Source organism: Theobroma cacao, chromosome 3 (assembly GCF_053813885.1).
Source record: "Theobroma cacao isolate CCN51 chromosome 3, ASM5381388v1, whole genome shotgun sequence".
In the NCBI taxonomy this organism is placed as follows: Eukaryota; Viridiplantae; Streptophyta; class Magnoliopsida; order Malvales; family Malvaceae; genus Theobroma; species Theobroma cacao.
Window position 1 is genome coordinate 33672772 of NC_142641.1, and position 68097 is coordinate 33740868.

A 68097-nucleotide genomic window follows, 5' to 3' on the forward strand; every position below is an offset into this window, starting at 1 on the left:
CCAATTTGAAAATTGATCTTACTTTTGCCATTTTTGTGGTTAGCAAGCATGGCAGAAAGCACAAGTGCAACTTTGGTAGTTTGTTTTTTTCTTTTGGGTTTATGGGAAGGGGGACGATTATGTCTTCTTCAATCTTCTCTGCTTCCCCTGTAGTAATTGACAAGTACAACCATGAATCAAACTCAAATTACGGTGAAAAATTGTTGATCTCATTGCTAGTATGAACATAAACAAAACTTGGAAAAGTCTATAGTTCAGCCACACAAAGCTTTGTGGGTTCCCACTGTCAAGGATACCCAGTTACCTTTAGCCCTCAAACAGCGCTTCATAGAAACCAAAAAGCTTTACTTTGCTCAACTCCCCATGAAACTATTTTTTTGGCTTTTGATAGAGGTTAAACGTTTGAAGACTAATAAAAGAAAAAAAAAAAAGGGGAAAGAAGAAGAAATAATGTAAAGACATTATTATAGTACATGAAATGAAGGATCAAAAAAGCAACTCCACAAGCCGACACCGAACAAGGCCACCTTCATCCCACCATCTACATCACTCTCCTACATGTTTTATTTTTCTTGTCTAGATATCAGCCCCGTTTCTCACACTGCCCCAGAGTCTCTCTCTCTCTCTCTCTCTCTCTCTCTCTCTCCATCTCTCTCAAGTTGCAACAAACTTTCTCTGACTGAGTTCCATTGTTATCTTCCTCTAGCTTTTGTTTCTCTTACACACACTCCCCCATACCCTTTGTTCTTCAATCATGGCTGCTCTAGTGCTTGCAGTGCTCATTCTGGCCATGACTGGCCGCTCAAGTAAGCTCTTGAGATAACATTTTTCTCTGCTATGTTTTTTTTTTAACCGTTCAACTAAAGCTGCAAAAGACATTTGGATTTCTGTTTGTAGATGTTAATATCCTTTTCTTCTTCTCTTTTTGGCTTCTATGTGATGTCTACCTAACATTCCTTTTTTTCTCCCTAAGAGAGAGAATTCATCTACTCCATGCTGGGTGCATCTTATCCACCATTTTTTTCCCTTTTTGTTGGTCTAGAGAGAGTTGCACCCTTTTGTCTTATGTTACTGTTTTCTAACTCTTTCTTCCATTTTCTTCTTTAAGCTACTGAACCTTTAATGCAAGTTATAACTGGTTCTAAATAACTTGATTTAGTTTTCATACCTTTTCCTGGTTATTTCCATGTTTTCCTAACAACACACTTGCTTTCTAGCTTGAGATTTCACTATTTTGCTCATTAAGCAAACATAACACCTTTTGTTAGTTATTCTCATCTCACTCCCACCTTAACAAAATCTCATTGTGCTTCCCCTCCCTAGAGAGGCCTTTTTCCCCTTAAATCTGTATTAAAGTTTCCCTTTCTCTGGAAAAAAATGACTCTATTTGATTTTATTTTTTGGGAAAGTGAATTAAATTTTCTTCTGGGGATTTGGACAGGTGCCACATGGTGTGTTTGCAAGGATAATGTGGGTGATGCATCCTTGCAAAAGACTTTGGACTACGCTTGTGGAGCTGGGGCTGACTGTAACGCTATCCATTCGAACGGGCCTTGTTTCAACCCTAACAGTGTTAAGGCTCATTGCAATTATGCTGTCAACAGCTATTTCCAAAAAAAGGGCCAAGCTCAAGGCTCATGTGATTTTGCTGGCACTGCCACTGTCACTGCATCTGACCCTAGTAAATTCCCTGTCCATCCATCTGTAATTTCTACACTTACATTTACCAGGGCAGTTAAAAAAAGAAAAGACAAAAAAAAGGGCCAAAAACTAAAAACTTACTTTTTATTTTGGTGATTCACAGGCTCTACTGGCTGTGCTTACCCATCTAGTGTCAGGTATGCTGTAAGCTTCTGATTGGTTCTTCCTTTTTTTATCTTTTATCTATTATTAGCTTCATTTGAAATTTGGTAACGGAAAACTGGAAAAAGTTTTTTATGTGTACCTCCTCTTTCTCCATCACAAACGGTTGGACCCATCCCATTACTGTGTGATAAGAAGGGAAGGAGTCAGGAGTCGGCATAATAATTTCCTGTGTTATTTAATGTGGTCTACACTATCAGCTCACAACCTGTAAATGGGGCTCCTCTAGTTGTTAGGACTATTAATAGGGCATTCGGCACCGTCTGCCAAAAGTAAGTCTGAATCTTATAATTGAACTTTTAAGGTCACCAAAATGTCCATTTAGTGTTTTGAGCAAAACGAAACTAAAATGCTTCATTTAGTTATAAAGATTAGGATTTAGAATGTGGCCCCAGGACTACACAGAATGGGGTATTGCTATTTGATCCCACGCTCACAAATGTTGCCAATGTTGTTGGGCTCTCTGACACTCTAGCAATTCTTATAAAAATGAACGTTGGCTATGTATTTTTGAAAAAATTGTTTCCAAATTTGAATTTTATGACAAGTTGATAGTGATTGTTATACTCAGATGTCGAAGTATTTCTATTAGTTTTGAAGCAAATTTAGCTACGGTGGGATAGTTGGACCATGTACCATGAAATATTTTCTTGGTCCACATGCAGGTATACTTGGTCTAAAGTTTTATCAAAGGTGGACCACATAGTTAAGTTTAAAATAAGTTTTGAACAGAAAAAAAAGGATAAATATAATAGCAATAACAATCTTAAAGATCAGATTGCTTTATGTTATGCTATCTTACTGAGATTACTGTTTTAAGTGCCTTTGTTTTGCACTTCCATATTCCTCTTGGGTGCAATGGGCATCTTGCTTTCCATTATTGGAGAGGAGCCAAGAAAAGGTTAGCTTTTTTTCTGAAAGAAATTCAAGTCCACATCAACTGTTTTCATCGAGATGCCTTTACCCCCCCAGAATAAATTTTTATTCCAATACGAAGTCTGCTTTTTCCATTCACCTCTGATCTTGTTCTAAATGAGCTCCTTTCACCATTTTGACTGCTATTGTAACTTCATGCCGATGTTGCCATATCTAATCGGTAAAGCTATAGGTTTGTGCTGTAGCATTGTAGCTTTTCACTTTCATAAAAGATCTTGCAATTATTGGGATCAAGTGCACCCTTTTACTAAAGGTCAAGTTTGATCAGGAGTGTACAGTGTAAAGGGTTCTCATCATAGTCCCTTGTAGCTATGGTCGTATTTACTTTTATGCCCTATAGTGATTAAGGATACACATCTTTTATAGTAGTCTCATCACAAGCCTTGCCTTGTGCATTGCTGTTGCTATAGTTTTATTATGTGTGTCTTTGTTAGTAAATATGGGAAGATGCTGCCTTTTATGGCCATGTCCAAGTCAAAAAAATGTGACCACAAATAATGAGTAAAGATAAAAAAAAATAATGAGTAAAGAATAATACTGGGGTAGCAGTTTTTGCAACAAAAAACAAAAAGTGTTACTGGCAATGTCATGGTGGGGCAATCTCTTTTGGGTCTTTTTTTGATTCTTGGAGCCACCCCTATACCTTGAGATGGACAAACGTTTTCTTTGAGATTAGAGCCCCAACTTTTTGAAATTTGAGATGAGATGCCTCGAAGCTTGTGCACGTGTTGTCCTACCTTGCAACATCATTTTATGGGAGCACCCTTCTGCTGTTACTGTTTTACTTCTGTTTTTCCTACCTTGTTCTTTTCTTTTCAACCCCACCTCTTGCCCTTTCATTATGGTTTTAAACACTAAAAACATCCCTAAATTTAAGAACGAAGAATTCCATCCTTATGGGCCTCACTTGGGCTTGATTTTGGTATATGCCGTGTCTTCCCTACTTTGGAAAAGATCCTAGGGTTTGTTATTGGTTACACTATAGGATCACAGCTGTCCCTACTATTAACTTCACATGTTCCTGTATAAAAACTTAAATCAATGGAGTGGATCTTAAAGCTGTAGTGGTAAAGATTTTATAAATGGTCATAGTAGAACCAAGAAACTTTTGTGCTGTTATTTTGTTCTTTGGTAGGCGTCTTTTTAACTTCTACTAGGATTGCAAGGAAAAGGAATTTTTTTTTTCCTTCCCAGAATTTTCACATATAGTAAACAACTCTCATTCATGGCCTGCCAAGTGGGATATTATAATACACGTTTAGGAACTTGGGTTTGAATTCAGACTATGAAGTAAGTCAAGATACCTGAGTTAATAGCCTGAATGCAATGATTCAAATGCCAAAGGATAACAATTAGCCTTTACTATTTTAGTGTATATTCAATTTGCTTTACATTTCAAAAGTTTTTGACCTTTTGAGTTTGGCTCAGTGGCTGGCTTAGTATCTTCATAAGTATATATGGAAGTAACACAGTGCTTGCATTCAAACCTAGGCTCCAATACGTTTAGGATATTCCTATAATTTTTCCCCCATAGTCAGCTAAGAAGTAAATCATTAAACCCTTTAATGACTTCATTAAGCCTCTTTTTGTGCCCTGCTTTATTTGCTGAGGTTACGAATACATTTTGTGCTAAGAAATGTCCTGTTTCACTAGATCCAAGATGTTAGCAATTATCTCTGCAAAGTTCAAACCAACTCGACTATGCCTAGTTACGTGTACTTTTGTATGAAATATGTCCTCTACGCTATTGTGCTATGCATTGTTATTTGATTTGTTGCTTTTGGAAAATACTTGGTAACTCTTTTTTTATTTTCTTTACTTGGATCAGTGCCGCAAGCAGCACAACACCAACCACTCCCGTCACAACAACTACTCCATCAACCACCACACCCTCAACCATGAACCCAAGCACTAACACCCCCACAAGCACAACACCATACGGTACGACAACACCTACTGGAGTGTTAGGCGGAGTTGGCACAGGCTTAGGCCCTTCCGGAGCTGGGATCAACACAGACTACAGTGATTGAGGATATCGGCTCCAAGGCTTGTCTTTCTTCACAACCCTCTTGTTTTCAGGCTTGATGCTATTGTTGGGTTGAAAAAAAAAAACAGCAAGTGGATTGTGGTGGTAGTGGGGTAAGGGTGGTCAGTGGTTATGCTGGATTTCAATGTGCATAAGTCGGTACCCATGTGATTCTGCTGTTGTTTATCTAAGGACATGTTGGCTAAGTTTTTTGTTACTTTCTTCTTCTTCTTCTTCCCCTCCTTACATGAGCATGGAGATGGGCTTTTCTTTATTCCTTTTAAAGCATGGTTTTGTGGTGACGGATGTAGTGTTATCTACCTTTTTCACGTTTTTATGTACATCTAGATCTAGAATTCAGTGAATTATTATTTTGAAGAGAATATGGCACCACAACATCATCCTCATTGGTAGCACTTGAGAACCTGGTTTATCTTTTAAAATTCCTTGGATTTGTCCTTCTGTTCTTTGCTCATATCTGCTTCGGTGTCATCTTGTTTGTCTTCTTTCTCAAATCTCAATGTTGGGGAACTGCTGAAACTCGCCTGTCATTTTTATGACATGGGAAGCTTGAATTTAGACCAAGTTGTCGCAACCACCATGTCATCGATAAGGTTAATTCTGCCATTACCACTGCAAATCATTGCATGATTAATGACATAAACGAGATGTAAATTGGCATTAAGTTGGAATTATTCTTAAAATTCCAAGAATTATCATACAAAAAAAAGTACCATTATTGGAGCCTGGTACAGGGTGTAGGTCTGTTTAGCATGTGAGTATGTCCGTTCTTTTGTCTTATCAACTTTTCTAGATAAGAATTAAATCATTTTGCTTAGGCTTTACATCTCTAAATATCACTCCATTATTATTCTTTCCTAATCTTCTTCCAATCAAAACTTGTTTGGATTTTTGTTTGTAAGTCTTCAAAATCACAGAATGAGATCACGCTGGGAATAGTTTTCGCAAATAAAAATGGAAATTGTAAGGCATGTGCACGTTGAGTCTAGTGGGAAGGAACACTACTATTCTCTTTGAATTCATTGATATCCAACTTATACATAATATAAATGCTCTGCAAATTAAATAAATGAATGGGTCATGTAATATAATAAGATTGGCTCTGTCAATGTGTTTGATTTAGGCGTAAGTCAAGTGAGAATATGCCTTGGAAGTGTGGATTCCATTGGCCCTGGGTCATAGCCATGACAATACCATGACTGAGGCTATTAATATTCACACCAAACCCCACCAGCTCTTGAAGATTTTTGTTCAGGATTTGGAACATCAATGAATGCCCACATCACATGCTACACATTTTTTTAAGTACTCTTTAGTTCATAAGGTCATATTTATTTTATGTATAATTTTCTTTCGATTTAATGCTCTTTTTGGCAGTCTTAAATATGTAATCTTAATCGTTTGTTGTGTTTTTGTGCTGCACCTTGTAACAGTAAGCCAATATCTTGAAAAAACAAACCATATGGTTTTTGGTCATGCACAATTCCCATCTAGGCATGCATTTTGATTTCAGTAAAAAGGAAAGGAATATGCCATTGCTCCATTAAAACATCTTTACTATTTCAACCGCCGGATTACGTCGGGATCAGTTGCTCCTAATTCAATTGATTATTTGGATTTCAACCCCTTCTTTTAATACCTGAATCCTGCAACAAATGATGATTTTTGAGAACCCTGCAATTCATATTAACGACTTCAATTTATCAAGAGTTTTCACGTTTTCATTACTTTTTTACTTGATTTCAAATAAAAATAGAAAATAATAGACATAATATTTTAAAAAATTCATGAATTATTAAAAAAATAAATATTTATTCTTTTATTCTGTTTAATTAGATCTCTATACTTTTATTTTGAGTCAATAGACTTTTATGATTAAAGGTTCAAAACACTGCTTGTCATTTTTACACTTGTATTGTATTAGGTCAAAGGGTAAAATTGTTTTTAACAAAGTAATAAAGTTAAAGAGTAAAAATATTTTTAATAATATTACAGAGTGTAATGTAATGTGATTACATTAGTTTTGAACTGTAATAACATTACATCCCTTGATTATAATGTAATTACATTGTAATCTTATATTGCAATGGTTTGTTGCAAAACAAACACTACAATATAATTTAATTGAACGCATTGTAGGAAATATGCTCTCACTTCTCTTATACCAAACGTTACTATAATGTTAACATGAAATGTGAAGAAGTCATGTGACCATGCCATCATTAACTATGTCACATTAGCAACATGTGACGAAATATGACAATTTGATTAATTACAGTTTGTCAATCTTAATAACAAGGGTTTAAGATTCAGGGTTTATGTCTATTTTATTTAAAATAAAAATATAAAAACTTGATTAAATATAATAAAAAAATAAAATTTTATTTGAATTTTTTAAAATAGTTTAAAAGTTTTAACAAGTATTATGCCAAAACAATCCTATTTAAGTTATAGTTTAAGTGTGTTTTCGTAAATAGGAAAAACAGAGATTTAAAGCCAATCTTTTAAGTAGTAAATACATAGACATTTATGATTGTACCAAATGTTAGAATTATAATTTTAATAATTAAATAAAAAAGTGTCGCACTAAAAAAACTCTTCCCATGGGCATAAAGTGAAAAATAATGATAATAGGCAGCACAAAATGGTGGAAAATAGGACCAAAAAAGATTGAAATTAAATCAGCATGACTGATGATTGGTATATCAAATATAAAGTCAATTGGATGATGATTTATAACCCTTTACCAACACCTACGTGGATTTTGTCTCCGAATAGCGGCTAAACCCAGATGGGATCACCTACTAAGGACTTTTCATTACCGATTCACAATCATTTTATGATTCTTTGAAACAAATATTCCCTCTTGTTTAACCAATCATTCCCTTTTTCCATTTAAATTTTCTACAATCATACCCTTTTCTTATCATTCATTTAAAAATTTTGGATGATCCAAAATAATCCAGATTAGTTCATTATATATATAAATAGAGTTATTGCAATTTGGACCTTAAGCCCAAGACTTAATTGATTCCCAAATAAAAAACAAGAATCTGATCTGTCAATGACAAATCTGATTCCAGCAAAATCAATGTAATAAAAAATACAAATGAATAAAATAAAAGAAAACAAATAGAAAAAAGAAAAGAGAATGGATCTGCCAAGGACACAAGTTCAAAACATAACCTTTATTCTTATTTAACTTTTTACGTTATTTTTCCTCTTGCAATTCTCTCTGCTTGCTTTTATTTGCACAAATCAACTATTTTATTATCAATATAATCTTTTTATCCAATTAAATGAATTAATTACTGTCCTAAACTTGTATTATTTTTAGTAAAATATGTGCAAAATTTGGTATTTCAGAATTTTGAACTATTATTATTTAGATATAACGTGTTGCTTGATTACTTAACTGTGTTATGAGTGGGGTCCAAATTGCAACCCCTTCCCCTCCTTTCTTCGGCTCCTCCCCCTTTAATTTGTCCCTCACTTCTTTTTATGCAACCATAAATTCCGTAACTCGATGAAAATTTCTTCAACCCAATAGCCCAACTAAAGACCCAAAATCCATAAACCTCAACCCAGCCCAACCTCCAAGAACCTTACCTACCTATTGTTTACATTATCAAAGAATTTTAACTACAATTTGAGCAGAATAAGTCCATGTTGGTTGTTTCTACCAAGATGACATGAGATTGATCCCCCTGTATGTCGGTTGTAGGATTGAAATTGAATTTTTTATTGGAAGTATACCTCCATTTCCTTTGATTCTTTTCAATGATTTGCAATCTCAACAATGTGCACACGATTTTTATGTCAACAAGTATTTAATCGAAGGAATAAAACAGAGCAATTTGATGAACTTGATATTAGTCATGATTTTGGTTGCTGTTTGAGACCAACTTTTACTTTGGCATTTTGTGGTAACATTCTATGGTTTTGCAGCAACTTGACACATTTGGATTCATCTTGTTGTAAGGAATTAACAGTTGTGGCCTTTGGAACCAGCCAACATTGTACGCACACTCATCTTCTCATTGTCTCATAACTTAGGTGTTTCCCTGGAACCAGCTACAACCTGCCACTAATGCATGGGCATTGTTGCTATTGGTATGCAAACGACAGAATTTTTAGTTGAATGCACTAACAATCTTCTATAGCTGCAGTTGCAGGTGCAGGCTTTATTTTATTTCTTGAATGCATTCATTGTCCCAACTTTAATTATTACAGAATTGAGTCAATATCCACTTGGGACTTTTTCATGTACAAGTAATGCTGATGCTTACAGCTTATTTAAATGATATGAACAAATGGTGTACGTATGGAATTTGGAGGACCAAAATTGTACCAGATGAAAATTGTCCACTTCAGAAATCTGGGAAGTTCCTTTCTTCCTTTGTATCAGAAATCAATTTTATTCAACGGAAATTATTTAAATTTTTTTTATCTCTTTATTATAAGTTAAAGTTTTGTGAAGGCAAAAATTGTGTGTGTACCTCAGATGAAACCCATGTGGCAGGAAATCTGACCAACTAAAGTCCGACACGTGTAAAGTCCCACCAAGATATGAAAGGGTTTCTTTAACAACGCCGCCGTTCGGTTCAATCAAGAATGGCGCAATCTTCACTTAGGAACGATCGGTTGAGATCTGGATATGACAGATCCTACGGTGAAGATTGGGTAGTAGCAGCAACATGATTTCTTGCTTTTAACATATTAATTAATGTGCAGTAAGTGAGAAGAGAAGCATAATCACAAATAATGAATAAATCATTCCTAGTTCCTAGTTCCTAGTACCAAGGGCAGCTTTGTACTGCTCTTTCTATTTCCTTCTTTTTGTCCTTCTCTCATTCCGTCGCCCTCCGTTGCTGTAATTTCTCAACCCTCTTTCTCTCGCTTCAAGAAGAGACACGCACAACCTAAACAAAATGCAACAACCAAGAGATACCCACTTGGTAAAAATGCTCTGACCAACCTTAAAAACTCTCCTTCCTTGTCTTTTTCTAATTGCCAATGTACCCTTCTTTTGACACTGCCGGTTTCTTTCATGTTCTTCTGTTCTTGGCAAAGTTTCTTTCATGTTCGTCAGCTCTATTGTAGTAATAATAATACAAAATAGTTATATGGATGCGGTTGCAATGAAATGTTTGATTATGTTGAAAAACTATACAACCTTGCGAGTGGCCACCCATTTGCTGCTGTAAAAATGGTATTTTTAAACATTTTACTCTGCGTTAGTATATTTGTTTTTAGTTTTATTGTTTCTGTGTGTGATACCCTTCTCGCAGATGTGAACGTGTAACCTGTGAGGTTCATGTGGTTTAGACTTGAAATGTTGTTAGGCTAGTGGTACTTGGATCCAGGTCGTTACATTTGGTATCAGAGTCATGGACAAGTCCGGTGTGAGCTTCCATATGAGTGGTCTTGATGAGAACATCATGGATTTGAGTGGTCAATCACTACTAATAATTTAAGCTTAAATTCAAGTGATTTAGGTCTGTAACGTTGCTAAATCAGTGGTGTTGGATCCGATTTATTACACTTTGAGATTATAAAAATGTTTGGTCTCTGTGGAATGCGCTTTATTATTGAAGGCAGTTGTTTAAGATTTCCCATTTTAATGAAGGAGCATGATGTTTGTAGTCATTTAATTGCATTATATGCTTTGTATTAAGTGACAATGATATTTAGAAATTCATATGTGATATTTCCTTGTTTCTACAGGACAAGGTATGTGATATTTGTGGTGATGTTGGCTACGGGGAACTAATTATAACTTGCTCCCAGTGCTCAATTGGACGTCATATGTAAGACAACCATCAGTCAATCTTAAATGTTTAATGGTTGTAATCTGCTGTTTGTTTGTGTTTTTATTAGGTATATTTTTATCAATTAAATGAATAAGCAGCTGTGTTAAAGTTCTTCCTTGATTCTGAAAGTGTACCCTATCATGTTTACTTGCATTTAACTAGAATAGTAACACCGTAGAATGATTGGTTCATATGTAGTTAACTGTGATATTTGTTTGACCTTCAATTCTAAAAATAATGTTGATTCTTTTGGAAGCTATTGCACGCGGAGTGTAGTGACGGACATGCATGAAGATTGGGCTTGTGAAGTATGTCTTTCTGAGAATGACATAGATTCTCTAAAACCTGGCCAGGCAGAAGATGTTTTGGATTCCTCTAGAAAACATTGTTTTGAACTGGGAAGGCAGGTTACATGTAAAAGGCCAAAGGCCGTTGAAACAGGCAAAGTGAAGTTCCTTCCGACTGAGGAAGTCATTAAGCTATCATCAGGCTCACCAAGAAAGGAATTTCCTTTGAAGAGCAACTTCAGATCAAAACCTGTCCCAGCAAAATTGACTGCATCTCTGTCGAAGAGGTCATTTATGGGACCCAAAACTGTAGGCCCTTCTTTTAACCCAATAAAGGTGAGATCAAATCCTAGTTTTTCACAGTTAGGATCTTCGACGCCTCCTAGATGTGGTGGTCTGCAGATCATTTCATCAATTAGTCAGCATGCAGTCAAAACATCAAAGGAGTCAAAAGGTGATAAACTCTTGGACTTTGCCACTAGTTTGGTTTTTATTTTTTGCATAAAGTTTCTGTCTTGAGAGGTGTTGAAAGATGGAACAATGGAAGAAGTTCCAGATGGTGAGCTGGCTTCATTTAGATTATTTGTGAAAGTTTTTTGTTTAAATTTTTCATTCAAGTTGGAGTTGGTGCTTCAGGAAACAAATAGATACTTTTGAACTCTGTGTTGGGTTGGTGTATGTTGGAGTTGGTTGGTCCAGATTATGATATTTTGTGAGCTTTTGGTGCAGTCAATTCCAAATATGATTGCAAGTTTATCTTATGTTTTGTAATATCTGATGCCTTAAATCAAGGTTGTTTATTGTCGTTGAATATTATTTTTTTATGTTGAGCCTGAGTCCATTATGCTAAACTTTTAATCTTAGACAAGAGCCTAGATTTTCTTTTCCTTCATGCTGGATAACAGGGAAAAAAATGAGACAATATTTGAACTTTATGCTAGTTTTCTTTTGGAAGCACAAAAACTTATATGAGCATTGATGGCAAGTTTGATGTGCATATGGTAAAATGTGGCTGTTGCATTTTATTTTGCATGAATGATATAGATTTCATGCCCCTGTCTTATTAAAGGGTACTCTATGTAGATTTCTCTTAGAAAGTATTGCTTCTGTGCCCCACTGCAGAAGAAAAAGCCCCTCAGGCACTTGCAAAGATATACAGTAGTAATGAAGAGCCAGTATCTTCTGTTATGTCTGCGAAAGAAGTCAAGACTGTTAATGCTAAAGCAATGAACAAAATGAAAGAGACATTGTCTGCATCTTCAACCTTAACGCCTAGTTTGCCTATCATCAATACAGGCAAGAAAGTTTCTAAAATGATATCATTTTGACTTGTTTGTTCTTTTTATGTGTTTTTCCTTATAGGAAAAAAAAAACAAAACCCAAATGATTTGTTTTGGAAAAGTTTGGTGGAATATTATGAAGAGATTTGCCTTGAAAATTACTAAAGGTGCATTTTCTTATTGGGATGCAAAGAAGGAGGCAAAAGGTATCATATGATCTTTTGAAGTTCAAAAATGAAATTTTAGAAAGGTGAAAAATATTTTGTTCCAAACATCTAGCATAGAAGCTTGGAATCTCATAAATTTAGCAGTGAGGTAAGAAACAGAGATTATGATCTTATAAATTATGCCCATTACTTGTTAAAAAAGGTGAAAAATATTTTGTTCCAAACATCTAGCATAGAAGCTTGGAATCTCATAAATTTAGCAGTGAGGTAAGAGACAGAGATTATGATCTTATAAATTATGCCCATTACTTATATTTAACATTTTGGTGCTATCACTCATCTCATCAATTTGACTTCCATGTAACTGCATTTTGAACTTAAATATTTTACCAGAATTTACTTGTATGCCAGTTCCTTTTATGTGGTCATACTTCTGGTCTGAGTGAATCAACTTTTGAGCTTAGTTTTCTTAAAATTTAAATCTTCATGGTGCAACTTGGTCAGAAGTATCAATTTTGAAGATCATCAAGTGGTCTAAATTGGTTTTTATAAAGCTACTGGTGCTGTATGCTTTTTATTTGAGTTTATCCACTTATATTGTAGTTTTAGCTACTTGATTTATATGTGCGTATCTACCTAGTGGTGACATATTGCTGCTCTTATGTTCTTTTTTCAATAGAAAGTGACCTTGTTGTTCCCAACAAAGAGAATGTTTGCAAGGGACAGATATCGGATGCCATCCTACCTAATAATAAGCAAACAATTCTTCCTACAAAGTCAGAGGAGACTATGAGATCAAGCAGACCTTCACCATCAAGGCTTCATACAACTATTGTAGGTTCAGGCAAGAGAATTTTTCTAATCACTTCACAGTACTCTACCTTTTTGAAATAAGGATAAAACTATAAACTTGTTTTTCCAATTCTATGTGGTATCTACTATTCAGATGTTTGATCGTTTTCAGATTATAGTGGTGATATTGTTTATATTAATCTTTGTTTGTAGCTGAGCAGTTTTAATTTACTTTTATATTTATGTCCTCTTTAAACAAATGCTTTCTCATATCGAAACTTTTATGATGCTGCTGAACCTGAGAATTTTGATGTTGCAGAAAGAGAATCCTGGAATATTCGACTTAAGGTTTCCCTATACCGCCCACATCTTCCTGCTCTTCATACTACTTGGATGTGAGTAACATGTCTTTCGAAGACATTGTACATACCATGTTCTATCTTCTTGTTATGTAATTGTCTACTTGTTGAAAAATTGTTTCAACATAATTCATCACATCTCAAAACAATGGCATGGATTTCTATACATAACAATTTATATAAATAGTACAGCATTCTCAATAATTCAGTCCTCATAGCATGCCAGGGCCTTTTCCATTCTTATGATGTTAAAAGCTATTTTTCCCAAGTTATGTATATGGGATGAAAACTTCATGAGGTCCTGCATATGTATTCTAGCATGCAATTTGCAATTAGGGTTTGCATTAATTGCTACTTGCAAAAGGTTTACTTTATTTACGCACTGACAGAAGTCGCTGACATGCCTTCATATTGACCTTTTCTCATCCTTTTTTAGGGGAGGTTTCAAATTTCTTGATGCTGCTACCCCAGGTGAATTTTATGGTGGTTTCCTGGCTCGACCTCCATGCAGAGTCCATCGTAAAGCATATGAGTTTTCACAGAAAATGCCCCCAGTCCTTCAGGTTAATCTGCTTCACCAGTGTCACCTTCAGGCAGATATACTCCAGAATGGTTGTCTAGATCTTTGTGACATTGCATTATACTTTTATCCTGTGGATTATACAGAAAGGTGTGTGCCAACATCGAATTCTGGCTTAAATTCATTTTCCTTTTACAATTTTAATTTTGGACTCATTGTATTACTTGAATGGCTTCTTTGATGTGTAGATCCCAACAGAATTACAGTCAACTGTTTCAGCTCATGGAGATAAAAAATTCAGTGCTGACAAGTTACAATGATGGTGTGAAGTTGTTGATATTTACATCTACACAGCTGCATTTAGACACACGGGGTAAGCTCTCTAGGCTCTCTGACTGTATTTTCTGTCAGCTTTCCTTCAGAACAATATTTTGGGCATAGATGCTGGATTATTTTATGACAACAACACCTCTATAAAATTTATGTTGTTAATGTCCAGAACACTTTGGTTCTGTTCACACAATAAAGAACCCAGTAAGAGTTGTTGAATGTTTGTACAATCTTACTTTTTGTTCCAAACTGGCTAGACTCTTGGTTATGAATTATTAAGATTTTGAATATTGGATTTGAGATTCCTCCCTCTATTGATCCTCTCTATTTTTCTCTCCCTAGTTCTTTTATTCCTTCCTCCAATTTCGTCTGTGTCTTCCCCTTTCCCTTTAATTCTTTTTCTGATCTCCAATTTCTCCTTATTTCCCCTTGTTCTACATCAATGCCTTCACGAAGATAGACCAAAATTCTTGTGTCCATACTTTTTGGCTTTGCTATCTTCTATTGCTTAGATGGCTAAATATGCATGTTCAGATGTGATCTCAATGCCTTCATGAAGATGACTAATAATGTTGTTGTGTTTATAGACTTGTTTACAAGGTCAAATACAGACTTTTTCTGTGGAGTCTTCTGCCATGCAAAAGATAATCAAATGAAGGTACATCAGGAACTTCCTTCGTTAGTGTCTCCTTTGGAATATACACATGATGATAATGCCAATATGAATAGCAGTGAGGCTGTTGATATGGATATCGACATGGTAGGTGGAAAAATTGTAGGGATTTCTGACACAGCTGTTTCAAAAGCGTCAACACGGGATTTCAATGAATGGGCTGTGAAAGAAACCCTTGATGCGATTACCAATAGGAAATTTTCAACTGTCTTAGAGGACTTGGATTCTGTGATTCAACCAATTTCATTAGAATTTGAGCAAGAATGCTGCAATGACTCTGATTTACCATCTAAAAATACTGAGAAAATCAAAAGCACATTAACTCTTGAGCCTCTTGAGCATCCATTGGAAAGCTCACTTTGTAGGTTGCCCAGTAGTATGGGTGAAACTCGCATCCCTCCTGGTTTTGAAGGTTTGATGAAACTAAATTCTAGTAATAGAGCACCCAAAGCCCCAAGTGCAGAGGAGAAAAATTTTTTGAATGAGAGAAGAATTGTGAGTCAAGTAAAAGACGAGATTGGCTGTCAGGGTATCTTGCAAATAGCTTTTGGAGTTAGTAGTCCACAACGTCAAGGATCTATAGAAGATTACAGTTCACGAGGATCTCAAAAACAGCACCAGGTACTGAAAGTATCATTCTACAAAAATTTAAAGTTAATGTGGGTTTAAATTGTTTGAAAATTGTATTTCATATGTCTCTAACAGGTTTTGGCATGTCATTTGGCAAATGATCCTTCAGCTGCTTGTCCTCCTCCCTGTTTGTCAGTAAAGGGGACTAAAGTTGGATCGGTAATTAAAATTGAAGGAAATGACAATGAAAAACCCTTTGAAATGAGAGAGAAGAAAGGTCTGCAAAGTACGTTATTCCTTAGCAAGGACAAATCTAAAATGGTTGCTGGTTCGTTTAATGGTCCTTGTGCTGTAGAGGTCAAAGCTGAAATGCAGGCGGTAGATGATAGAGTAAATAACAGTCATGGACTCCATGCCAGATTGCCCAGCAACATGGAGACATCACAATGTTTGAGGCCTGTTGCTTCAACTAGGGTAAACCTGAGTGTAGCTGGGAGGTCAAGGGGGAATACTGGTGCTGCTAGTGCTGGTGGGCTAATTCGTGACAAATTAGGAAAGTGGATTGTCGGCTACAATCTTAACTTGGGCAGGTGCAGTTCTTTATCAACAGATCTGTGGGCTCTGTTTCAGGGAATAAAGTTTACATGGGATAGAGGGTATAGGAAAGTTCTGGTAGAGTCTGACTGCGTTGCTGCAGTGGAATGTTTAAGGAAAGCCCCCTCTCTGCTGAATTCTAATATAGCCCTCATTAAGAGCTGCAGAGATCTTCTCAATCGTAAGTGGGATTGCAAAGTCCATCCTATCCGAAGGGAAGAGAACTTGTGTGCTAATTGGTTAGCTACTCATGTTGAAGGCTGTTCACCGGGATTGTCAATCATTAAGGAGCCACCTTTGGAACTAAATCCTCTTCTGGAAAATGATTGCGTACGGGTTGCTCGTGCTCACGATTCCCCATCTGCAGTGTCCTTTAGCGACCGTAAATCCCACTGAATTATTGAATGTGAGAAAAGGACAGATATTTCTCCGTTACCGAGTACAGTAGCTCATATACTATACACCTTTGTAAAGCCTCAATCATGGAATCCAACTTTTTTGTCTAGTTGTAAAAAGTCAGGGTGTCTACCTGTTAGTTTGAAGTATGGTAGGCTTTATAAACAGAGTTTACCTGTAGGGTAAATATTTTTTGTTATCCTCTAGGCGGCTGCCTCGCACATTTGTTTCAACGACTGACTTGTGACTGAATTATCTAGTAGCTTATCATTGTGTCATAGCCCAAAAGTCCTTGAATGAGAACCTGAGAGGAATGCATGCACTAGTTGACAAGACGGCATTTTTTCCTATTGAATTTTGGTTTTAATGAAGCAACAGCACTGGTTAAGTTGCCTGGATTTTCTTATCTTGGTTGCGCCGAGAGGGCAAGGAGCAACCCGTTGGGAAGAAACGTCGCCGTTTTCAATAAGAAGAAACATACCAATAAAGAGATAATAAATCTATTGGGTAAGTAAAAGGAAGTCCAAAGGGCTTCCTCCTCTAGCCACGTGGAGGTCACAGAAGAAAAGAAGAAAAGTATTGAAAATGAAAAAAGAGAGGCAAAAAGAGCAAGGAAAAAACAGGCAGAAAGGGCCCACAATGTAAATAAAAAAAGGAATCTATAGGCCACAGGGACATCGTCGGTCAAACTGAGTAATGGCGTGTCACATACTGATTGGTTGCAGAAAAACTGTATTCCCTCCAATGCCTCCCAAAGTAAAGGGAACAAAAAAGAGAAGTGCAAAAAATTCCAAAATTTTAATTTCAAACACGAAAGTCGCTTACTTGGCTGACTGCTGCTTTCTCTCTGCCGGTGAGACTGCGAGAAAGCAACCGAGACAGAGAGAGAAACAGATATTATGGAGGTGGAATCAGCTGCGAGCAACAGCAATGCCAAAAATCAACGGCGGGTAGGTTTAATTTACGATCAGAGGATGTGCAAGCATCGTACTCCTGATGATGATTATCATCCCGAGAATCCCAATCGCATCACCGTTATTTGGAACAGGCTCAAACTCGCCGGTATTCCCGAACGGTACTTTTTATCTGAAACTTTCTTTCGTTTTCTCGCGGTTTATTTGCGGTGAGAATTCGTAATAAATGAAATTGAATTCCATAATTGTTTTTTTGTAAAATTATAGTCTAATTTGCTTTATCTGGAATGCAATTAGTTTAAACCTTGACAATAATTCATTTAGCGTTTAAATTAACCTGTGAAATTGATCCTCATATGATTTAAATTCATTTCTTTTTTTTTTTTGGTTTTGTTTTTCTAAATTTGTTTTGTTGGATTTCTCTTTTAGATGTGTGCTTTTAAATGCCAAAGAAGCGGAGGATAAATACATTTGCGCCGTTCACTCCAAAAAACACGTTAATTTGATTCGAAAGATAAGCTCCAAACGATATGATTCGAAGAGAAATCTAATCGCATCCAAATTAAATTCCATATATTTCAATGAAGGATCATCAGAGGCTGCTTACCTCGCAGCTGGCTCTGTCATTGAGGTGCTGTAAAGTTCTTCTCGAATGGTACATTTACATTTAAGAGTTTAAAATTTGACAAGAGAATTTCTTTTGTCGCATAGGTTGCTGAGAAAGTGGCAAAAGGGGAATTGGATTCTGCTTTCGCTCTTGTTAGGCCACCTGGCCATCATGCTGAATTCGATGAAGCAATGGGATTTTGTTTGTTCAACAATGTGGCTATAGCTGCCACTTTTCTCCTTGATGAAAGGGTGAGAAGTGACTGTTAGTTTTTATAATTCAGGGTCTTTTTTCCCCTATTTTACAGCAAAATTTCCTCAGTATTTTACGGATGGTGACAACATTGCATTTTTATTTGATTTATTTTTTCCCCTTGCAGCCAGAACTTGATATAAACAAGATTCTGATAGTTGATTGGGATGTTCATCACGGTAATGGTACTCAAAAAACTTTCTGGAAGGATCCTCGTGTTCTGTTCTTCTCCGTTCACAGGTACATAACTAATGTGAGCTCATTTTTTTCTGTATCAAGTTTGTGTATGCTCTTAGTCCAAAATAAGTTTTCTTGAGGAATTGTCTGGTATTTAATTATGCTATAGATAGTTTTTCATCTTTTTTTAGGATAACATCAGTTATGTAGTAAAAGCCTTTTGTTTGTCGCTATATTTTTTTTAAAGTGCAGGCTTTAGATTGGACCTAAACTGTATGCTGTTTAATCACATATTGTAACTGGCAATTAACCTCAGTGACTGTTTCTATTTGTCTTCTTTTGCAGGCATGAGTTTGGCAGGTTTTACCCTGCTAATGATGATGGTTTTTATACCATGGTTGGAGAAGGACCAGGTGCAGGATATAATATAAATGTCCCTTGGGAGAATGGCCAGTGTGGCGATGCTGACTATCTTGCAGTTTGGGACCATATTTTACTTCCCGTTGCCAAGGAATTTAAGCCTGACGTAATTATAATATCTGCAGGATTTGATGCAGGTTGATGGTTATAAACTTACTTGTTGAAATTTAGAATTCTTAATTTTTCAGCTGCTTTTTAGTCTCTCTATCATCATAAGTATAACATGTTGTTTGGAACAGCTGTTGGTGATCCTCTAGGGGGATGTCGGGTAACACCATATGGATATTCCGTCATGTTGAAGGAGGTCAGTGATTAATTTTTATTACCATTTCCTTAATTTCTCCCTTTTGATTTCTCTATGTCTAATGCTGTTGGTCTGTAACTTTTAATTTGTTTAATCCATTCCACTTCATAATTTTTTTCGAAGTGAGATTTACACTATTGCATCATCTTTTGTGTATGTCTAAAATGATGGTTCTCTATATCTTTTGCATTTAATGTAACTTCTTTTTACCAGTTGATGGATTTTGCTCAAGGTAGGATTGTTTTGGCACTGGAAGGAGGATACAATCTTGATTCTATAGCAAATTCAGCCCTGGCTTGCATGGAAGTTCTGTTAGAAGACAAACCTATTTCTGGATTTTCTGAGGCATATCCATTTGAGTCTACATGGCGAGTAATACAAGCGGTAATAATCCTTTACAATGGTTTTCGCAGCTTTCCTTGAATGGAATTAACAACCGTGTTTTCTTTTTCCTCCTTGTGCTGGTTCCTTACCAGTTCTTAGCAATTTGTACTTTATATAGTCTTTTCTTCTGCTGAGGCATAGATGGCCTGTTTGCCAGGTTCGCCGAAAATTGAGTGCATTCTGGCCAACACTCGCACATGAATTACCAACTAAGTTGACCAATCAAAAAGCTCCTCCTGTAAGGCTGTTTTTCATCTTTGGTTGCAGATTTATCTTCTTGCTTTTATCTTGTCAAATGTGGATAGCCAGTAGATTAGCATGCCAATTAATGTCTTTGTTAAAGTAGTCTTGTTTAGGTGATTCTGAAATTGATCAGAAATAAACATAAACCAAAAATGCAGTAATTTCTTGTTTCTCCCATAACTACTGGAGAAAAAGAAAGGCTTATTTTTTATTTTTGATTAGTCAATACATGGTACATGATGCTAATCTAATCATGTAGGGCTCTTGAATACATCTAATGTATTTTCTGAAAGCAGGAAGAGCAACTCGTAATTGGAAAAGAAGAAAAAATGTGCAACATAATTGTTTTAGGGTTCTTGTCATTAAGGATGGAGTCATAGGGGGAAAACATATATAGGGTTCTTCTCATTAATTTTAAGACATAATGTTATTCGATGAGCCCATACATCTTTCTAATAAAGTTGTTTTCAACTCAGCATATTCTACCGTTAAGCTCCGAATCTGATGATGAGGATGATGAAGCTTCAAAAATTGTATCAGCGGACTTTGTTGCAGCTGTTGAGGATGTTGTAGAACCCCTTTTAAAGTTGAAGGTTGAAGATAATCATGGTAATAAAGTGGAGATTAAAGTTGTTAAGTCAGTTTTCTTCTTTACTTTTATTTTAAATGATAAGCTCTAAACTGAATGCAGATAAAGTAACCACTGCTTCTACCCTGTGGAGATCAGAGCTGTCCAAGAGTGACATTTGGTATGCCACTTTTGGTTCAAATATGTGGAAGTCAAGGTTCCTCTGCTATATTGAAGGTGGACAGGTATTGGGATTTTGTGGTAAAAGGATGGATGAGATCCCTACGCCTAAAATCAATGACATTATTAGATTTTAGCCACTTTTAATTAATATTTTGATGTTAACTCCTTTCATTAATTAACCAGGATCAAGAGGATTTTCCAAAAAAAAAAGAGGACCAGGATCGAGTGTTGCATGTTTTAGTACAAAAACAAATTGCATTTGCCTGATATTTCTAAATATGATTCTAGGTTGAAGGTATGAAAAAGTCATGTTCTGGTTCAATGGATAGAAACCCTCCAAAGGACATTCTGTGGAAAACTTGCCCTCACCGTCTTTTCTTTGGTCGCGATTTTACACAAACATGGGGTCCTGGAGGGGTTGCTTTCCTTCATCCTCAAAGCAACAGCCATAATAAAACTTACATGTGCCTCTATAGAATTACGTAAGTTATTCCATATTGCACTGTTCCCTTTCTATATTTGATTGCATCCTCTCCATGTAGAAGAGAATTGCAGTCTCTATTGAATTTGTATCAGCCTGCCTGCTTCATCATCCTATCTGAATTATTTATTCTTTGGCATCTTAAACAGGCTAGAGCAGTTCAATGATGTCTTGCTTCAGGAAAATGGTCCAGATCATGACCTGAGTTCTCCTTTGTTCGATCTAAATGCTTTGAACTCCATTCCAAATGAAGGTTCCTTCTCTGTGGAGGCTGTCAAGGTACTCCAGGTTTATCATTCCCTTTATTTGTGCATTTCTACTGTCATATTTGGAAGGTTATGCCCTTCAACGTTGACAAGCAACTTGGTTCTTCGAGCAGAGAGGCTGGTACCATAGCGTTGTTTACCTGGGAAAGGAGAATGATATCCCTATACTGACTATGACGTACGCTTTAATGCACTCTTGGCAACTCAATTTTTTCTTTATACAGAATCGTATTGGACATCTGCATAATTTGCATCTTGTGAGTTTACCATATTTGTGTATTTGATGATATTTAGGTGTCCCCTCTCAACGATTGAAAAATTTAAGTCCGGTGAGATCCCTTTACGTGCTCCTTGCAAAGAATATGCTGACACCTTAGTAAGAGGCCTGGTCGAAGGCAATCAGCTATCAGAAGAGGAGGCCAGGACTTATATACACGAAGCAAGCGCAAAAACCATTATATGATCGCAGAACTTTTGGTTGCGGTACATTGTAGTAAATTTCTCAAAGTAATAACACTCGTAGTAGAGGGTAAAGCTTCTGGCTAGAAGAGTAGATGACATTGATAGGGGAGTTTCCTTGTGTATTTAGCCATAGCCAACCATATTAGCCAACCTAATTAGTGAGAATGTAAATGGATTAACTCCTCTTGCAGGCTTATCATATTTATGTATGTTTAAATTAATATCAGAAATTCAGGAACATCGTGTCTTCTAATTAAGACCAGAAGAATCATCAATGTGTAGTAATGTCTTTTCTATGAGCATTTGTTTCCTTTTATTCCCTTGAAGGACAAGCTGTGGAAGCATTCAAACCCAGGTAAATTGCTGATTAATAACAGGTTCGGGTACAGTATTACCCGACCAAGAATTACAGTTGCTATTTGCTTCACAATTTGTTGCAATTCGAAGATAAAAAAAATTTGCAAAAAAATACATGTCAACTGCCATCAAGGTATGCGGTTCAACATCAAGAAACTGCATATGTTCATAGCAAATAATTTACAGGGACTGTAAACGAGAAAATTCTTGATCACGCCTTGTAATTCATTTCAGTCAAAATTTGTAAAGTCGTTATATAACTCAATATCATTATCAAGCTTCTTACAGTATCCTTTTGATGACTATCGGCAATTCTTTGGCAATACAGATGGATGAACAGATCCAAAAGAATGAACACATTCTCGCTATCCAAATTCTGAAATACTAACATGAGATGGTGCATTTGATAATTAACCCTCACCATCAACATAGAATAAGCTATTTCTCTCATCGGAATTTCAATGTAGCATGACCGGTGTCTCCCAAGTGCTTATGTAATTTATTCCTGCCATGATGCAGATATGATGAGATTTCTTTGCTTTTCAGTACTGAATAGGGTGATGCAAATGATTCAAGTAACCAAAAAAAAAAAGGTAAGAGTAGCATTGAAATGTTTACATACTTTGATTGAAAGTCCTCTCCACATGTCTCACATACATTGCCAGAATGCTTTGTTGTTGCCTGCATGTGAATATGCATATTTTGACAATTAGACAAGAAATGAGAAATACATGCATAATTTCACAACTACTAGTACATTTCAAACATAATAAATAAGAGTATTTAGTTGATTTTTATGAATACTTGTACTTGGTGGTGAAAAGTCTCACCCTTTTAGCTCTGTTACCAAAGCTGGAGACTAGAGATAGATGGGAGGCCATCCCTCATGCCTTTATGTTTAGATTATCTTATGAGAAAAGGTGCTCAAAGCTTTCTATTAAAAGCAATTAAATAGTCTGTTGTTTCAAGTTTCCCTTCTCTTTTCTAATGTCGTATTCCTCACCAAGTAACCACCAATATTTTGCCCCTTGACAGAGATCACCATTCATCAAGAAAATCTCAGCATTCAAGTTAATGGTGACTATAATATGTACTCCATAATATTAATTATTCAAATAATGCAACAGAACTAGTTGATCAAACACTTGCCTGGAGACTAACTGTTTAGCAGCTCTGGATAAACCTTATTATTCATTAAATAAAAACCATTTTTCTTTTTATTTGTGTATAGAAGCAGTTAGATAATTCCTTGTATTCTGTCCATCTAGTACAATTGCACACCACTTTGGCACCTCTAGGATCTTGATATAAGTTGATCACTCATCACAAAAAATCATTGCTTGGGCTATAAATAATAACATATGACATGGCTTACTCATACTGCAAAATCTCAGGTTATTCAATCAATTTTTTGGCCTGACAACTAATTAGGTCAAAATCTTTTATATTTTTTTTAAATGTGAGTCAAAAGTTATGATCAAAACTAAGCATAAGTAGTAAAAAGGAGAAGTTCGTCTAACCCAGCAAGTCATATATATGGAGGTAACTAACTAACAACCGTTTAAGCACAAGACAATATCAATAATAAATGGAGAGTAAAGCATACCTTCGCTTTCTTTCCTTCAGATGAGTTGTTTGATTTGGCATTGGTTTCTTTCTTCATATTCCATTTTCTATCAACAGGTCGCTTTGAAATCTTATCATTGTTTCCCAATTTATCATCCTTTTCACCATCACTATCCTCATCTTCTGCAGGTTGCTTCTCCTCCGCATGCAGAGTATCACTTAAACTGGCTTCTTCATTCTTGCTTTCAGTTCTGTTTCCATCACTCTTCATGCCTTCACTGCCATTCTTCTTACTCCTCTCTTTCTTCCCTCTTCTGTTTCTCCTTCTGTTCTTCCGGTTATCATATTCCATAAATTCCTCCTCATCACTCTCATCCTTGACATGAAATCCTGTCTGTGAAACCACGTCCTCACTCTTCAAAGGAGCATCCTTCTTATGTTTATGCCCTGACACCATTGCTTCAAGAACAATAATTTCCTCCCCATCATCATTATTACTATCAATTTCAACCTCCTCTTCACCCCCTTCCTCAACATCAAAAAACCCATCATCCTCACTCAACTCACCAACTCTCTTCTCCCCTTCATCCTTCACTTCCTCGTCAATCCTTAAACCCTCCCTAAACCTCTCGTCCACATCCTCCTCCAACTCCAACTCCTCTTCCTCTTCTTCCTCATCAACAAACGACTCCCTCAACTCCGCCACTTTCTCCTTGTGCTTTTTCGACTGCTCGTGATTCTTCCATTGCTTCTCACTCTTAAACTTCTTCCCACACGCCACACAGTACAACTCCTCCTTCTCTACAGCTTTCTCCTCCATTTCCTCCCAATCATCCTCTTCTTCCTCTTCAACTTTCGCCCATTCTGGCTCTGCATATGCCCTAACTCTCTCCAACCTCTCCTTTTCCATCTTCCTCTTCCTTTCTCTCTCCTCCTCTTTTCTCCTCTCCATCTCCTCCTTCCTTTTCATGCTCATATCAATAACTCTCTTATCCCTCTTCTTAACAAACTCCGCCAACCCTCTGACCGTCTCGTTATACTCCCTTTTCGCCTTCCTCCGCAATTTCTTATTCTCTTCCTCCATAACCCTCCGCGATTTCCGGTTAGGTCCCGCCATAACATCATACTCATCAACCCAAACAAAATCCATGACCGTAGAAAACCCCAACCAATAATTATAAAACGCCGTAACTTGACCGTAGGAACTCTCTAAATTTCCCATCAAAGGAGCTTCTTTTACTAACTCTAATCCTAACCCTAACTTTTTGGCAAAATTAAGTTCATTGGCATAAATTTTAGAGAAAAGATCCGAATAAACCTTGTAGAAGCCACGCCCAGAGTCGGAGTAACCGGAGAAAACGGTGTTGGAGAAGAAAGAAAAGAGGTCAGGGATTGGGGAATTGGCGGTGGAGTTGCGGTCGGCGAAGAGGATTTGCGAGCGATGAGAGTCGTACCAGGAGCGCTCTTTGGGGTCGGAGAGGACCTCGTAAGCGTGGACGAGCTCCTGGAATTGGGCGGTGGCATCTGCCTGAGAAAGGCCGGATTGAACAAGTTTGTCAGGGTGGCGTTGGAGGGCGAGCTTTTTGTAGGCTGAGCGGATCTCGTCTTGGGTGCAGTCACGGGAAAGGCCTAAGACCTCGTATAGGCACCGCTTTTCCGATGCCATTAGTAAAGTTAATTTTATTGGATTTTCAGGTATTGTTCAGGTGGGAGATGATTAGCGCTTCACCAAAGGAGAGGGAAGAGGAAGAAGACCTTTGTTTGCCCTTCGCCTTCTCCTTCTCCTTCTCCTAGAAATAATAATAGTTTTATATATGTATTATATAGTTCAAACTATTCCTAGGTGCTTCAATTGTACGTCTTTTTAAATTCCTTTGGTTGATAAACTGAAATATTATTAATTACAAGCATGTTATGCAATTAGTTGCTGAAATCAATTTCCTTCAATGCTCAAGTCAGCCTTCCAATTATATCAAAAGACTCAATTTAATTCTTTTCCTTTATCCCCTTATTACATTCAAATAAATCTTTATATTTTTATTTGAGTCAAATAAACTCCTCTTACTAATTGTTGATTAACTTCAGTTAATCAATAGTACAATCAATAATTTTTTATACTATATTATTTGTCACATAGTATCTTGATAATGTTAATGTCATATGATAAAAGACCTAACATCAAAAATTACTAACTCAAAATTGAGCTTTTTTTTTTAATATTTTAAAATTATTGATTAGAGATTTAAAATAAAAAATAAAAAAAAATAATTATTTCAAAGTGATTACCATCTTTCTTCATTGCTTACCATCTTTTTAATTAAAACCATCATTCCTAACAAAAAAAAAAATTAATCCAACTTTTCTAATATGATTGATGTCATTATTGCTTGATTGAAAGCGAGTGTAGAGAAATTTAATAATATCCATAAACGATTTTGAGATGAGAAAGAGTAAAAATAGGACATATAACATTTATAATACTGAAACTAGTAAAGGCGCACAATGTTGTTCCACTATAAAAGAAAATCAAATCCTTCACTTCTTATCTATAGAATTTGTAAAGAAAATTCGATGTTTTTCTCTTTTCTAAAATTTGTAAAAAAAAAGTCAAATCCTTCTATTCCCTTCCCTAAAATCTATAAGAAAAATTCAATACTCTTTTCTTCTCTGAAATTTGATGGTATTGAATTTTATTTACTAACAAAAATAGATTTTGTCCCCATATCTTTTAAAAATTCAAAACTACCCAAAGAACAATTTTAAAAAAAGAAATAGGAATTTATAGACAAGGAAAGGACATTCTGACTATAAAGTACGTTGGATTTAGAGAATGTTGAAGAAAGTAATGGATAATCAGTTTGAAGTAATTAGTTTTTTTTTAATTTTTTATTTTAAATCCCTAATTAATAATTTTTGAACATTCATTTAGATAAATAAAAAAAAAGCTTACTTTCTAATCAACAATTTTTTATGTCGCATCATCATCACGTGGTATTGGTGTCATCAAGATAACACGTTAACATACCATGTGGAAAATGACGTGATATGGACTAACTTTCGTTAGTTAATGATTAGTGTGAAGGGTTTATTTGATTTAAAATAAAAAATTGAAAGCTTATTTAAATGCGATAAAAAGATATGGGCTAAATTAACTTTTTTGTATAATTTGGGGGTTTATTTATGTACTTAGCCAATCAATATGTGCACCTCAATTTTCATTATAAATTTACATTGACATAGTACTAAAATAAACTCTTATATTATTTAAATAAAACTTTATTTTTTTATTAAGTTTAATTTTATTTATTTTGAATTAAATAAATTCTTATGAGTATTGATTAACTAATTATTATTTGTTATTTTATATCCACGTAACACTATCATGATATTGATATAGAAAGTAAAAAATATCAAATGATCATGTTATTATAACAAACTAATATATCATGTCATCATCAATTATAATATGTCAACATGTCACATTATCAACAATTATAATATGTATAGTATGGCATGTCAAAACCACACATTATAAACAGACAAATAGTATAAAGATTTATTTGATTTAAAAAATAAAAGTATAAAAACTTATCTAGTTCAAAATAAAAATATAAAAACTTAATTAAATGTAATAAAAATATAAAAATTTATTTAAATTTTTTAAAATAGTTTAAAAACTTTTTTAAATATTATGCCATTATAATTTATACTCAATTAAGTTTCCGTGCCATATAATTAACCTAACTATGTGAAACTGTCACATAATGAAATAAAAGGATTAATTTTCCATTACAATTAAAAATTTGTTTGGATTCAATAAAAATTATTAAAAACTTAATTGAGAAAATGTCATAATTCAAAGGTTTTTTTGGTATTTAAGCAAAAAAGGAAACAAGAGAGCTGGGAACATGCTTCAAAATGGCACGGCAAGAACATAGAATTAACTCTTGTTTCACATCTTTTGTATAAGATAGTTCATTACATACATCTATTTCTATGATACCTTGGCTGAAAAATGAGATGAGATATTCGAATAGGAATATGGGGCATTGCCCTGTGCCTATAGTATGATCCCACACGCCTTCAATTACAGTAAGAGAAGAAGGGCTGCAACTCATCCAAGCTTTCAAAATTGTCATTATTTTTGTGTTTGATATTTTATAATATACTTATATTGTAAAAAATGTGATTATTGAAAATATGATTGCTGGTAAAATAATTTTACAGTGTTTGACAGGGGCGAACTCAAGAATTTTTTTTAATGATGTCATAGTAAAAATAATAATAATTAAAAATTATTAATATTTCAATTATAGAAGGATTTTTTTGTCTTTCCATTTAATATTAAATATTAGTATATAAATAATTTTTTTAATAAATCTACTTTGACTTGGAGTCTTTGACTCTACTCTTTACAAAATTGCAAAAACTTAAATAAATTCATTAATATAATTAACGGCATAAAACTCTAACATAAGTAATATAAAAAGTACAAATTTTTTACAGTTTCGTGAATAAATGGTGTCATGTGACACCACTTGTCTTATGTAGGTCCACCCCTAACCTTTGGTATATTAAAATGCTCGAAAGATATTATTATAGTATTTAATTTACAAGCACTTGTGAAAATATAATATTAATTTTTAAAATTACCTTTATATGATATCATCTTTTAAATAAATTTTTCAACAAATAACCAAACATCAAGACAAATCCATATTAATATTAAATAGAAATTTTTTTTATTTGTTGGCAATTTTTAAAATTTTAAAATATATTGTTATTACTATTATTATTATTATTATTTTAAAAAATTTCTGAAAAATAAAAAAATGAAAATAATTATTTTTTGAAAAAGAATCAAAATAATAAAAAACCAAAAAGAGATTTTTTGAAAAAATTCTGAAAGTAAAAAAGGAATATTTTTTATTTTTAAAAGTTTATTAAAAATTACAAAAAGGAAGTAATTTTTATAATTTTATAAATTATGAGCATAAAAAAGAATATCTTCTATTTTTTCAAAAAATTCTAAATATATTTTTTATTTTATGAATTTTCTATTTTTTATTATTCTAGAATTTTTTTAAATAATTAAAAATTCTTTTAAGTTTTTCATTTTTAACTTTTTAGAATTTATAAAAATAAAAAAAAATTATTTTTATGTTTTTAAAATTTCATAGATTTTCTTTCCAAAAAGTTAAAATTATTTTTAAGTTTTTTAATTTTTAAAATGATAAAAATTAAGATTTGGGACTTTATTGATTAATTTTGTCTATTTTCTTTTATAAATTGTAAATGTTATGCTTGATTATATTTATTGCTAATATATTTATATTTATCAAAAAATAATTACTTATCAAATAAATAAAGGTAGATAATGTTAGAAGAAAATTCTGGTATTGTTTCTAATATAGAAGAGCAAAAATTGTCAAATCAAATTTGATAACATTGCAAGTAAGTTGTAATACCAGATTACATTAGTTTGTGACTACAATCACATTTCATACATTACATATCATATCATGTGATTACATTATAATTTTATATTATGCCAGCCACCTTGGTTGGGAATAAAAAAACATAATCCTCGTACCAAAAGTTACCTAATTTTTTTTTTCTCGGTGGGGTGCGCCAGGCCTACGCTGTAGTGCAACGCTTAGGCGACGCGCGAGAGCTCCAGTAGCAAGCTACTGTGGTGAGCTCTCCCCCTTAAAAAATTAATTTAATATCATGTGGACCGATGGCCCACGTATCAGATATTAAACTGATAAGAACAGATATGTGTTCTTAATTTCATTCTATTCAAAGCAAAATCTTTCTCATCTAGTATATGTGTTGACTTCTCTATTGGCTTCATCAAAAAATTACAATTAAGCATGTCTAACAAAGTCAGAGGTTCTTGGATGGGTTAGTCTCGCATCTTCACAACCAAAGTATTATGCTAAAAATGAAATTCAAGCTAAGATTCAGGTTTCACTATTGACAAGCTTGTACTATCTTGCATATTGCCATTGCCCGGTTCTGTATTGAAATGATCTCTTAGGAATTCAACAACCATGTTAAGAACAGAGGCTGGAATATACCATGTGATCCGGGGGATGATTCCTCTGAACATTCCCTTCACGCCTTCACTTGTCCAGATTTTCCTCATTGCATCCAGCCAGCCATTATACCTAATACTTCACAATTATGAAATATAACAAATTCAGAATCATATAAGCACAAAGGAGGGTGCTTAAGCATAACCATGATCAAAAAACATGCATGAGGCATGATGGGGAACAAACAGTCAGCAGAATTAATACATGTTAGATAGTACAGTAGGATGGATTATGGTTGAAGACTGTGGCCTTTAACAAATTAGTCCCTACCATGAATAAAGAAATGGCACTACCAAATTAATTAATCTCACATGAACCTGAAATAAATTTCTGATGCTCGAGATGGTTTTAGTTGTACAACTATAGCTCAATGTAATTCTAAAAGAGATGACAGTTGATCCCTACCTTGTGGATGATCCCTGAGCTTGTAATCTTGTCTTGGTTACATCACTCTTCGTGCCTTCACTGCCATTCTTTGTCTTGGTTACGTCACTCTTCGTGCCTTCACTGCCATTCTTTGTCTTGGTTACATCACTCTTCGTGCCTTCACTGCCATTCTTCTTACTCCTCACTTGTTTCTCCCTGTGCTTCTTTGACTGCTCGTGATTCTCCCATTGCTTCTCACTCTTAAACTTCTCCCCACACGCCACACAATACAACTCCTCCTTCTCTACTGCTTTCTCCTCCTTTTCATCCCAATCATCCCTTTCTTGTTCTTCAACTTTCGCCCATTCTGGCTCCGCATATGCCCTAACTCTCTCCAACCTCTCCTTTTCCATCTTCCTCTTCCTTTCCCTCTCCTCCTCTTTTCTCCTCTCCATCTCCTCCTTCCTTTTCATGCTCATATCAATAACTCTCTTATCCCTCTTCTTGACAAACTTTGCTAACCCTCTGACTGCCACGTTGTACTCCCTTTGGGAGCGGTGAGAGTCGTACCAGGAGCGCTCTTTGGGGTCGGAGAGGACCTTGTAATTGGGCGGTGGGGTCGGCCTGAGAAAGGCCGGATCGAACAAGTTTGTCAGGGTGGCGTTGGAGGGCGAGCTTTTTGTAGGCTGCGCGGATGTCGTCTTGGGTGCAGTCCAGGGAAAGGCCTAACACCTCGTACAGGCGCCGGTTTTCCGAAGTCATAATTTATATTAATTAATTGTTTTAAATTAGTGCGGTTTAGATTACGCATTTGTATAGTAATTTATATAGTTGAAAATTGAAGATTGGGAAGGGAAGAGTAATTGGATAGGTAGGAGTAGGATTAGGAGACTTATATATGTTTTTGAATTCCTTGGGTAGATTAACCCAATAACAAGTATGTTTTCCGAACTAGTTTCAGAGTCCCGATTTGCTTTTAATTACTATGTCTTTTGTAGTTTAACTTCATTGTCAATCAAAACTTAGGCAATTTCGATATTCACTTGATATATGGATTTCTAGGTGGAAAAACCACATTCAAATTTCACACCCTATTCAGGATGTTTCATCCCTAAATAGTAATATAAACGAGTAAGATATTTTTTATTTTTTAAGTACATTAATTCGAATTTAATTATTTTATAAGATAGTCAAATGATTAAATTTTAACTTGCTACCTGAACTCCTACCTTAATATTGTAGACATTACTTGTTAAATATTCATACTCATTACCTATTTTATTAAAATAAATTTAAATTAATTTTTTTATGTATATTATCAATATAAATTAAAGTTAATTTATGAAAAATAAAATAAACTTTAAAATCATATTTAAAATAATTAACAAATTTTAAAAAGTATTATATTAATTATAAAAAAATTTATAAATAAAAAATAATATGTATAAAATTAAATGCTTAACATTAAAAATAATTATTTATAATTGGATTTGGATTAGTAGATATCATAAAATAACAACTCAAACCTATAACTAAGAATAATTTTACTACCTGCACCCTATCCAACCCGATTATTAAATACCTTAAATCTTATTTAATTGGGTTAATACATATACCCAATTATGAAGTGTTCGTTTACATAGAAACAAGCCATACTTTTTTCACTTAAAAATAATTAAATAATAACAAAATATTATACTATGATTATTTTTCAATTAACTTCTCACATTTTTTTGGTATCTAAACAAATCTTTAAACTTTAATTTATAATCGAATAAATCTTTAATTTTAACAAAAATTTAATTATCATGAAATCAATCGTCTTCTAATATTTTATCCCCATATGATATATGACTTAATAACTACATGATAACTGCCACATAGTTAAGTACGTCAACCACATTATAAGTCACATAAATAAAAAATATCAACTAATATTGAATTTGATTATGATTAATTTTTTGAGGAAATTATAATTTATTTAGCTACAAATCAAAAATAAAAAATTCTTTAACTTGCGATAAAAAGTTAAAAACTTAATTGAGAAAATATCATAGTTCCAAGCTTTTCTGGTATTAAAACAAAAAAGGAAACAAGAGAGTTGGAAAAATGCTTTAGAATGGCACAGTAGCAACAGAGAATTAACTCTTCTTTCACTTCTTTTGTATTAGAAAGTTTACAACAGACATCTATTTCTATGATGCTTTAAGCTGAAAAATGAGATTCGAATAGGAATATGGGGCATTGCCCTGTGCCTGTCGTATAGGCAGAGGAGAAGGCCTGCAACACATCCAAGCCTTCAAAATTGTCATTACTCCAATTTCATTCTCTTCAAAGCAAGATCTTTCTCATGTTGTATATGTGTTGACTTCTCTATTGGCCTCACCAAAAAATTACAATTAAGCATGTCTAACAAAGTCTGAGCTTCTTCGACAGGTTAGTCTTGCATCTTCACAGCCAGAGTCTTGTGCTAAAATTCAAGCTACCTTCCGAAAAGAAGATTCAGGTTTCTCTATTGACAAGCTTGTAACATCTTGCAGATTGCCATTGTTTAGTTTTTCATTGAAATGATCTCTTAGGAATTCAACAGCCATAAAGGTAAGAGCAGAGGCTGGAATATACCATGTGATCCGGGGGATGCTTCCTCTGAACATTCCCTTCACACCTTCGGTTTTCCAGATTTTACCCATTGCATCCAGCCAGCCATTATAGCTAAATAGTACACAATGATACAATATAACAAATTCAGAATCATATAGCACAAAGGAGGGTGCTTAAGCATAACCATGAAAGAACATGCATGACGAGACTTGGTCCAAGACATGATGGTGAACAAACAGTCAACACAATTAACACATGTGATGATTGTTGTCAGATAATACAAGATGGATTATGGTTAAAGACTGTGCCCTTTGTCAAAGTCCCTACTATGAATAAATGATGGCACTACCAAATTAATCTCACAAGAAATTGAAATAAATTTCTGATGCTTGAGACAATTTTAGTCCACAACTATAGCTCATTAATTGCACTGTAATTCTAAAAGACATGACAGTTGATACCTTGCAGATGATCCTTGAACTTGTAATCTTGTCTTGATTACATCCAAGGGAGTGGTAAGGTATGCACTAAACCCTGCAAATTATATACAGAATGAACTGCATCTGGGGCCCGATAAATTCTGAGTTCAATCATTACAAAAAGAAATTAAAACTGCATGACATAGGATGAAGCCAAATCAGGACACATACCGCCAGCCAATCCTCCTAAAACAAGTCCCTCAATAGAACTATCAACATAGAGATTAGGAGCCAGATTATGCCTCCCTCTCTCTGTCAAATCTTTCAGGGCTTCATAGAACATAACCTGCATTCAAGTGACAACAAATACAGGCTCATTAATCCCCTTTACTACTGAAACTAAGAGCCTGTTTGTCCTAGCTTTTTTCTAACTTAAAAACTATTATGAAGCTCTTATGAAAAATAATAGCTTTTAAAATTAAGCTAAAGTTGTTTGATAAATTTCTTTTTATAAGTTTTTTTTTATAAGTTATAATTTTTGTTAAAATTATCATAGAAGGTATTTCTTTTTTTTTGAAAGGGTAATATTGTAATTATTTTTAATAAATGAGCATATTTTTGGAACAAAAATAAAAATTCTCTTACATTTTAAAAAGAAGAGAAGAAAAAGCTCCTCCTTGGAGCTTTTTTTTAAGCTCTTTTTTTAAAAATTTTGTTCTTAAAAAAAAAGCTGCTTTTTTTTAAAGAGCTTTTCAAAAAATCATGTTTGGCCTGGCTTTTGCTTTTAAGAGGTAGATAAGCTGAAAAAAAGCTAGGCCAAACATGCACTAAAGATGCACATTGGGTGAACATAAGCTAGAACTATTTCAGAGCAATTTTGTTTCCAAAATGACAACAGTTCATCATATAAAAAGGGAAAAATATTATCAATAGTCAGTTCTTCCTCCATTGAGGCACAGAACTAATCAAGCTGGTAATTTACTTTATGCATATAGAAAAACATACATATAAATGCCAAGAAATGAAATGCGAACTTAATGATGAGCTCTTTTTCTATACATGGAGAAAGAACGTAACCAACAAGGGCCAGGCGAACACAAGAAGCACAATAGACAATATCGCATGTGAAAAGAGGAGAGACCACGATGGGGTGCTCAGTTAATTGTGTAATGATGACATAAGACATTTCAACTTGAGCATTTACTGACTGTTGACACAGCTGCACATTCAAAATTTTTTTTTAAAAAAAAAAGGAAGAGGAAGAAAGAAAACAAAAAAGAAAAAGAAAAAGTGGAAAGAAATGTTAGGTTTTTTGAATAGATAATAGATAAGACCTTGAAGATCATTTTCCTTACCTATTCGTCAGACCTTAAGATCAAGCATTTACCCTTCTAAAGAGTGAATAACTAGTAGAAAGTTATCATCAAACCGAAATAATGCTAAAATGACTATAATAAAAGAAGTATGTAACAGCAAACTCAGATAGAACAAACATAGACACCGTATGCAGCTAAATCTAAACTAATTTACATACCATAAGACCAGCAAATGGCACATCCCTTGCCAGTGTGGACCAGTATCTGCAAAAGGAACCATAAAAAGAATGTACAATTGTGCTTTCAGATGAAATTCATCAACAATTTAGAGTACTCCAGGTTCCAGAAAAATTTCTTATTACTAAGGTTAAAATCATCTCATTCAGAATGGTTCCAACCTGGGAGGCTTATAGCACTTTAGGAGACATACTGTTAGATGCCCATACATGCGGAACAACAAAAAGAATAGGGAAGAGAAGGGAGACATAAAGAGAGTGCACTCAGGATATCTAAAATGTAAGTTTGTATAAACTCCTTGAAATTAAGATATGTTAAAATCAGAAGTGGCAGATAGTACAATATTAAGCATCATTGTACATATGTCATTAGGCATGCATATGAGCATCTGTGGTTGGAGTTTGGACAAAGGTACTTGTATGCATGTGGAAAACCAAATATTTATCCAACACTAAAGAATAATATACAAAGAAAGAAATGTTTACCCAGCATATAATCCTTTTAACCCTTGCTTTTTCCATATTGAATGGCCAGCTTGGAACATTCCTGTGTAATAACCATACATCTGCGCACCAGATTTCATTTGCATGCTGTCTTTCATGATAGCAGAATTCCAAGATGTTCTCGAGCCTTGAACCTGCATGCGTTGCTTCATCACTTCACATGGAACATATACAAAAGAACCAAGTGTATCACCTGAAATGCACAGAGAGTTTAAAAGGTAGAAAATCAGTTTGAATCACATATCATAAAATTTTCTGCTCTGAAATGCTATTTACAGGTATAGCAACAACTATAAGTCAAAATGGAAAATATTTAAGATTCCATCGCATTGGAACCAAGCATCATCCTCTCAGTTGTAAGGATTACTTGGAAATCAAATTTTAGCAGAAAGACATATTCAAAATTTGGAAAAAAGAAAGGGGAAAAGATATACCAATCAGATCAGGGGAAAAGAACAAAGATTTTTGACCCATTAAGAGATCAAGTATCAATTACTCAAGCAAAATCAGACACATAGAATGCAGTTTCCATATGCATCCACCACTAAATTTCATTATCAAAGTTGTGCAAAAGAAACGGGACACAAGAAGCCCATTCTAAAAGTGAGCAATGACTAGTAAGTTAATATCAATGGAGTTAGAGAAGCAAGAAAACTAGATGGAACAATATGACTAAAAGAAGATAAAGATCCAGAATAGCTTACCAACAGCTCCAGCTATGAAATGTGCCCAGTGGCCCTCAAGGCTAGGATGTGATTCTTCAATCCATTTTTTCGTGGACTCTATGAAACCAAAGTATGTTGCTCCAGTAGCAAGAGATCCAGTAATTCCAGGAGCTATTCCCCTGTAGAAGCCTACAAACATGATCAGTCCAGACAAACTACATAACATGGTGCATGCATAACAGCACATTGATTAATGAAAGAAACCACTAATCAAAGTCCAAAGCAAATCATGCTACACACACTCATGCAGCACATAAATAAAACAGAAAAGGTAGAATTATTGCAAAATGGAAAATAATGGAACGGCCATCAGCGAAATAAACAGAAGTGATTGAATATACCTCTTAACCCATCTGCCACCCAGACAGTTCGAACCATTTGCACTATGCTCTTTTGGCTCTGCTATCAATAAGCCGTATACTTTTAAGCATTGACAAACAAACATTCCCAAAAGAAAGGAAATCCAGTAGAAAATTCTATGTGATCATACCAGACTTCCACTAAGAAGAGCTTGACTTTGAATTCTTGTCTTTATGGTATCAATGGGATGCATCATGCCCTCTCCAAAAGCCCCAGCTATAGCTCCCCATAAGAACTCTCTCCACACTATATCCACATCATAAAATTCCATCAAAAAAGATCCATAACTGCATAGATTATTTAAGCATTTTCTTTTTTAAGCCCATTGTTAAGACATCAATGAGACTAACTAAGACAGAAAAACATCAAACAAAAAATGAGTTTTCACATTTCATTATTAAGACAAGAAAAGAATTTCGCATTAAAAAGACTACTTGGAAACAAAAACTAATTCCAGTTCTTCACTTCAACAAGGAAATCCAGGACGGGGCAAGAAAGTATATTTCGTTTAAAGTTTTAGAACTCCTGCTCTTTTTCTTCTTTCTTTGACAAAATCCAATGAACCACAAACAACCCAACTGGGCCAATTATAGATCTCTTCTGTTTGAACAGAGCATTGCACTAGGTAAAATGAGTGAAGCTTCTTTCCCATTCTTTTCTTTCCTTAGGCGCATTGAGGAATAAGAAAACAGTTCAAGTAATTTATAAAAGTTTTTCAGACCTTTTCCTGAGAACCAAACAGAACATAGGAGAAAGCAGCTTACCAAAGAAGTGATTTTGATCGTGAGTTGCTTTGTGGGTTATATGAGATAACGGGGCTTCCAAATTGCTGGAAGTTGACCTATTATTCGTCATTTGAAGATTGAAGTTGAAGTTGCAGAGTTCTGTCTCCTTCTCTTTTCTCTTTGCAGGCATTTTCACTGTCACACTGGGGTTTAGGGTTTAAAGAGGGCTTTTTATTTTCTTTTGTTTTGTTATTCAGCACAGACGCATATTTTAGGATGTAATGAAAGCCACGCGTTCCAAAGGCACGTGAATGGGAATGGGAATGGGATTGGGCTAATAATGGTTGCGGCGGTATTGGACTACTGCTAGACTTCGACTGCCCTCAGGGAAGGGAGGAATGGAATTTTCAAAGCAAATTTCTTGTAGGAAACTAAACTTCTTCTACTTGTTATATCTGATTCTTGAATTCTATGATCGATATAGAATAGAGATATCCACCTTACCCTCCATTATTAAATAAATAAATATAAATTTTTTCAATAATATTTCAAAAAAATAATATTTAAAAAAATTTTAAACTATTTATAAAAATTAAAATAATTTTTTATTTTTTAGTATATTCAATCAAACCCTTGATTGATTGTTATTAGTCAAAACTTTATTTATTATTTTATGTCACTTAATAAAAATATGATGTATTAATGTAATATGATGATATAGTCATTTGTTATTTTCATCATCTACGTTAATTTTATATCAACATCACATGAATGTAAAATAAGAAGTAATATTTTGATTAATATTAATTAGTCAATTGTTGGTTGTATGGATCTATTTGATTTAAAATAAATATTTATAAATTTAGTCGAATGTAATAAAAGAAAAATATATATTTAATTTTTTTTAATAATTTAAAAGTTTTTTCTAATATTATATTTATTTCTAAACACATTAAAATTTATTACTCGGGTGTAGAACTATAAGGCCTTGCAAATATATATATATATATAACTACAAGCCTTTTACCATAAACAAAAATACAAATGTATACACACAAATAGCAAGAGCCATAATAGTAAACGCCTTTAAGTTTGTTACTATTATTTTTAATTAAATTTATTATTAAATGTCCATTATATGAAATAAATGATAAAATAGGTGAGATTAATTTGGTGTTTCTTTAGATAAATTTGAAATTATTAATTAAAGAGTATATATGTGTCAATATATTGGAGTGCATCAAAAATTGGAAAAAAAAATATATTCAAGCGCCTAATTAGAAGATAAGAAAAATAATATTCATGATTAATTAACTTTTTGTTAAATTTTTATTTTTTATTTTAATGAACAAATTAACTAAAATAATTTTGGTACTCTTTTTTATGTTGAGGAAAAGGGATTCAAATGCACTCAGTACAAAGAACAATATATGTATTTATAATTAAATTAAATTAAATGTTTATGTAAATAATACTTTGTTAATATTTTTTATTAAATAACATTTCATAGTTATTTGAATCAAAAGCACAAAAGAAAGAAAACGGTGCCGTTTGTAATCTTCCTCGGTTCCTTTGCATTATCAAATTGTTCCTTGCCAAAACGGAGTTCGCATCCCCATATTCTCATTTTAACAATAGCAGTAAAAAACACTGGCCTGAGGGAGCAACAAAGCAACTCCGTGAAAACACCCACAAAAAACAAAACCGAAAAAAACTTTGATCCGCGACCGTAAGGGTTTCTAGGGTTTGTCCGATTCGGTAAACGATGGCGATGGCTGCGCTCAGACGCGAAGGGAGGCGTTTCGCCCCTCTGATCTCTCCCCGCCCTATCACCGCCTTCCGATCCTCTCCTCTCGCTCCCACTCGCGAGTACGGATCTCATCCTCTTGATGTCTCACCTTCTCATCTATCTCTATGTTCTGATCGCATTTCTCCTAATTTTCCTTGATATCTGCTTCTACGGTTAACAACTCGGGCAAAAGCAAAAAGAGGTTTTGATTTTTTTTCGTTTCCCCATTTTATTTGGCGGACAAATGGTGCATTTTCCTTTTTCTTTCTTGGTGACCCAACGGAGAATCATTTCTATTTGGCTTATTTAAGTGATTAGATTTTGCATTGTTGCTGTGGAAAGGAAGTTTTGTATGACACATTTTAATATTTCCTTCTTTTTTCTAATTCTGTGTATATTATTCCTTAATTTGTTTATAAAATGAACATTTTTTAAATAATTTTTAATTCTGTTAATATTTCTCTGGTAATGGAAATGAATGCTATAATTTTTTTATGATAGTGGTTTTTTGGCCAATGCGATTGAATATGTATGTAAAATTGAGCTAACCAGTTGGTAGTGGTGTATTCAATAATTTAAATTTTCAAAAGAAGGGAAAAGATATATTTGTATGTATGTATATATATATATCAAATAATTAATTGAACCTTATAAGATTTATAACGAAATTTATATTTTTACAATTTTCTTTTATGTGCTTTGAACTACTAAATAAATCAACTTGGATGGCAGGGATGAGGGTCCTATTGGAGTTCGATATATTTCAACTCAAGTTGGTAAGAATTGTTTCCATTTTTTTTTTGTTTCTTTGTCATCTGCTGTTGTACATACATGGTTGTCATGTTATCTTGATGAAAAATATAATTTGGGTGGTGGTCTATACATGCAGTTAGAAACAGGATGAAGAGTGTCAAGAATATTCAGAAAATCACAAAGGCTATGAAGATGGTTGCAGCCTCAAAGTTGAGAGCAATTCAAACTAAAGCTGAGAATTCCCGTGGCCTCTGGCAGCCATTTACTGCACTTCTTGGCGATACTCCCAGTATGTCGATAAACAAGCCTTTGATATGTATCAATTACTGAGCAAATTTCAGTTGAATTTCCCTGTGTTCTCATTGCACTTTGCTGAATGTTTGTTATGTCAATTGTTAATTTGTGCTGTCTTCCATTTGTCTCACATTGGTGCTCATGTTGTGAATCATATGGGGCAGTGGCAGTGGATTAGTTTTTATCCTACATATTCCCTCTTTATCCAGAAGGTTTACGCAATTGTAAGTTTGATATTTTATTGATAACAGAGCAATGTGAGCAGATTAGCTGCACTTTTTTAAATGCTCTGTAGGGTTGTTTGTTTGAGAACCAGGTGAGTATTTTTCTTTTTCTGTCCTAAGATTTATATATGTAGATAAATTGTAGAAGATGGATTTTGCATTGAAAATACATCATTGGTTCGGTTGATTGGCGGAGTAATCATGATTTTGATTTCTCATAAAATCATGCAGCATGGTGGTATGTGCATGGCCTTGCTCTAAAAGAATATAAACTTTAACGAGGCTCTCGCTATTTATGGAACTAGCTCGTTATTAATAATACCTGGCTGGACTAGGTTAATTATGTAGCATTACTTGATTCAGGTTGAAATAGAGTGGTATTCTATGAATAATAGTCAATAAACCTGAAGTTTTATAAAACTGGAAACTAATAGATTTTCTTGCTATCTGAAGGGAAATCTTTAGCTTGACCTGTAAATTTGGTTAATACTGTCAAATGTGCTTTGGAAATTTGCTTAGTTAAGGTTATAGGGTCGTTGCTTATTCGTTTTCTTGTTTTATCCTTCTACAATTTTGTTGTATTGTGTAATAATCTTTTTGCTTCTATCAAAAGTATATTTTCTTGTCAGCCTCATTTTATAAATATGTCTTGTCACAATGCAGGTGTTGATGTTAAGAAGAATGTTATTGTGACCGTATCTTCAGACAAAGGTCTCTGTGGTGGAATTAACTCTACATCAGTCAAGATAAGCAAGGCTCTCCACAAGTTAAACTCTGGTATATCTTCTGAGCAACTTAATATTTTTCTGCTTGAATGTTTTTCTGATAGTTGGTGTCCTATTGGATGCTTCTTATGACTTGCATATCTTTATTGCTGCAGGTCCTGAAAACGAAACAAAATATGTTATCTTGGGAGAGAAGGCAAAGGCTCAATTGGTTCGTGACTCTAAAAAGTACATTGAGTTAATCATAACTGAGCTGCAGAAGAATCCTTTGAGCTACACTCAGGTCTGTCGTTTTGCTTTTATTTGCAATTTTCCAAGGAAAGAACCTTTTTGTACAAGTTGAAATTTTGATTGCTATATTGAATGCTTTTCTTTCTTTAAGGCTGTGTTTTGGTTATGCAGTTTGTTTGACCTTACATCTTATGTTTCAGTGAATGTAATGTTTCTTGACTGGTTCCTTGTGATGTAGTCCAGGAATTGGGGTTCTATCAAATTAAAAAAATCTGGCCATGTGGTGGGCAAGAACCTATTTTTATAGTGTTTAATTTGATGATAGAAGATAATTATGGGAGAAAAAGACTCCATTTTTAGGGTGAAAAAAAAAATAACGATTCAACCTGCCTGCGGGCCTGGGAAGTGAATAGTAGCCTTAACTGTAATTTAAGGAGGGGTGAAGCTTGGATGTTGTTTTGGTGTGGATCTGGTTAGAATTTGATAGATGGCACTCCCTGGGATGCTTTGAGGTTGTTTATCTGTCAGAGTGTTGGAAAATAAAGAATAGGAAGAGGATAATATCTGGGTTTTACACCAAGATCACCTTGGTCTTCACACCAGATATCCTCAGTCTTCCCACCAAAGGCCTTAAAGGCTTCACATATAGGGTTAGGAATTTCTTCACACAACCCTAAAGAGCATAAACAGCTGCAAAATTCTCATATAATAGTAGTAGTTTAAAGAGCTAGCTATCATGTATATGTTTAGTATTTTAGTAATCCTACTTTCACAACAAGAATATCCAAAGTAAGAGCTACCAAAATCGATTCGAAGAAGATCTAAACTGTGAAGGAAAACAGAATAGTGGAAGGAAACCTTAAATAGACCTTTCTACTCAAATTGTAAGATTTATATAGAATATCAAGAATCACTGGAATACCAGATTCATAAATCCAAGTAAACATATATATATATATAGTATGTCGTAATTCTAGCTTAAATAATGTTGTAATTCTGTCCAATATCTAACAAAGACTGCAATTTCAAATTTTCTTGGAGTTGAATATTGACTTGCCTCAACCACTTTCTTTGCTGCATCACTGTCTCTTCAATCATTTTTTGTCTTCTGCTTGTAGATTGTGATTGACTGTGTTTACCATTGATCTCTTTTGATAAACTGGAATTTCCTAATCGAAATTTATCTCTTTTTGATGGACTTTTTCTATTTCCTTTTGCCATACAAATAATTGCACCTTCAGGTCTCCGTTCTTGCTGATGATATCTTAAAGAATGTGGAGTTCGACGCTTTGAGGATTGTCTTCAACAAGTTTCACTCAGTAGTTTCATTCCTTCCAACAGTGTCAACTGTATTATCACCTGAAGTGAGTGTGACAAGAATCCTTCAGCTTTATAGTTGTACTTGTTTGTTCTCTTTTCCTGTTAAATGTTGCTCTACTCTAGTTGCTGGGTTTTTACTGGTGATATGTTGATATAGATTGTTGAAAGGGAAGCTGAAGCTGGGGGAAAGCTCGGTGATCTAGACTCGTATGAAATAGAAGGTGGTGAGACAAAGGGTGAAATACTTCAAAATCTGACGGAGTTTCAGTTCTCTTGTGTAAGTCCTGCTGTTTGGAACAGAAGTCCTTATTTCTTGTTATTCTGAATGGAAGTCATACCATAAAGGCATGATCTATGAATAATCGGATATAAGCATTTAATGAACAAAACTTCCATCTTTAAAATTTTTGAATTTGACTTGACACCCTAGGTCTAGGTCTTAGAGAGCTGTATTATGATGACAAGAACCGCTTGCTGGGTACTGCTTATCATTGAAATGATTCCTATGATTTTGGAGATAAAATAAATAATTAATTGATTAGGTTCCAATGGTTTTGATAGAGCTCTAAGTTTCACTTGTTTACTAGTTTTATAGCAAATTCTGCTGATCAATGTTACCGGGACAAAGGCCTTACTCACTCTTTGTCAAATCAATCTGGATTACCAAGTACAAAGAGTTGATAAGAGAATTTGGCACCTTTGTGCCTGTGATCTTGATTAATGCATAAGCCACCTTATCGTCTTACTAGTCAGTAATCTGTCGAAAACATAAACTTAAAGTTGTCTTTGTGTTTTTTTCCCTATCTACTGGTATGTGCTATAGTCTCTGTTATCCACCATAAAAGGATTCTCATATTTCCCCCAGGTTATGTTCAATGCGGTGTTGGAGAATGCTTGTAGTGAGCAAGGGGCAAGGATGTCTGCTATGGATAGCTCAAGCAGAAATGCCGGGGATATGCTTGATCGCCTTACTCTTACATATAACAGGTCTCTCTCCCTCGCTCCCTCCTTCCCTCCCTCTTTCACAGGCATACATGCAGACATGCACATATGCTTTTGTTTCATGTGAATCAGTTGCTTACTTTAACTAGTGTTGTTAGTCACTAATGTTGTCTGAAGCATCATTTACATGGCTGATGTATATACTTGTGTTACAGAACCCGTCAAGCTTCGATTACCACCGAGTTGATCGAGATTATATCTGGAGCATCAGCACTGGAGGGTTAATTGCAAAATTTCTTCTGCTAGATTGTTCTGATGGTGACGAATTAAAAATCTGAGTGGACACTTTTGGTTTTTGAACGTTTTGTTGGGCTACTGCAATAATGTCCCAGTGTTAAAACTTGGTTTCTGGGAATAAAAATTATTTTTATGATGTTGAGATTCATTTTCTTTAAAATTGTACTTGATTGTTGATGGTTGAGGCTGCAACAGAGAGATTATGTAAATCCTTATTTCAATTATTGCCTTGCATTCCTTTTGACCAAAGAGCTGCATTTGGTAATGAATAATTCATTTCATCTTTAAAGGCAAATGCTCAATGGCACAGATTTATAGAGATGATAATCTTTGCTAACAGATTTGTCAGATGGATTACTTACAATTTTGAGGATAGACGGCACATAGGGGTCCAGGAGAAACAAAGCTTTCATCATGCACACATCATTTCCAAAATAATCTCCCACGTGGCAAGTTTTTAGCTCTTAAAAACTTTTGATATCATAGTATTATTATATTCTTAAAAGCAACAACTAAAAAATTTCCTTTAGAGTATTCAAACTCAATATATTAATTATGAATTACACAGGTTCAGCTATTTAAGTATTAATTTTATGTAATTTAAGCTTCTTCTTTTTTCATTACACCATTTTCAGTATACAAATTAGTCGAATAATTAATTAATGTGAATAAATTGTTAAGTTTTTTATCTGGTGTATTCCGTTTTATAGCAACTATTTACCCTTGTAAGAAGTGTTAAATATATATTACTTAATACATTAATAATTAAACCACATTAAACCTCTTTAAAATGCAGGTTGTGCATATTTATTTAGCAGTAAGTAAGTAAAATCATAATAGAAATAGGTATATGTGATATGCAAATAATTCTAGCTATTTGGTGTTTAAAACCGCTTCTAATATCACCACCTTGACCTACCTTCTACCATTTCTATACATTCAACCAACGCAAGGCATTCGGACAAGCCCGAGCAAACATTTGTTCAGTTCAGTGCTCAACATTTAATATTCATATTAATTATGCAAAATCTAATTTTACATATATATATATATATTTTATTTGTTAATATGTAACATGAGGTCAATAATAAACTATAAATGGGTTCTGCAAGGTATATTGTTTAAAGTATTGAATGGATGAAATGTCTGGCTCAGTAATAAACAGCTAGCATACAATAAAAGGGAACACAGAGGGTAAGACAAAGAAGGAGCAACAAATAATATGGAAGAAAGTAGTGAAATAAACATGATGTCAGACCCAAAAAGGAAGTTCTTAATGAATTCAACGCCACTAACCAATGCTAATCAAAGAATCATGTTACTGCAATTTTCATAATGAAATTAATTTACTATGTTGGAATCAAAATGTCTGCCTCCCGGCCCACTGCAGATATCCGAACCCTTCAAGTTGGTTGCAATCCTTGCAAGCTCTTCCTTCTCGATATAATCAGCTTTCACAATCCCCACCTCGGCCACCGTGGCGTACCCTTGCTCCATCTCACCCGCACCCCTTCGTTCGGCCACTTCCACTGCAAACTCTGCCATCTTTGGAGCCAAGAACTTGCATGCACTGTCATCAAACCCTAAGCTCGACAGCGTCTTCTCAACATACAACTCGTTTTCTTCCAGGAAAACAAAGGTCGTCGGGATGGCGAAGAAGTTGCAACGCTCAGGGTTGGTGATATCATCGATAGGGAATTCAAGGCCTTCCTCAGTCTTGATTAGCAGTTGGTAGCTCGATCGAATGCGCAACTCAATAAAACCAGAAAGATTGAAAAATGGGTATTTCCAAGTTAAGTCGGCTGCGTAGATGCTTAAGTCGCAAGCAACTGTGATTGCCATTGATGAGGCTTCGAATGCTTTTCTCTCAAAAGACTAGGGCTGCAAATCTGATTCTTACAGGGGTTTATACATACCAAATTGGAGTAGGAAATCTAAGTCGGTGGGTCCTAAAAATTAAAACAAAAAAAAAAAAATCTAATTTAAATTGACAAACTATATATATTTGATTAACATTGTTTGAAAAGGAAAATCAATTTGCATTGTCAAATTTATCTATGAAATTATAGGCATCAACACTGAACTATATTTTAAAGGTTTATTTCTTTTATTATTCTTTTTTTTTTAAAAAAAAAAACCTAGGTGAAAGTCATGATTTGTTTTTATAATCAGTATTACAATTTATCCATCTAATTTTTCTAATTTATTTCTTCTATAGAAATATACTCTTCATAACAAAGATACATTTTCCAATGATCATTCCTTCTAGTTTGCTATAAATTAATTTTTTAAAATATTTTTTTCAAATTATAAGGTATGCTATTTGCTCATAGAAAACTTTTAATTTTAATTAAATTAAGAAAATAGAGATTCACATTTAAAACCTCTATCCTAGAAACAAGTGAGGTTTTGCTAGTGATTTAATTTCAAAGGGAGGGTTTAGGACAATGAGTGTATTTCCTGTCCCTAATTAGAGTTACATATAGCAATAATTAGTTACAAAGAGTTTTAGTCAACAATATATGCATGAAAGATAGACCTACAATTCTACACTGTGATTTGAAATATATTTTATTCACCAAGGTAATATAAAATGATTGTTAGTCCAAAGAATTGCATTACTGTAATCGCTCTGGATAATGAGAGAATGAAAGGAGGCCCAAGGGGTGTAGAAGAGAAGAAAAAAGGACCATTGATGATAATCATAAGGACTAGAGAATGGCATAGAAAAGCATTTTACAAGTAGCATGCTGATGTGAATAAAAGGAAAGAAGGAACAATATCCCTTAGAGCGACCCAATGCACTCCTCAAAGCTTGCAGCACAGCATCCAAGCTTTCCATGAAAAAGTGCAGTTGAAGAAGGAATTGATCATGCCAAGTATAGGATGAGGTGCGTTTGGTAGAGTATTTGGAGGAGTAAGAGCAAATACTTTGAGAGTGCCAAGAAGAGGCATATACAGAATGCTCTACAATATATTCCAAGACCAAATGCTATGAGTCCAATAGCAAAAGGAATGTTTTATGTAGCCCAAATTTATTAACAGAATCACAAAACCAAGTGAGAACCCCAAACCTCCAAATGACCAATTCCTCAATAATCTTTGCCAGTACAACCTGAACAAAGGAAGTTCCTTTGATTTTTATCAAGTTTCTTTTTTACAGATTAAGGGTAAATTGTAAATTTTACCACATAATTTTCTTTTGTCGTAAGTGTATTTTTTTAATCATATAGATTGACCCCATTAAAAAAAGGAATTTAAGAGTCAATGTGTGATAAATAAAACAAAATTGGAGATGAAAATATAGAAGAAAGAACTTTTTTAGTAATGAAAATAGCAGATAATTTGTTATATCAAACAGAAAATAATTTGGTAAATGATTATTTGTTTGATTATCCAAATTAAAAAATGTATTTAACAATATTGATAATGAAACAATTATAGCACAGTTTTCAAATATATGTAAAGAAAACTATGTTAGGTTACTGACATGACTGAAAAAGAATTAATCCTTGATTATATATGCCACTATTTGTGACACCAAACTAATTAGTCAAGTGTAGTTTGGGATGCAGCACTCTAAACCCATATTTTCGACTTGACTAGACTCTTTGTTTTCAAGGGTTTCGAACCCTTTATGTAATGTACAAAACTAGGACCACAAGTGCAATGCAAGATTGAAACTAAATACTCCAACATATATATATATACAAGTGCTTCCTTCCTTACATACATCCACTTGTCGCTTTTGAGGTATTCTCCTTACATCAGATTAAAGCATAAAGAAGCTGCTGCATCCATGCTCTGCTTGCTTGCTCTCAAGTCGGAACAGCTGAATTACTGAAACTCTTCTCTTACCTTCCTTTTAGATACTATTTTGTATTATAATGGGGATGTAAATAATGACTATACTGCTCCTTTTGGTATTCAACAAGGCTGGTTTATAATACGTACAAAATATAATAGGGTAAGAACCTTGTCATCATGGTAGATTTTAGTCGCAGGTGCAAACAAGCATAAAAGGACTACATTTTGCCTAATACAGCTTCAATTAAAATGCAATATCCTTGCTACGTAAGTGGGGTTGCACGCACACTTCTGAAAGCTGACACTTGGCTTTGGTACCAGAAAAAGCTTACCCTTCAATCTTCATATATACATATAGTGCATGCATATAATTAATTATTTGTGGGTATATAATCTTCATGAAATGAACCCATGCATTAAGAGAGAGCATAGATGTATAGAGCTGTTTAATTAATCAGTTATACAAACCAAACACACAGCCCACCACTTCACCAAGCAAGAAATTAAGAGATTAGGAGAAGATTTGGTTCTATATAAAAAGTCTCAATTTCATGCATGGGTTTTCCTTGTTTTTTCATGGATTCCCCTCTAAACTCTACCTGCTCTCACTTAACCTTATATTCCCCATCTCTCCATTTCTAACAAAACCTCTTTGCCTTAAAATAACTCATCCCCAGCATCTTATTCCTACCAAACCGAAGAAGATACATATTAGTATCTTTTCCGCTAGCTCCTCAACTTTTTCTATCTTTTCATTCTGCACACTCAACCGCATCCAACTCCAATAAAACCAAAACACTTTCCAAAACCAAACTCATGACCTTCCATCGCTTCTCCAGCAAAAACAATGCCATTTCTTTCCTCTTATTCCTTCTCTCCCATTGATCAAATCCACTCAAACTTGAGCACCAAAATCTGAAAACATCTCAGCTCGTCGCTTCCTTTTCCTCCAAGGAAAAAACCAACTCCAACGCCTATACAGTCATTTTCTCAAGAACAAAAAGAAAAGAAACAACCCAACATCGTTACTTGGAGAATATAGGACAAGAGGGAAACACAAAGCCTTCAATGGAGATACGTAAAGGGTCTCAATCAGCTCAAAAGCACCCAGCTAACTTAGCTCTTTCACCATCTTCTTCTTCCTCCTCCTGCTCCTCTTTTAGTGCTAGCGTTGTGCCTCTTACCTGCTCTCCGGTTGAGCAAACCGCTCTGCCATATAGGATGGGGAGTAGAGGGATATCCATAGTCAGCTTGTCTGACTGTGAACGGCTGAGATTCGTCGACACTGCAGGGAACGAGTGGAGGATTGTTGAGAACCGGTTCAACCGGCTTGCTATCACCGGAAATGGGCATGAACCGGTTGTGAAGTGGTCGGATTTTGGTTCTTGCATAGGTGAGAATTACATATAAAGCTAAATTTGTCTTGGAAAACCAGGGCCTCCCAGGCTTTCACCATGCTTGCTTGCAATGTTAATGTAGGTAGCTAGCCATCACAATGCCACGTAGCAGTGCTCTCATAGCCAGCAGATGAACATGCAGTAGTTGCTTTTGCCATGTTGCTCTTTTGGATTTTATAATTGTAAAAGAATTATAAATATATACTCCTATCCTAGTTTTGTTTTTTTCCCCAAGTGACATAACTCGAAAAGTTATTTACTAGTTACGATTTACTTTCATGGTGTAGGAATGAGAGAATCACCAGAATTTGCTAATGAGCTCTTAAGAGCAATGAGAGGAAGAAGAGATTGGAAAAAGGATATCACAAAAAATGAACTTCACAGTTATTGGTGTCGCATGACAGATCCCTGGTTGGATTCAAGGATAGAATTATTCTTTGACCTGTAATCATCCTCATTACATTTCCCAACAATTTTGATGTTGAATCAGGTATACAGCTTATGAAAATTGAATGATCTCTTTTTGTAATTTTCCTCAGCTGTGACAGAAATATGGATGGAAGAATCAATGAGAGGGACATCAAGAAGGTGAAAACTAACAATTAATGAACTACCTTACTCTTTTACTTGTTATTGTTTATAGAAATTTGCAGCCAAGCTGAGTCTTTGTAGATTTGGACAATATATGCATAGTAAACCCTCTCACATCTGTAGACACAATTTACAGGCTATCTTGTTAAGTGCTCCCATAAATAAGTTGTCAGTAAAGCATGAGGAAGCTGAGGAACAAGCTAGTTTAATCATGGAAGTGCTTGACATTGAACACCGAGGCTATATCGAGGTATTTCCATTTCAACCTCACTAAGATTTAGTAAATGAAGAACCTTCAGGACAATCGTATCTGTCATGAGTGTTCAATATGAAACAGTGAAGTGTTCCGTGGAAAGTTGCATATTAAAGTTTTTACTTAGCTTGTCACTGTGTTACCGAACTTATGATCCGAGATTTTTCCATAATTTTGGTAGCCATCTCAATTGGAAAGTCTCTTCAAAGTAAGCTTACCAAAGGGCTCCTCTGCAACTTCATATCAAAAGGATCAAAAACTAGAGCCGACGTCAAAGGCCGAGATCTTGTTTCGGTCCTATTGGAGACGGACATGGATAATTCTGTTTTGGTTGATAGTTTGCTTTGCACTCTTCACATGGAAATTCATCCAATACAGCCATAGAACAGCTTTCCAAGTCATGGGGTACTGTCTATCCACTGCCAAAGGAGCAGCAGAGACCCTGAAATTCAACATGGCTCTGATCCTCCTCCCTGTTTGTCGAAATACGATAACATGGCTACGCAAGAATAGTGGGTTCAACTCGGTTATTCCATTTAATGATAACATCAATTTTCACAAAGTAATTCATCATTTCAACATATAATGTTTTATGAGTTAGAATATTTTGGAACTCGACATATTAAATTCATGTTAACAACTTTTCTTTTTTGGTTGCTTTTGTAGCTAATTGCAGGAGGGATAGTGATTGGTGTTCTCCTCCATGGCGGCACACATCTTGCGTGTGATTTTCCAAGAATTAGTGGATCTGATAGTTCCACTTTTCGACAAACTATAGCAGCTAGATTTGGCTATCAGCAACCATCATACTTCCAAATATTGGCCACAACAGAGGTTGCAACAGGAATTGCTATGGTGATAGTAATGATGATAGCATTCTCACTAGCAACAAAATGGCCTCGCCGCCAGACTTCTCCGCTGCCAAGGTCGGTTCGGAAGGTCACTGGTTATAATACATTTTGGTACTCCCACCATCTATTCATTCTGGTGTATGCTTTGCTCATTGTTCACTCAATGTTCCTCTTCCTGACAGATAATCTAACTGAAAAGACGGTAAGAATGGCATGATTTTATGAGATTATATGTAGTTAATGTTATGATCATGAATAATTGCTTTCCTAATTATTGCAACTTCATGCAACGTACTGAAATGAAGTCACAAGATTTTCACTAGTGCCTATCACAATAAATGTCTATCTTTATAAAGTCACCAATCACAAGGTTCATGTCACTTCGATATTTCTATATTTAGTAGAAGGAATGCATACTAAACTGTAGGACATGGTTTGAGTGATGAGTGACTCCAGGTCAGATTAAAGGCCTGCTAATGCAGCCTGATTGATTAATGAAGTAGAATTTCAGAGCATCTAGTCCATGTAATTTCTGAATTAGTATTTGATTAGTTATATATGACATGAGTTGTGATATTAAGAATCTTCTTTCTTAGACATGGATGTATATTGCCATACCGGTTCTATTATATGCTGGCGAGCGGATAATTCGAGCCATAAGATCAGGGTTTTGTGAGGTGGAAATTTGGAAGGTATAGCATATAACTTCATCTCAATTTCTTTAACAATTGTTAAATGCAAAGAGAACTTTATATGCATATCAACTTGATATAAATTTCTCTCTTGTTGTTTCTAATTCCAAATACAGGTAAACCTGTATCCAGGAAAAGTGTTGTCCCTCAAATTGCGAAAACCAGAAGGTTTTAGTCACAAGAGTGGCATGTACATTTTCATCCAGTGCCCTCAAATTTCACCCTTTGAATGGTAAATTTTATGATGTATTTATTTCAATATTTAACAAAATTTTGTTATACTATTAGGATGAGCTAATTTGGATGATATTCCATAAACTTTTATTCTGTCTTTGTTGATTGGCAATAGCTTACTGATACTGTTCAATATTATTTTGAATAGCAGTCCTAGTAATCCTATACTATTATTTTTTACCATTTGCCTTGTTCTCTCCCAGGCACCCATTTTCCCTAACTTGTGGACCAAAGGATGATTACTTAAGTGTGCATATCAGAACTCTTGGAGACTGGAGCTATCAGCTATACAGTCTCTTCCAGGAGGTAAACGTATGTGAAAAAAGCCACAGGTTCTGTATTCAAATAAGTATGCAAAAAACCTGAATGTCCTATTCCTCCTGTATCTGGTTTTTCCAGGCACAAGTAACAAGACTAAAGCAGTATCCCAAAATCTATATTGATGGACCTTATGGTGCGGCTTCACAAGACCACATCAAGTATGATATTGTGGTGATGGTTGGCCTTGGCATAGGGGTCACACCCTTTATTAGCATCCTCAAAGATTTTGCTAGCCGCGTCAAAAAACCAAACATTAATCATGTAATAACTTCATCTGCAAGCTGTTCTTATGAAACACAATTCAAGTATGCTTTTGTTCTTAGATTGACAGAAAGTGTTCTGACCATTATGTAGGCAGCCAGCGGGGAAGGCAGAATTGAGAAAGGTTCATTGAAAGCTTATCTTTATTGGGTTACAAGAGAACAAAGCTCTTTTAATTGGTTCATGGATGTCATGCAGGAAATAGCAGAAACAAACCAAAAGCAGGTTAATCCCAACAGAATCCTTATTAATTCCTTATCCCCAAGTGTGTATTGAGAACAAATTCACTAAAAAATTGAAATTTACTTAGATGTTCTTCCTAGTGAAAATCATCCAAATCTTTTTCTTACTCAATTGTAAATTCTATAGTCTGTTGTAGAGGTATTCAATTTCCTAACCAGTGTATATCAAGAGGGGGATGCTCGGTCGGCTTTAATCAGCATTATTCAATCCCTGTATCATGCCAAGAATGGAATGGACATTGTCTCTCGAACTCCGGTGAGTATGATGCGAACCAATATTTTGTGCTGTCTTATATCCATCCTAAAATGATACTGATAGTTAGGTTGACCGGATTAGCTAGGATGTTTCCTTATGCAAATACAAATAGACTTTGTAATCTCAAGTGATAAACTATTCAGGTACATACCCATTTCGCTAGACCAAATTGGTTCAACATCTTCTCAAACTTGGCTCGGAGACATAGAGGAGCACGGATTGGTGAGAAAAGCTTACCTTCACCAACAACCATCATAGAACTATATTATTACCATGCTCTTTTTAACCATTAGCATTCTAAGGTGGGTTCTTCCTCTTTACTCTGTGGTTTCTGAGAAGTGTGTTCGGTTTGGACAGGGGTTTTCTACTGTGGACCATTGGCATTAGCAAGAGAATTGGAGAGGTTGTGCACCAAATTCTCCACCAAAACCACCACAAGATTTGTATTTCATAAGGAGAACTACTAGTAGATCTTTTTGTTTTCCCACTTCTGTCATCTCCACAATAGGAAATGGCACAACCTTTTTAGTCTTGCATGGTGTGTTGGCTTTTCAAAGGCAGGCCAAGTTGAACATGAAATGAACGAAGCAATAGGAAAGAAGAAAAAACATGTTATGTATAGTGAAATCCATGCATATGGCATCTACAATCAATGCAATTGCAAAATGCAAGGTAATTTAAAAGCTTAATTAAATGTAGATAGAAACTGCAAGCCTAGATGTCTACGATCTTAAAGAGATGATTTTCCTTGCACTGCATCATAGGACTCAGGTGGTTCCCTCTGTTTGCTCCTCCTTGCCAACTTCCTCTCCAAGTTTTTCACTCTCCCAGTTGGCTTCCCCTTTTGCTTTCTACCATCAGAATCCCGACCATCTCCCTTAGCTTCTTGTTCCGATGAATGTTGTGTACATAGCATAGTCTTTCTTTTTAATGCATTCTGTTTAAAGGATATGAGAGGGGGCAGTTATCTGTTCCACAAATCTAATGCCCAAAATTCCTCTGCCTCTATACTCCTGTCGTCATCAAATGCATCGTGACATGAAATCATGTAACAATCATCTCCAAATTTTATCGGACTAATGAAATGGTTTCAGAATGTGTATAATATGATTGTTTTTAAAATTTTATTTATTTTTCTGTAGAAAGATTATAGATGATAAATCTCGAGAATTTAATAAATCAAAATGATTAATTGCGTTTTGGTTGATGAAAATAATCCAATGAGCGTCCATTTGTGCAAGACAAAATTACCAAACTTTTATAAAAATTTTTTACAATCAACTAGCATTTTTTTTTAACAAAATAGTAAAGAAAAAATTTAAAAATTATTATGAAAGAAATAAAAGAAATTTTTAAGTTGATTCTTTATGTTCTTTAGAACCAAAGGAAAATCTATTTAAAGACATAAATATTTATCCCTTAGGTACAATTAACAGTTAATTTAAATTAAAAAAAATTTAAATTTAAACACGGCTTGAAAAAGCTCCAATTTACACTTTAACTTATTTTAATCCAATTATTATAAATTTATTATCATCTTTATTTAAAAGTCTCTTTCTTCTTTATTTCATCTAATGTATGTGGATACACTTATTATTATTAAAAATGTCCTACATGTACGAAATAATTGTATAAATTAAAATATTAAACTAACTTTTTGTGGTTTATTGCTCATTTTTCAATCACAATGGTATAGCTTTGATTAAATGGGACCATTTTATTTTGCTGAATATTGATATTTACTTTAAAATTCAATAGAACTGTGTTAGTATAATATCTCATTTACACGGTTAGTTGATGCTATTGATTCATTTCAAGTCATCCTCAACCAAACTCCTTCACTTATTCTATATCTGAACGTCTTTAGGTTGGAGCAAGGATAGTTTACCTGTTGGCTTCATGTCCAATTTCATGGTTAATGCAAGCCTTTGGACAATGTCTCATCAAGATGATAGTTTCCCTTGAGTATAACGCCGCCAATTCTGGCTTTCCATTTTTAGAAATCAAGTAGTTTTGACCTTTTAAAGACTCAAATAAATCATATATATATATATATAAAAAGGAACAGATCATAGAAAGGGTTCGGTCTTCACCAACCACGAGTGGGGGGTGTGTAAATTACCCTGAACCGGGAATCTTTTTGGGTAATTTCGATTATGGTTGTCGGGGGAGGGAGTGCGCACTGACAGCAAAAAGAGAAGCTCCAACAACTTGGAAAATATAAAAGAGAGGAGAGATCCGAAAACAGGGAATCAAAGAGGAAGCCGTCACCATTCACCAACAAAGGTTTCGATAGCTAAACATCTTATTTATCTCTAAAGGACAGCAGTAAGCTTCGCTTTTTCACCTTTTCCTTTTTGGGTTCTTCGTTTTGTTACATTCTGCATGTATTTATGTTTTCTGTTTTTCGTTCTTTCTTTTCCCTTCATTTGTGGTGATAATTCCCCTCTCTGTTTTCCTTTGTTTTGCTTGCGGAGAAAATGAGAGGATTAGCTTTGTTGTACTTGCAAAATCTCTGAATCTGGGTTGTTGTCTTATATGATGAAATCATTCCATGCCTCCCTAAATGTGTTTCTTTTGTATTCTTTTTTTCGTAATTGTACGATGACTAACTTTTTTATTGAAATGGGTTATTATGTTTCTGCTAAATATGGCATGTTATCTGATTTAAGTTTTGATTTTTCTTGGTATTGGAGGATTTTGCTTTACTATTTTGGATTGTTGGAAACAGGTCATTTTGATGGAAGGCTTGGCGACTTCACGAATCATCTCGATTCAAGCTTCTCGTAGACAGCATTACTCTGCTTTTCTCCCTACATTTTCCTTGCAGTTACGAAAAATCTCGAATAGAGGTCAAGTTTGGATGATGAAACGTCCTAAGTCGTTCCAGTCGATTGCTGCTTCAGTTCAACCATTAGAAGCCTCAACTACTGGCCACTTTGATAATAAGCAGCCTTCAAAAGGTTTTATTTTTGTAGTTCTAGCGATCTTATATTGCTTTAGTTGAGTTCCAATGGTTTTAAATAGAAAGTAGGAACTGGGTTTAAATCTAAGCTTATAATGGTTTTTGAATTTTATGGACTTCAATGATGAATGCTTGGTCAGTTTTTAATTAACTTTTCAATGTCTTTTACTGGTATGGTGATTGCTTTTATTGATAGTTGCGTTTATTACGTTATAGAGGTACTTGAGCTGTGGAGAAGTGCTGATGCAGTGTGCTTTGATGTGGATAGCACTGTGTGCATAGATGAGGGCATAGATGAACTTGCAGAATTTTGTGGGGCTGGAAAGGCTGTTGCAGAATGGACTGCAAGGTTGGTTGTCCAATTCATTTTGAGTACTTCAATTCCTTTGATGTTGTAGAGCTTAGATAGTTGATTCTGGTTTTGGTTTGATAGAGCGATGGGTGGTTCTGTTCCTTTTGAGGAGGCCTTGGCTGCCAGATTGTCTTTGTTCAAACCTTCCCTGGCTCAAGTCCAGGATTTTCTTGAGAAAAGACCACCAAGGTATGAGGCTTGTACTTCACTGTCTTGTTTATAACTTGTTATGTTCAACATATGACTAGGATGTTTGGGTAGTTTGTGGAGTGAAATTAGTACATTCTGCTAAGAAGCCATGATTTGCTTGAACCTAACAGTGTTCATGCTGCCATATGTTCAGTATTTGCATTAAATATTTTCACATCATTTTATTTTATATTATGTCTAGTTCTAAAGTTTGAGGCTCACTTGACAAGCAAAACAAGTTTCATTTTAGCTCCTACATTATTTTAATGTTGCTACACTATGATAAAACAAAATTCTGGAGCTGCTATTCGTCGAATAACATTGTTTCTAAAACATCCATCTTAACCTTTAACCAAGATCCTAGATATTTCGGCACCTTAAACGTAACCACCTAAGTAAGGCGAGTAAAACTAATTTCTAGTCTCCTTTTTTCTCTTTCTTTTTTATTTTTAAGATGATGTTAAGATTTTACAGGACCTGTACTTCTCAGCTTTTGATTTGATCATCACATCATAGTCATTATTTGCGGAAATTTCAGATTAACTGTGTAATAATTTATAATTTAAATTAAATTCGAGAAAAAAATTTAAATTTAAATTTGCCCCTTGCATAAGGGCATTCTGAATATTGATAAAGCAACATGTACCAATACTCTAAACCAAAACTATGATGTTCTCTAGAAAATTGTTACAGAAAAATAATGGTAGAAGGGTATCAACTCCTTGATGAATAAACCATTTTGAGTTGTCTTTTATATTTTTTTTGTTACAATATTCTTTTTGTGTTTGTCTTAGTTTTTTTCTTCTCTAAAACCTGATAATTGCCAAATAATTCATGAGTTATTCTGAAAAAGAGCCATGTTCATTATTCTTCTTTGCAGGATTTCTCCTGGCATGGAAGAATTAGTCAAGAAGCTGAAGGCTACAAATACCAATGTTTATCTAATCTCTGGGGGCTTCCGCCAAATGATCAATGTATGCTACTATGCTGCAAAACACTGGAAAGACCATTCATATTTTTTACTTATTTTTGATAAGGCATTCATGTGGATTTTCGTTTTTCCAATTAACTGTGATCAACCAATATTTTTAATAATGGAAGTTGGAACTTGAGAAACTGGAGAGCTTGAGGCTCATGCCAAACAATTTAATGCAAATTGGCAATCCTTACATGACATTAGGTCCTATACAGACAGCAGATGATGACATAGGAACAACCAACTAGATTAAAGACAATTTAAGCATGATACTCTTTCTGGAAAGAGATATATGATTTCTTGTTCTTTAATTCTTTAAACATGTTGAAGCTGAATGAAAATGGTTAAAAGAAAATGCTCAGCCTGAATACTTAAATGCCTTCATTTATAACGCATAGATGGGTAATGTTATTCTACAACCACACAATGTGGCAAAGGATCTCATTTTCTGCTTTGTCAGTTTAGAGTTAGTATTAAGCATGTAGGCTCATTACTATTGGAAGAGGCATGTCATTAGATAGTAATATAATCTTCACAATTATTACTGGAATACTCCTGCCAGAAGATGGTTAATTGAGATAGTTTGTTTGTAGCCTGTTGCATCAATCCTTGGAATTCCACAAGAAAACATTTTTGCCAATAACCTGCTCTTTGGAAGTTCTGGGGAGTTTCTCGGTTTTGATGCTAATGAGCCTACTTCAAGGAGTGGAGGAAAAGCCGCTGCTGTTCAACAAATAAGAAAGGTGAGTCTTGTGGCAGCTTTTTGCATTGGCTGGCTAAAAATTACATTACTAAGTCAATTAAAGTAATTTTCCAGGCTCAGGGATATAAGGTCTTAGTCATGATTGGTGATGGTGCTACTGATCTTGAGGTTAGTAAATTCATCCGAATTTCTTCTAAATATAGTTAATCTTTATTTAAGGATTGGGTGAAGTTCATAATTTTTTTCCGCAATGACCTTTCCTTTGTGTGACATTTCCGTGCCTGTTTAGAGAGGAAGATACTTTTATTTTCAATATGCTTTAAAGGGCTTTATGAAAATTTTCAAATATACCTCTATATGTGTGTGGAAAGAAGGAGAGTGCAGAAAAACTAAAAGGTCATAAGTTTTTTTTTTTTTTTATTTGGAGGATGGGGAGTGTGGAATGTAATGGGAGAAGTGCCTAGTAATTAAATATTCAGGGTTAAGCTCATTGTCTCTTCATTAAATTTAGTTACATTGTTGAGCATCCTATAGGTTTGTCGGGCAATTTCTGATTGCTTCCCTTAATTGTCTTTGAGCAGCATTTTTCTATATCAATGGGATTTTCACATTTTCTTTATTTCTCCCATTTGGCTTCAAATATAGGCCCGTAAACCAGGAGGTGCTGACTTGTTTATTTGCTATGCTGGTGTTCAACTTCGGGAGGCTGTTGCGGCGAAAGCTAATTGGTTGATCTTCAACTTCAGAGATCTTATAAATGCCTTGGAGTAGCTTGTTTACTTTCTGATTTTTATGCCTTTTTCTTTTCTGTTACAAGTTTTGTGCACATGTGTTTTATGCATGCATTCTTCATAATTTTTTGCTATAGGTTTAAGTGTATAAAACTCAGAAAATGAATAACGAGGGGTTGTTTCATGTTCTTTCCGCATTGTAAATGCCGATGCTTTACATCTTCATACTCATTTTCTTAGGTGAGAAATCTTCTCCGTGGCTCATTCCTTGTGCTATAGAAAGCATTGTGGAAATTGCAACAAGTGAATGGCATTGGCAGGTGTTAAGATAGAGCATGAATTATGTATATTTGTGGATTGGAAGTTGAGACAATGTTGCATAAAAATGTAGTCATAGGTCCCAATAGAACTGGATTTAGTATGTAAAGTTAACTAGATTGGTCAAATAAGCATAGAAGTATGGGTTTCACTTGACTTAAGTTTTGCTCTTCTCTTGGGTGTCAAAACCTCATAATATCTACATATAACAACGATATGATTAGGTTGATGGTCAAGACGTGCGGATTGGGTCGGATATTTAGGCCCAAAACAGGGAACTTACTGGCACGTCCAAGCCCATGATAAGTCAGTTTTGGACATATTGCCGATTGTTCCATACATTAATCAATGCCCACTAGCCCTCGTAGCATTCTTACTTTATTTCTTCGCAGATTATTTGACGACTCTTTGAATTAAGCTGCTACCCACTTCATTGATCTGAATTGTTCAACTTTCTTGTTCCTAAAGAAAAGAAAGAGAAGGTGGTGTGTCACTAATAAATCTATTATGTTTCATCATTCATAAATGAATAATAATAATAATAATAATATGATTCATTTAATCAACTCTTTGTGGCCCTCCGCACCATTCCTTTTACACTTTTCAATTCAGTGATAGATAGATGTATGTATTCAATTTCTTACTTTATATATGTAAGACTAAATCATAAATGTTTGTGAATGTGCAATTAATTTCTAAAAGTTTGCAAATAACCTGTGCTTTGTTCTAGAATTATTAAATCTTCTTAATCATAAAATACTTTCATCTTCTCCACGTATATCCCGTAAGATCCTAAGTCCAGTGCACCTCCATTGTTCTAAAAGGGCAAGAAAAACTTTACTAATGTCCAATTTCCATACCTACCCATTTATCCTTTCTCATTGGCGTCTCTACAAATTTTTGTCCTATTATTTTATACAATTGCTAAATGGCATTGTTCTGGCCCATACATACATTCGAGTTCAAATCGAAGGAGATGAGATTTTTACTCAAAATAGACCACAACCCTGAAACAATTTAAATAAAACCAGAAAATTGCATGTAAGTTTAGATTTAATTATTCTTATTGTCAAAAATCAATTATCTCACAAAATTTTATTATAATATTAATTCTGTCTTTAAACAAGTATACCCAGCTCGAGCAATCTGTTTCCAAGCTTACATTTCTTTTGCCGCTTATGGTAACACGGGAAAAAGAAAACATAAGCTCCAAAAATTGAAGAATGAATAGTAAATTCAAATAACAATATTGGTCAAAAGGGTTAAATGTAAATCTGTTTGTGCAAAAGTTGTAAATTGATTAAAAGAAAAAAGTGAAGTATCATAATTATAATATGACGATGGAATCACTTGCTTTAACAAAAAGTAGATTATCCATTAATTACATCACAACCAAGTATCATTTACGCGGGAATTCCATAATTCCCCAATGAATCTAGTAACTGCCCCAAGTGTCAAGGTAGGAGTTATTGGTGGAAGTAGATATGATCAATCCCAGCAAGCAAACATTGGTTCCTCCTCCTCGGCCATGGACGATCATGTCAATGGACAAAGTGAGTCCTTTTCAAAGGCTCCTTACATCACATGCACATGATGCACTTTCCTTTTGCAAATTTCAAAAGATTAGAAAGAAAGGCCCCAAGGCCAAAAGACAAGTATTTCAGATGCCAAATCTACCCAAAGAATAGACCGAGATATACCTGTTTGAGATTAAATTTTTGGGACCCTCGGGCCCCTCCAGGGTTAGGTATAAAGAGTTGACATTGTCCCTCACCAAAATATTAGAATGAACAAGAAAAAGGCTCCCTTTTTTATAAAAGAAAGAAAAGTTAAATATGCGCAAAGCTATGGAAATTGACCATTTTATTTATAAATGGAGGGAGAAAGTTGAAGATTATTCTTCTAAGAGACTTAAATCCGTTTACTCAAATACCCAAATTTTGGCTTGGGACTTTACAATTTTTCAAGTGATTATATATATATATATATATATTTCAATAATATTATATGTATATAGACCTTCGCCGGCCCTCTCAAGACAACCGTTTTCTAAGACTCCCTGCCGTTAAAATCCAAAAAAATAAAAACCCATTATTCAGGTTGTCTATTTTTCATATTAGGAATTTAGGGTACATGAAATGGACTAAGTTGGTGGTGTTGGCGGGGTCAGTTGGTCCACAAAAAATAAAAATCATACCAGTAATTTTATCTCATCCCCCTTTTTTTTTATTTTAAAGGAGAAAATTTTTTAAAAATGATATTAGTAGTAATGTGTTTGTTGTTAGTACCTTGAAAAGCCCTGTGTTTGTTTTTATTGAGAAAAAGCTAGAAAAAGGATTAGTAACAGGGGTGGATGCAGGTGAATGTAGCCTTTGTAGATAACAGAGCAACGGATCTTATTCTTCCAAGGAATCCAATCTCTGAGATTCAACCATAACAAAAAACATCTTTTTTGAAACTTGGGTCTGCTAGATTTTGCTTCACAGCTTAACTGATTCTCGAAAAAGAGAAAAAAAAAGAAAGAAGAAAGTAAGCCCCTTTTTTTCTTTTTTATCTTGTTGTTATAGTTGAAGCAGCAAGAGCCAATTTTATCAGCTTCGTTTTGGGTGCAATGGGGTTCCTTCATTCAATGGGTTTTGCATTGCTGAGGTTGTTTTCATATTGGTAAAGCTTGGATTTTTATATCATTTTCAGAGATGGGTTGTTGTTTTTAGGGTTGTTGCTGTTTGTGACGTCTAAGCAGTTTGTCTTAGGAAATGGGATTTTGTTCATTTATGGGTTTGGCTGTCTATAGTTTGCGTCCCGTTGAATAAAGTTTATGTTTTTGACAGCTATTCAGGCTGCTGTTGTTTGTGCCGTAGTGTTTGATTGTCTCAAGATTGTAGATTTAGGAAGCTCATTTTTGTTCGTTCCTTTAGTTTTATGTTGGCTGGTTTATTATTTCATTGTCTTCGTTAAGTTCCTGGAATTGATTGTTGAGTTGGAGGAGTTTCCATCCTGGCTTGCACATTGTTTTCTGTTATATGAAAAGTTCTTGTCAGGGAGACAAATGAGAAAATCTGTTTTCGTTAAATTGGCGCTGTTTCATAATTCAATAAGATTTCTCATTCTCTACTTGATTATTGTGCTGAAGTGTGAAAGGCCAAAGATATTTTCTTTTCATACTTGGATTCATGGAAATTGTTGCTTTGAGGTTTTGGGTGTTGAGAATTGAAATAAAGGTAAACTTTTGTGCTGTGGAACTTGGGTAGTCTCTGAAATTTCTGTGGACGAGCAGAAATGGATTCATGGCTTGTTGCAGCAGCAGCAGCTGCTGGATATTTTGCTAAATATTGGAAAAATCTTTCGAAGGATAGGAATGGCTTTCCAGAGTTTTCTTCTGGGAATTCAAGAATTGGAAAGGCTGATAGCGGGAAGGGTCCCTTCTGCAAATTGTCTCCGAGAAGGAAACTCCAGGAAGATGTTTCTCCAGATGCAAGAGAGGTTTCAGATAGGAAAGTTTCGGATATTTACCATTTAAATGTCACTTCAGCTGCAGAAGTGGCGTCGACGATTGGATTTTATGGTGAAAAGGTGGGAAGCTTGGGAAATCACACAGATCATAATGTAATTTGTCTATCAAGTTTAGCACCTGGATTCTTGACAAATGAAAACCTGAGAGAAGATAAATGTGGAAAGGAGTCTGGTGCTGATAGTGGTGGTAATTCTGCTAAACCTTCTATCACTAGAATGGACTCTTTTAGTGATTCTATGAGGAAAAGAAGCTCTCTTAAAACTAAAATTTCATATGGACGTTTGCTTAAACCTCTAACTTCCCTAGATAGTTGTCTCATGGCTCAGCTGTATATGCAACATGTTAAAATGGAGGAGTACGTACTTAGTTCCCTTCCATCGCCATCAACGCCAACTTTGAGACCATTGCTCATAACTGATGGAAGCCGAATAATCAGCAGAGCAAGTCATGATTTTTCTAGTGGATCAAATGTAACCGGGGACAATAAGCTGCATAATGAAGCCACTTTCAAAAAGAGTGGATATGTGCCCGGGATTCCTCCATTGCCGAAAATCGAGTCTTTGGATCTCCCCAAGAAGTTGAAATTTAAGAGAGGAAGCGTGCGCAATGGAAGACTGAGCATTCCTTGCAAAATTGATACTGAAAAGCAGTTTCATTCACAACAAGGTACTGTTCTTACATTGTTATGAATTTTGCTATTACCTTTTATGTCAATGCTATTTGGAAAAATGAGGGGGTTTCTTAATACTTGCCTATGCTTAGAAGTCAAATAAACATTTCATTTGATTAAAGTAAAAATGGAAGTCATTCTTACTACTGAAAGCTATTTTCTATCAGATTATTTGCTTTCTTGCTAAATGTGTTAGATGTTGAAAGGGAAGTAATCCGAAAATATGTACTTACCGTAGGTTAAATAGGGAGTGCAAGCATGCTACCATCATATTTGCTTATGTGAACACAGTTACACTTGCCATTTTCAGTCCTGAAGCTCAGGAGTGTCAATGTAATTTCTTTTTGTTGGACATTTTTTATTTATTTATTTATTTTTGGTGGGGGGGCAGGCATTTTTGGGGTGGTTAACTCTAGTTGGACCTTCCAGAGTTCAAAAAAGAAAAGGAATAATAAGTAGGATCAATTACCTTTTCTCCATCTTCGTCATGAGTTAAACAGCATTAGAAACAGTTTCTTATACTTTCATTCTATGTTACTCGGACTCAAAGCCAGTGTCATATGTGGGTATGTGTTCAACACATGTGCATTCTATTTTTTCTAAGTTTTTCCTTATATTTGGAGGGTTAGACCTCCACACCCATGTCAGTCGGAAATGTGTCGGACACGGGTACTTCAAGGAAAATAAGAATCAGAGGAATGTTTAATGCCTCTTCAAACAATTCTTTATTTTGGCATTTGATAAGTTCTTATCCAAATTCAATGATTTATGAGAGGAGCTTAAGCTTGATGCAGAAGAACATGATTTGCCATTAAATTTTAGTTATTTATTTATTTATTTATTCTACATTTTGCACATAAATATGTCTCCCTTGCTTCATTGAGACAGAAGCAATAGTATTTTACACTCACTTGTTATTTTAGACGTAAGCCATGTATTCACTAATATACAAGGTCTATCTATATACTTTCAATACTAGCAAGAAAAGCAGTGGACACTTTTTTGATGAATAGGCACCCTAGTCTTCAGTCAAGATTTCTTTTAGTATTTTATTCATTCATTATACTTATGATATTTCTCTTGTAGTCTAGTCAACTGCATGTCCTAATCCTTTTTTACTTACCAGGTTCACATCATGGAGCGATTCTATTTTGTCTGGGGATTTCTATTGGTTTAATATCTTCTTACATGGGAAATAGAAGGGAAGTGGACAAATTGAAAGGGTTGTTAAAGCAGACAGAGAACTTGGTTCAAGATCTACAAGAAGAACTTGAGATGAAAGATTCATTGACAGTGAAAGAGCTAGCTAATGAGAATTATGAATCACAGGAGACATATGACAATTCATTTCATGACAGGGCAACAAATTCATGTTCCCTTGAACAGAATATAGATAATTCTACAAGATATGATGGTAAAGAATTATATTATGAAAAGGTAAAGGAAAGCTCAGAGTCTATGAGTAAAATTGAAGCAGAGCTTGAAGCTGAACTTGAGAGGTTGGGACTAAACATGAATGTATCTAATATGGAGAGAAGATTATCTGATCTTGTTGAGGTAAGCTTGTATCTATCGTGGCATTCCCTTGAGCTCTTTGGATGGTCTAATGGATGCTTTATTTGTTGCATTTGCATCAGCCTTGTGTATGACTGCACCAGTTCTTGTATGGAATTTTTTCAGTTTCTTTTTTAAATATCATGGGAAGATTATTCAGTTCTCTGAAGACCACTATCAAAAATGCATACTGAGAACTTTAATTTTTTATTATCTTGTGTACTCTGCAGATGTTTCTTGAGAAATCACTATGAAACTATGTTGATTGAATCTCGTGAGAATGCAATTTTCTGATTCTAAATTTAATATTTCATGTTCAATTTCAAATCTTGAAAACTAGAATATTTGGTCATTTGATTTACTTGTTTGATGCTGGATGGTACTTTATATGTTTTGTAGTAGTTAGAAACCAGGAGGGCAATACTTAGGTAAAGTTCCTTAAGTCAAAGTTTGTGAGGCCCCTTATTAAAAACAATAAAATAAAATATAAATTTGAAAATCCAAACCAATAGATTGAAAACTCTTATTACATAGATAAAGTATATAAAGTTTCAAATAATTTGAATATGTTTTGATATTTTATTTAAATAGGCATTTTTATTGAAAATTTTGACAAAGTTTTCACCATTCAATAAACATCGATCAAAGTTTGTGCATACATGCTATTTTTAATTAAATTTTTACATATTATTGATCTTCTCACTAGATTCTATCAATCTATCGGTTTAAATTTTGAAATTTTAGTTTTTATTTAATCAATTTCAAAGAGGAGCCTTAGGAACTTGACCTAAGGAAGCTCACCTAAGTTCTCTCCGAAACCACAAAGTCCAAGAATTATCAGAATGAAATGATAGAGATCAGGATGCAACCTCTTCCTTGTTGGATGAGGCAATGGTTCAAACATTAGTCAATGTGTTATTCACAAAGGAGTGGGAAGGCATTGCAATTATTAGACTAATGAAGCATGAATTTCTTGTATAAATATCTTCTGATGTCAGATGATAATGTCTCTTGCCAGAGGAAGCTGAGTAAAAGCACAGTTTCTTAATCACTGTCCTGGTGTGCAGCTTGTTTAGCATGTGATTTCTTCCATTAGAGTTCTTTTCCTTTTTAAATACTATGAAAGACACGTTTTATCCTTTTTGTTTCTCACTTTATTATGTAGTTTGTTTCCCATGAAAGATGGTTTTTATCCTTTTTTGCTGCAGGTTTACGTATTTGCATATTTCTCCAAATGTTACAGGTAGATGTAGTGCATATCAAACAAAAACATTTGGTTAATTTGCCTCTTATTGGAATTACATTTCAAGGTTGTCATATTGTTTTTCATTTGCATATTTCTAAGGATAACCTCTTACCAATAGATATGACTGTCGTGGCTGCTTGATTCTTTGCACATGACATTGCTGTGTATTGACTGTTTTGAATATTTTATAGGAGTTACAAGCAAATAAAATAAGCAAAACATGATGGAAGGGCAGAAACCTTTCATTGTGAATTTATTCTGAGAGAAGTATAGTCTTTTCTTCCTGTATATATAGTAAGAAAATAGTTGTCTATTTAGCTTGGTGATTTTACTTAGCTGTTTGCTGTTGCATTTATTTTTTTCCTTCCACCCAAGCTTGCTTGTATGTCCAAATGATACAGCTAAAAATTCACGCAGCTCGACCCAGATTTTGTGGCGGATTTTGCTGAAGGTGAATTGAGATCTGACAAGGTCAAGGATCAGGCTCCTGTCCAATCTGTGCCAAATGAAGATAGAAGTGGCACCTCAACTACTCACTCTGGAAATTATGCAGTCTCACCTCGAGAGTTGAGCTTGCGTCTGCATGAAGTTATTCAATCAAGGCTTGAAGAACGTGTACAGGAACTTGAGACAGCCCTCCAGAACAGCCAGAGGAAGGTGAAACTAATGGAATCAGAGCCTAAGAACTCTTGGAAGATATCTGGCAGTGAATGGAAAAATTCCTCCACCCCAGAGAGTCTAACTAACAAAGAGTTTGATTGCGTGTCCAAGCCTCTAGTTATGAATTTATCAGGGGAAGCTCTAGATGCATACAACGAGGCTTGTGAAGAGTTGTTGAAGGTAGATGAGTCAGAAGAAGAGGAGGATGCACCATCGGATCATTATCAAAATAACTATCATGAGGAGCTGGATATGTTTGATGGAAACATGTCATGGGATGGTCAAAATACCAGAAACGGTTCATTGCCAAATCCTACGCACAATGCAATGAATATATTAGAGGAACCCTTTCGTGGTCAAGGAAGAATATTGGAAGAGCAATCCTCAAGGGTACAGGAATTACTGGACATTGGTGTAAGTGAAGATGAATCTAGTGATTGTGATGATGAGATGGAGAAACAACTGATACAGCAGATTGTGGAGAAAACCAAGAAAGGATCTCCTGTACTGCTAAACGCACAGAGGTTACTGTTTTCTATGTATGAAATATAACATTGAGATTAAAATGAACAAAAAATGGGGAAACTAAAATTTTTGCAGTGTATACATATAGAAGTACTTTGTATTCTTAAGCACAGAAATTCCCCATTTACTTTTTTGATTTGTCCATACTTTCACAAAGAGAATATTACATTATTAACAACTTATATCGACTTACAGATTTTGTTTAGGGAAAGAGAAAACTCAAACCATCCTCCTTGACTTGAACAGAAAAACATCAAATGTTAAGATACAACCAACAAGAGGGTACAAAAATTCTTGAATAACATCTTGTCTATTTACTCAGTAATAATAAATTGTATACCGAATAAAATTCCACAAATATCATGACCAATGACTCCAACCGGCCACCTCTGTAATAGTGTCCCAATATGTGTGTGTTTGTGTGGTTGAGACTTGAGAGAGAGACGGATGAATAAAATTGATGCAACAGCCTGAGAGTTAAAATTATTTTTCCAGGGAATATTCAGTTTTCTCTATGAGAAACACTCAAAAAAGCATCAACGTCTACAAAGACGACAGTCACATAAATGACAAATAAAACAGTTCAGAGAAAAGAGTGATGATAACTAATAACTAAAAACCAAAACAATCTACTTTTAAAGCAGGGTAGAAACAAGTTGTCCATCCAACCGGAAACACTTATTTCATGCCCTTTTGGCAAAGTCTCCACCATCATCCTCATCATCCCTGAAGTTCTCATTCAGTGGATCGTTTTGGTCAAAACCTCTGGCTGCTTCCTCTGTGTGGCCATCTTCAGCACTATCAAGTTGATCACCACCGCCAGATCCCATATTGTCACCTTCATATCCACCTGACCCACCAGTAGCAAAACTATCACTGCCACCACCACCACCGGCAACATTGAAACTCCCACTATCATAAGAGTTTGCACCAGATTGACCAAAACTATTTCCATAGCCAACACCACCAGTGCCATAATTATCACCACTACCTTGGCCTCCATAGTTACCAGTGCCACCACTGTTACTCCCATATCCAACATTACCTCCA

At 34.7% G+C, this 68097-nt stretch overlaps 10 protein-coding genes, 1 non-coding gene and 1 pseudogene across 16 annotated transcripts in view; 7 read left to right on the forward strand and 5 right to left on the reverse strand.

Moving 5' to 3' along the window:
* The first annotated feature begins 754 nt into the window (after positions 1–754).
* Positions 755–4901, forward strand: LOC18604827 (PLASMODESMATA CALLOSE-BINDING PROTEIN 2-like; annotated as a pseudogene).
* Positions 4902–9679: 4778 nt separating this feature from the next.
* LOC18604828 (uncharacterized) lies at positions 9680–16896 on the forward strand. Its single transcript, XM_088804789.1, has 10 exons — positions 9680–10058; positions 10574–10656; positions 10916–11400; positions 12069–12221; positions 13073–13245; positions 13465–13580; positions 13981–14214; positions 14313–14437; positions 14982–15688; positions 15773–16896. Exons 1-10 carry the CDS (start codon positions 9993–9995, stop codon positions 16625–16627), a joined length of 2997 nt encoding a protein of 998 aa, XP_088660915.1. The 5' UTR covers positions 9680–9992; the 3' UTR covers positions 16628–16896.
* Positions 16897–17400: 504 nt separating this feature from the next.
* Positions 17401–22184, forward strand: HDA05 (histone deacetylase 5). 2 transcript variants are annotated; one of them, XM_007037499.3, is made up of 14 exons: positions 17403–17702; positions 17971–18172; positions 18253–18399; positions 18528–18640; positions 18923–19134; positions 19237–19301; positions 19515–19685; positions 19843–19923; positions 20405–20537; positions 20620–20741; positions 20968–21161; positions 21310–21439; positions 21540–21604; positions 21721–22184. In XM_007037499.3, the coding sequence occupies exons 1-14, from the start codon at positions 17527–17529 to the stop codon at positions 21887–21889; spliced, it is 1980 nt and encodes a 659-aa protein (XP_007037561.3). In that variant the 5' UTR covers positions 17403–17526; the 3' UTR covers positions 21890–22184. The 2 variants fall into 2 exon arrangements, with proteins under 2 accessions (XP_088660570.1, XP_007037561.3); XM_088804444.1 differs by lacking the exon at positions 21540–21604 and having other exon boundaries at positions 17401–17702; positions 21721–21877.
* Positions 22185–22439: 255 nt separating this feature from the next.
* On the reverse strand, positions 22440–25607 carry LOC18604830 (DNAJ protein JJJ1 homolog). The gene is made up of 3 exons (XM_007037502.3): positions 23852–25607; positions 22868–22926; positions 22440–22750 (listed from the first exon to the last, which is right to left on the reverse strand). The coding sequence occupies exons 1-3, from the start codon at positions 25475–25477 to the stop codon at positions 22693–22695; spliced, it is 1743 nt and encodes a 580-aa protein (XP_007037564.3). The 5' UTR covers positions 25478–25607; the 3' UTR covers positions 22440–22692.
* Positions 25608–29432: 3825 nt separating this feature from the next.
* LOC148763750 (U2 spliceosomal RNA) lies at positions 29433–29629 on the reverse strand. The gene has a single exon (XR_016025629.1). It is a non-coding gene; the product is annotated as a U2 spliceosomal RNA (small nuclear RNA).
* Positions 29508–30996, reverse strand: LOC148763751 (uncharacterized). Its single transcript, XM_088804800.1, has 2 exons — positions 30318–30996; positions 29508–29990 (listed from the first exon to the last, which is right to left on the reverse strand). The coding sequence occupies exons 1-2, from the start codon at positions 30755–30757 to the stop codon at positions 29771–29773; spliced, it is 660 nt and encodes a 219-aa protein (XP_088660926.1). The 5' UTR covers positions 30758–30996; the 3' UTR covers positions 29508–29770.
* Positions 30997–32398: 1402 nt separating this feature from the next.
* Positions 32399–37595, reverse strand: LOC18604832 (uncharacterized). 3 transcript variants are annotated; one of them, XM_088804241.1, is made up of 10 exons: positions 37204–37595; positions 36570–36685; positions 36421–36481; positions 36059–36208; positions 35337–35547; positions 34833–34878; positions 33530–33644; positions 33341–33413; positions 32901–32990; positions 32399–32811 (listed from the first exon to the last, which is right to left on the reverse strand). In XM_088804241.1, coding segments are annotated over exons 1-10 (1014 nt in total). In that variant the 5' UTR covers positions 37355–37595; the 3' UTR covers positions 32399–32810. The 3 variants fall into 3 exon arrangements, with proteins under 3 accessions (XP_088660367.1, XP_007037566.3, XP_088660366.1); XM_007037504.3 differs by having other exon boundaries at positions 32399–32990; positions 36421–36478; XM_088804240.1 differs by having other exon boundaries at positions 32399–32990.
* A 1191-nt stretch (positions 37596–38786) lies between these two features.
* On the forward strand, positions 38787–43875 carry ATP3 (gamma subunit of Mt ATP synthase). Its single transcript, XM_007037505.3, has 9 exons — positions 38787–39033; positions 39686–39729; positions 39843–39995; positions 40888–41001; positions 41105–41232; positions 42422–42544; positions 42658–42777; positions 43366–43487; positions 43658–43875. Exons 1-9 carry the CDS (start codon positions 38930–38932, stop codon positions 43725–43727), a joined length of 978 nt encoding a protein of 325 aa, XP_007037567.3. The 5' UTR covers positions 38787–38929; the 3' UTR covers positions 43728–43875.
* Positions 43876–48380: 4505 nt separating this feature from the next.
* On the forward strand, positions 48381–53237 carry LOC18604835 (respiratory burst oxidase homolog protein A-like). Of its 2 annotated transcripts, none has more exons than XM_088805031.1 (14): positions 48381–48939; positions 49231–49387; positions 49483–49531; positions 49671–49784; positions 49969–50349; positions 50454–50840; positions 51235–51330; positions 51447–51562; positions 51768–51876; positions 51964–52146; positions 52240–52371; positions 52516–52644; positions 52788–52866; positions 53002–53237. In XM_088805031.1, the coding sequence occupies exons 1-14, from the start codon at positions 48615–48617 to the stop codon at positions 53109–53111; spliced, it is 2367 nt and encodes a 788-aa protein (XP_088661157.1). In that variant the 5' UTR covers positions 48381–48614; the 3' UTR covers positions 53112–53237. The 2 variants fall into 2 exon arrangements, with proteins under 2 accessions (XP_088661157.1, XP_007037569.3); XM_007037507.3 differs by having other exon boundaries at positions 51768–51870.
* A 1433-nt stretch (positions 53238–54670) lies between these two features.
* On the forward strand, positions 54671–58791 carry PSP (3-phosphoserine phosphatase). 2 transcript variants are annotated; one of them, XM_088805032.1, is made up of 8 exons: positions 54671–54930; positions 55376–55607; positions 55826–55958; positions 56043–56150; positions 57031–57124; positions 57720–57869; positions 57944–57997; positions 58475–58791. In XM_088805032.1, the coding sequence occupies exons 2-8, from the start codon at positions 55385–55387 to the stop codon at positions 58598–58600; spliced, it is 888 nt and encodes a 295-aa protein (XP_088661158.1). In that variant the 5' UTR covers positions 54671–54930; positions 55376–55384; the 3' UTR covers positions 58601–58791. The 2 variants fall into 2 exon arrangements, with proteins under 2 accessions (XP_088661158.1, XP_007037571.3); XM_007037509.3 differs by having other exon boundaries at positions 54673–54972.
* Positions 58792–61147: 2356 nt separating this feature from the next.
* On the forward strand, positions 61148–67185 carry LOC18604837 (uncharacterized). Its single transcript, XM_018117882.2, has 3 exons — positions 61148–63058; positions 64189–64619; positions 66280–67185. Exons 1-3 carry the CDS (start codon positions 62158–62160, stop codon positions 67072–67074), a joined length of 2127 nt encoding a protein of 708 aa, XP_017973371.2. The 5' UTR covers positions 61148–62157; the 3' UTR covers positions 67075–67185.
* A 319-nt stretch (positions 67186–67504) lies between these two features.
* The window catches only part of LOC18604838 (uncharacterized), a 3503-nt gene continuing 2910 nt past the window's right edge, over positions 67505–68097 (reverse strand). Inside the window, exon 5 of the mRNA XM_007037512.3 lies at positions 67505–68097. This exon is cut by the window's right edge and continues 245 nt beyond it. Coding sequence (XP_007037574.2) covers positions 67731–68097 — 367 coding nt within the window. The 3' untranslated portion in view covers positions 67505–67730.

Coding starts and splice junctions, on each gene's coding strand:
- LOC18604837 (XM_018117882.2), top strand. CDS start 62,158: ATGGATTCATGGCTTGTTGCAGCAGCAGCAGCTGCTGGATATTTTGCT. Junction 63,059..64,188: donor GCAGTTTCATTCACAACAAG/GTACTGTTCTTA, acceptor TTTACTTACCAG/GTTCACATCATGGAGCGATT. Junction 64,620..66,279: donor GATTATCTGATCTTGTTGAG/GTAAGCTTGTAT, acceptor AAATTCACGCAG/CTCGACCCAGATTTTGTGGC.
- LOC148763751 (XM_088804800.1), bottom strand. CDS start 30,757: ATGAGCATGAAAAGGAAGGAGGAGATGGAGAGGAGAAAAGAGGAGGAG. Junction 29,991..30,317: donor GCTCAGGGATCATCCACAAG/GTAGGGATCAAC, acceptor ATAATTGTGAAG/TATTAGGTATAATGGCTGGC.
- HDA05 (XM_007037499.3), top strand. CDS start 17,527: ATGGAGGTGGAATCAGCTGCGAGCAACAGCAATGCCAAAAATCAACGG. Junction 19,135..19,236: donor ATCTGCAGGATTTGATGCAG/GTTGATGGTTAT, acceptor TGTTTGGAACAG/CTGTTGGTGATCCTCTAGGG. Junction 19,924..20,404: donor CCAATCAAAAAGCTCCTCCT/GTAAGGCTGTTT, acceptor TTTTCAACTCAG/CATATTCTACCGTTAAGCTC.
- LOC18604832 (XM_088804240.1), bottom strand. CDS start 37,354: ATGCCTGCAAAGAGAAAAGAGAAGGAGACAGAACTCTGCAACTTCAAC. Junction 36,686..37,203: donor CGATCAAAATCACTTCTTTG/GTAAGCTGCTTT, acceptor ATGTGGATATAG/TGTGGAGAGAGTTCTTATGG. Junction 35,548..36,058: donor TTTCATAGCTGGAGCTGTTG/GTAAGCTATTCT, acceptor TGTGCATTTCAG/GTGATACACTTGGTTCTTTT.
- PSP (XM_088805032.1), top strand. CDS start 55,385: ATGGAAGGCTTGGCGACTTCACGAATCATCTCGATTCAAGCTTCTCGT. Junction 55,608..55,825: donor TAATAAGCAGCCTTCAAAAG/GTTTTATTTTTG, acceptor ATTACGTTATAG/AGGTACTTGAGCTGTGGAGA. Junction 57,125..57,719: donor GCTTCCGCCAAATGATCAAT/GTATGCTACTAT, acceptor GTTTGTTTGTAG/CCTGTTGCATCAATCCTTGG.
- LOC18604835 (XM_088805031.1), top strand. CDS start 48,615: ATGGAGATACGTAAAGGGTCTCAATCAGCTCAAAAGCACCCAGCTAAC. Junction 48,940..49,230: donor GGATTTTGGTTCTTGCATAG/GTGAGAATTACA, acceptor TTCATGGTGTAG/GAATGAGAGAATCACCAGAA. Junction 50,841..51,234: donor ATAATCTAACTGAAAAGACG/GTAAGAATGGCA, acceptor CTTCTTTCTTAG/ACATGGATGTATATTGCCAT.
- LOC18604828 (XM_088804789.1), top strand. CDS start 9,993: ATGTTTGATTATGTTGAAAAACTATACAACCTTGCGAGTGGCCACCCA. Junction 14,215..14,312: donor CCTGTGGATTATACAGAAAG/GTGTGTGCCAAC, acceptor TTTGATGTGTAG/ATCCCAACAGAATTACAGTC. Junction 14,438..14,981: donor GCTGCATTTAGACACACGGG/GTAAGCTCTCTA, acceptor TTGTGTTTATAG/ACTTGTTTACAAGGTCAAAT.
- ATP3 (XM_007037505.3), top strand. CDS start 38,930: ATGGCGATGGCTGCGCTCAGACGCGAAGGGAGGCGTTTCGCCCCTCTG. Junction 41,002..41,104: donor TCTCCACAAGTTAAACTCTG/GTATATCTTCTG, acceptor TTATTGCTGCAG/GTCCTGAAAACGAAACAAAA. Junction 43,488..43,657: donor CTTACTCTTACATATAACAG/GTCTCTCTCCCT, acceptor CTTGTGTTACAG/AACCCGTCAAGCTTCGATTA.
- LOC18604830 (XM_007037502.3), bottom strand. CDS start 25,477: ATGGCATCGGAAAAGCGGTGCCTATACGAGGTCTTAGGCCTTTCCCGT. Junction 22,927..23,851: donor CTGAAGGAAAGAAAGCGAAG/GTATGCTTTACT, acceptor ATTCACATGCAG/GCAACAACAAAGCATTCTGG. Junction 22,751..22,867: donor GGAGAGGACTTTCAATCAAA/GTATGTAAACAT, acceptor GCATCATGGCAG/GAATAAATTACATAAGCACT.